Source organism: Garra rufa, chromosome 6 (genome assembly GCF_049309525.1).
Source record: "Garra rufa chromosome 6, GarRuf1.0, whole genome shotgun sequence".
NCBI classification, from domain to species: Eukaryota; Metazoa; Chordata; class Actinopteri; order Cypriniformes; family Cyprinidae; genus Garra; species Garra rufa.
The window spans coordinates 30,717,171-30,789,259 of NC_133366.1; the positions used below are offsets into that span (position 1 = coordinate 30,717,171).

At 40.9% G+C, this 72,089-nt stretch overlaps 1 long non-coding RNA gene across 3 annotated transcripts; it reads left to right on the forward strand.

Moving 5' to 3' along the window:
* The first annotated feature begins 32,258 nt into the window (after window positions 1-32,258).
* On the forward strand, window positions 32,259-50,643 carry LOC141336034 (uncharacterized). Of its 3 annotated transcripts, none has more exons than XR_012355675.1 (3): window positions 32,259-32,547; window positions 39,780-39,873; window positions 50,516-50,643. It is a non-coding gene; the product is annotated as an uncharacterized lncRNA (long non-coding RNA). The 3 variants fall into 3 exon arrangements; XR_012355674.1 differs by having other exon boundaries at window positions 32,259-32,441; XR_012355676.1 differs by having other exon boundaries at window positions 32,259-32,433.
* Window positions 50,644-72,089: the final 21,446 nt, after the last annotated feature.

Genomic DNA, 72,089 nt, shown 5'->3' on the forward strand with positions numbered 1-72,089 from the left:
TCCCAGGACTGCTCTTCAGACAAAATATCCTGACGATGCACCTGTGGCTCATCTATTTATAGCCTCGTGCGCGTGCGCTCCGGTGACGTCACCAACCGAGGCTATACTGCCGTCTAGTCAATTGTATTGACGTTTTACACACAATATTCACAGCTGGTCACTTCTAAAGACGTTCCCAAAGCGCTTAGCAGCGCAGCATCTCGTTCCGCTTTCTCAGGGAACAAGGTTACATTCAAGTAACCCGAGATTTGTTTTCTGACATTTCAGGGTCTAACTTCAAAAATCATGCAAAACACTTCTAACACCTTCAGATATGTTTCTCTGTGTTGCAAAATAGGTTTTATTCATGCACAGACTGCAAAGTTAAAGTGGGACCAAGATTCAGCTTGCACTGCGTGAACCACTGCGGTAAAGCCAGCCGCGGTTCAGAAAAACACGGTCAAGCCAGCCGCGATTGATTTTAAACGTGCGCGCATATTACAGTCATTACGGTAGTTTCAGAAACAGCCCAGAGAGAACGCGCTTGCAGAGCGCTTTCATTTAGACGCCCAGGACTGAGAGATAATACTACAAAATGCTCGTGAATTTTTACTTACTTATTTATTTGCATTTCTGCTTTAATATTCGTGTTATTTATTGGTGTCTTTGATGGTTCTTTTTTTGAGATATGGGTCATTATTACACACTTTAGAGGGGTATATTGACTCCATTTCTAATAAGTAGAAAAAAACAATGATCAGTTCTTATTCAGGACGTCCCATACTATTTACACACCTCATATGAAACCATTTTACTGTAGCATTTTTGAGATATAAGACATTAATACACTTTAGAGGGGTATATTGACCCCATTTCTAATAAGTAGAAAAAAACAATGATCAGTTCTTATTCAGGACGTCCCATATTAAATGCACACCTCATATGAAACCATTTTACTGTACCATTTTTGAGATATGGGTCATTATTACACTTTAGAGGGGTATATTGACCCCATTTCTAATAAGTAGAAAAAAACAATGATCAGTTCTCTTATTCAGGACGTCCCATACTATATACACACCTCATATGAAACCATTTTACTGTAGCATTTTTGAGATATAAGACATTAATACACTTTAGAGGGGTATATTGACTCCATTTCTAATAAGTAGAAAAAAACAATGATCATCTCTTATTCAGGACGTCCCATATTAAATGCACACCTCATATGAAACCATTTTACTGTACCATTTTTGAGATATGGGTCATTATTACACTTTAGAGGGGTATATTGACCCCATTTCTAATAAGTAGAAAAAAACAATGATCAGTTCTCTTATTCAGGACGTCCCATACTATATACACACCTCATATGAAACCATTTTACTGTAGCATTTTTAAGATATGGGTCATTATTACACTTTAGAGGGGTATATTGACCCCATTTCTAATAAGTAGAAAAAAACAATGATCAGTTCTTATTCAGGACGTCCCATATTATATGCACACCTCATATGAAACCATTTTACTGTACCGTTTTTGAGATATGGGTCATTATTACACTTTAGAGGGGTATATTGACCCCATTTCTAATAAGTAGAAAAAAACAATGATCATCTCTTATTCAGGACGTCCCATATTATATGCACACCTCATATGAAACCATTTTACTGTACCATTTTTGAGATATGGGTCATTATTACACTTTAGAGGGGTAAATTGACTCCATTTCTAATAAGTACAAAAAAACAATGATCAGTTCTTATTCAGGACGTCCCATACTATATACACACCTCATATGAAACCATTTTACTGTAGCATTTTTGAGATATAAGACATTATTACACTTTAGAGGAGTATATTGACCCCATTTCAAATAAGTAGAAAAAAACAATGATCATCTCTTATTCAGGACCTCCCATATTATATGCACACCTCATATGAAACCATTTTACTGTAGCATTTTTGAGATATGGGTCATTCTTACATTTTAGAGGGGTATATTGACCCCATTTCTAATAAGTAGAAAAAAACAATGATCATCTCTTATTCAGGACGTCCCATATTATATACACACCTCATATGAAACCATTTTACTGTACCATTTTTGAGATAAGGGTCATTATTACACTTTAGAGGGGTATATTGACTCCATTTCTAATAAGTACAAAAAAACAATGATCAGTTCTTCTTCAGGACGTCCCATACTATATACACACCTCATATGAAACCATTTTACTGTAGCATTTTTGAGATATAAGACATTATTACACTTTAGAGGGGTATATTGACCCCATTTCAAATAAGTAGAAAAAAACAATGATCAGTTCTTATTCAGGACGTCCCATATTATATGCACACCTCATATGAAACCATTTTACTGTACCATTTTTGAGATAAAGGACATTATTACACTTTACAGGGGTATACTGACCCCATTTCAAATAAGTAGAAAAAAACAATGATCATCTCTTATTCAGGACGTCCCATATTATATGCACACCTCATATGAAACCATTTTACTGTAGCATTTTTGAGATATGGGTCATTATTACACTTTACAGGGGTATACTGACCCCATTTCAAATAAGTAGAAAAAAACAATGATCATCTCTTATTCAGGACTTCCCATACTATATGCACACCTCATATGAAATCATTTTACTGTACCATTTTTGAGATATGGGACATTAATACATTTTAACGAGGTATGTAGACTCTATTTGTAATAAGTAGAAAAAAACGTCTCAGGTTACGTATGTAACCCTAGTTCCCTGAAGGGAACGAGACGCTGCGTCGAAACGCTTTGGGAACGCCTCCAGCGTGACCACGCTCTGAATCATGTGTGCAATCAGTCCAATGGAATCGTGGAACGTCACCAGCGTGATGACGTCACCGACCAGGAAAAGCATGTGCGGATAGAACAGCGTCAGCTTCTGGAAGTAGCAAGTGCTGCAGGGAATGCCAGAAGTATGGCCTCGAGACGCAGCATCTCGTTCCCTTCAGGGAACTAGGCATACATACATAACCTGAGACGTTCCCTTCCAGGTAACTTCGAGCTGCATCGAAACGCTTTGGGAACGAGAATGCCCACGCCGCCATACTGGAGAAGTGTCCCTGCCAATTAGGGCGAGAGAACGTAGGAGCCAGGAGAGGCTCGGAGATCTAGGCCATAGAACCTAGCGAAGGTTAGGGGTGTGGACCAACCCACAGCGATACAGATCTCCTCCAGGGAAAGTCCCGAGAAGAAAGCTTTCGAGGCAGATACTGAACGGGTAGAGTGAGCCTTGACTCCCAAGGGTGAGGGGAGATCAGAGGACTCATAGGCCACCGAGATGGCATCCACAATCCAACGGCTTATGGAAGGCTTAGCAGCAGGGCGGCCTCTCCTCGGAGGGCCATAACAGACCAGAAGTTGGTCAGCCTCCCTCCACAGGGCAGATCTGTGGACGTATGTGCACTGGACACATACAATTAAGCTTCTGCTGGTCAGGCTCCCGAAAGGGAGGAGGATGAAAAGCCTGCAGTACGATAGGCAGAGGTGCAACCTTGGGGACCTTAGGAAGGTATCCCGCCTTGGGATACAGAAACGCTTTGGCCAATCCAGGCGCAAAGTCAATAAAAGAAGGAGCCACTGAGAGGGCCTGAAGGTCCCCAACCCTCTTAAGAGACGTGATGGCCAAGAAAAAGGCAGTCTTGATAGTGAGAAGGCGATCAGAGATCTCTTCCAAGGGTTCAAAGGGAGCCTTACACAAAGCCTCTAGCACCACAGCCAAATCCCACGTGGGGACGCGAGAGCGTACTGGAGGCCTCAACCTCAGCGCACCGCGAAGGAAATGTGTAACCAGGGGGTTTCTGCCCACTGAGGAGCCACCAAGAGGGGCGTGGTAAGCAGAAATGGCCGCCACATAGACCTTCAAGGTGGAGTGGGTCAACCCGGCGGAGAGACGGGCCTGTAAGAACTCCAGTACTGTACCAACTGGGCAGTTAACTGGGTCAAACTGGCGGTCTCCGCACCATGAAGTGAAGTGTCTCCACTTCAGGGCATACTGTTTCCTCGTGGAGGGAGCTCTGGACTGGAGGATGGTCTCAACAACCTCAGTTGGGAGACCGGAAGCTACGAGTTGTGCCCCCTCAGGGTCTACACCCATAGTTTCCATAGCTCCGGGCGGGGGTGAACGATGTCGCCTCCCGCCTGTGAGAGGAGATCCATCCTGACAGTAATCTCCCAGAGGGAGCCATCTAGGAGGGAAATCAGGTCTGAGAACCAAACTCGACCTGGCCAGTACGGGGCAACTAAACGAAGTCAAACCCCATCCCGGCGCACTCTCGCCAGAACTCCCGGGAGCAGAGCGATCAGGGAAAAAAGCTTACAGACGTAGCCTCGGCCATGTCTGTACCATGGCATCCAGCCTCAAGGGACCAGAGGGGACATTGCGCATTCTTGTGAGTTGCAAGAGGTCCACCTAAGCCTGGCCAAAGATTCTCCAGATGTGCATCACCATCCATTCCCCGGGCCTCGGTCCCTGCCTCGAAAGGACTTCTGCTCCCACATTGAGATGCTCAGGGATGTAAACTGCTCTCAGCGAGAGGAGTTTCCCCGGGGACCACACAAGTATCTGGTGCGCCAGCTTGTACAAGAGGCGCGAACTCGCTGTGTTGTCGGTGCGCACCAACACATGGTGATCTCTTAGGTCTGGGAGAAAGTGTCTCAGAGTCTGAAACACGGCCAACATCTCCAGGCAATTGATGTGCCAAGTGAGATGATGGCCCCTCCACAGACCACGGGCCGAGCGGCCACTCATGACCGTTCCCCAGCCAGTGAGGGATGCATCCATCGCAAGCGTGACACGGCGACAAGGAGCTCCCAACACCGGGCCCTGATTCAGAAACCAAGGTTTCCTCCACATGTCTAAGGCACGAAAGCATCGTTGCGTGACCTTGATCATGCAAAGCCGGTTTCCCCTCGGGAAGAATCCCTTGGTTTTGAGCCACCACTGAAGGGGTCTCATGTACAGCAGGCCAAAAGGAATTATGTTGGACGCAGCTGCCATCAGACCCAGCAGTTTCTGGAACTGCTTTACAGTGAGTGACCAGCCTTCTGTTACTCTCGCGACTTCTGTGAGGATTGACTCGACACAAGCAGGAGACAAACGTGCCTGCATCGTGGAGGAATCCCACACCACGCCTAGATAAGTGGTTCTCTGTAATGGAGAAATCACACTCTTCTTGGCGTTTAGTCTTAACCCCAGCACTTTCATGTGTGACAGAACAACATCTCGATGTTAAACCGCCATCTGATCGGACTGGGCCAAAATCAGCCAGTCGTCGATGTAGTTGAGTATGCGGATGCCCTGGAGTCTCCGAAGAGCCAGAGCTGCATCCACACACTTCGTGAAAGTGCAGGGTGAGAGTGCAAGGCCGAAAGGAAGAACCCGATATTGGTATGCTTCGCCCCTGAAAGCAAACCTCAGGAACTTCCTGTGTTCGGGAAGGATGGAGTCGTGAAATGTCGGTACCGCTACAATGTCGGGCGGTGACTGAGAGGTATGCTCACTGAGGACTGCTGTGCCCTGAAGCACCAGAGGTGGCAGGGTTGGCAAAGCGATCCCCTGGGGACACTGAGGAGAGACGGGCACCGTATGATGAGGTGTTAACCACTCTTCCCCAGAGGGGACTGTCCCCATCGGCCTTCCATAATGGTCAGGGCTTTTTGGCCGAACTCTTCTTAGCCTGCAAGACCACCCTCAGATCAGTCTTGAGCTTAGAAGAGCCCGGCCTAGAGCGTCGCTACCACTGGGGGGAGCACGCGAGGTGACGCTCTGCTTTTGGGCCTCCCTGTATGAGGAACTAGTATGCCCTGAGCTGGAGCACGGCGAGGAAGGAACCGCTGAAACGCCGCGGCTTGTCGTCGCGCCTCCTGGTGTCTGTCAATGACTGTATCGACAGCACCGCCGAACAGACCCGAAGGCACGAGCGGGGTGTCCATGAGGAAGACCCTGTCCTTTTCTTTGATGCTGGACAGGGTCAGCCACAGGTGCCTCTCCGCAGCCACTACAGCTGCCATAGACCTGCCGATGGCACGGGCCGTCTCCTTGGTGGCGCGGAGAGACAAATCAGCGGTTCTGCGGAGCTGGGCGATGTCATCAGGCCGAGCCCCCTCGCCTTCATCCAGCTCCTTGAGCAGGTCGGCCTGGTAAGCTTGCAACACACCCATAGTGTGGAGGCATGCACCAGCCTGACCTGCTGCTGCATACCCCTTGCCCAACAGAGCCAACGTGGTCTTAAGCAGTCTGCAGGGCAAGGTCGGAGTCTTCAAAGACGATGCCGCATCGGGGGACAGATAGCTCGCAAGCGTCGTGTTCCACCCGGGACATTGCTTTCTACGCGTGCTCTGACAGCCCCGCCACGTTGGTGTAATGAGCGGCAGACGGGCTGTAGAGACGCGCAGAGAAAGGTTTTCCCCATGACCTCGACACCTCGGTGTGGAGGTCAGGGAAAAACGGAAGACTTGGGCGTGGAGGTGGTGGCCGAGACCGCAGAAAGCGCTCATCCAATTTGCTTCTCTGCGGTTCCAGATTTAGAGTAGCCATGACGCGAGTGACCACCTCCAGCAGCTCCTCATACTGGGGAGAATGAGGGGTTGAATCCTCATCGACGCTCTCCACATCCACCTCTTCGGAGGAGGATAGAAGGAGAGCCGCGCCCTCTCCCCTGGGGGAAGAAACCGCAGAGCGGGCTTCCGATCCCAGAGTGCGGGCAGCGGCTCCAATTGCGATCCCCACGAGTGCAATCGCCGCTCCGCCTCAATGGAAGCGGGACCAGACCCGCGAGGAATGCTGGTGAAGGCTCCCTTCTCAAAGAACGCCTTCCGGGAGCGGAGCAAACGCAAAGACATGCGCTCACAATGCGGGCAACCAGCCTCCTCGAGGGCTGATGCCGCATACTCTGCTCCCATGCAGACAACACACAAGCTGTGTGTATCCTCACTCGTGATGAAACGAGAGCAAGGAGGGACACACCGCTTGTAATGTTGCTGCTTATTTTCACCCTTCTTAGACATTTTGACAGACAGACAAACAATCACCCTCAAAAAGAACGCTGTGCAAACTGGCACGAAAAACGGAGAGTGACATGCACACAGAGCACTTGCTGAAGAGAGAAAGCTGACGCTGTTCTATCCGGACGTGCTTTTAAGCTTCCTGGTTGGTGACGTCATCACGCCGGTGACGTCCCTCGATTCCATTGGACTGATTGCACACATGATTCAGAGCGTGGTCACGCTGGAGCAGTTCCCAAAGCGTTTCGACGCAGCGTCTGGTTCCCTTCAGGGAACTAGGGTTACATACGTAACCTGAGACGTTTTTTTTCTACTTATTAGAAATGGAGTCTACATACCCCGTTAAAATGTATTAATGTCCCATATCTCAAAAATGGTACAGTAAAATGGTTTCATTTGAGGTGTGCATATAGTATGGGACATCCTGAATAAGAACTGATCATTGTTTTTTTCTACTTATTAGAAATGGAGTCTTTATACCCCTCTAAAGTGTAATAATGTCCTATATCTCAAAAATGCTACAGTAAAATGGTTTCATATGAGGTGTGTATATAGTATGGGACGTCCTGAATAAGAACTGATCATTGTTCCCTTCCGGGAACTCGAGCCGCGTCAGGAACGCTATGGGGAACGCCATTGGCGGGCCGCACTCTGAATCATGTCTACAACTAATGAACGACGGGGGTGACGTCACAGGCGCGGTGATGTCACTGACCAGGAAGTATAAAGCACGTGTGTTTGAAGCCGGCGGCAGCTTTTGTCATTCAGCGAGAGCGCTCTGTGTCTGTCTGTTTATGCCATTTGCTGTTTTTCGTACCCAGTTTGGTACTCTTTCTTTTGAGTAAATGGCATCCAAGCAACCATTTAGAAAAGAGAGTTTGGTGGTGAAGCGCCCACATAAGCAGTGTGTCCCTCCTTGCACATTTACATTACATTTACATTTATTCATTTAGCCGACGCTTTTATCCAAAGCGACTTACAATTGGGAATACAACAAGTGATTCATCCTAAGGAGGCAGATCAACATAGGAAGGGTTCAAAAATACCATATATCAGGCGTTGTTAGAAGAGTGCAGGCTAGAAGGAGAAGATCAAGAAAGAGAGGAAAAACAGGCTAGAAGGGAGGATTTTTTTTTTTTTTTTAATTGAGTCAGATAGTGTCGAAAAAGATGGGTTTTCAGCAGTCGTTTGAAAGCTGTTAAGGAGTCTGCATTCCGGATAGGGGTGGGAAGATCATTCCACCAGGCAGGGACATTGAACGAGAATGTTCTGGACAGTGATTTAATACCTCTCTGTGGTGGTACAATGAGGCGTCTTTCACTAGAGGATCTCAGTCTTCTGGAAGGAGTGTAGATGTGTAGTAGTGAATGGAGGTAGGCAGGTGATGATCCGGTGGCTATATGCCAGCATCAGTGTCTTGAATTTGATGCGTGCTGTAACCGGTAGCCAGTGCAGGGATATGAAGAGAGGTGTAACATGGGCCTTTTTGGGCTCGTTGAAGACCTGTCGTGCTGCTGCATTCTGAATCATTTGTAGAGGCTTGATTGTACATGCTGGAAGACCAGCTAAAAGAGCATTGCAGTAGTCCAGCCTGGAAATGACCAGGGCCTGGACGAGGAGTTGTGTAGCATGCTCTGTTAGGAAGGGCCTGATCTTTCTGATGTTGTACAATGCAAACCTGCAAGATCGAGCGGTCTTAGCTATGTGGTCTTTAAAAGTCAGTTGGTTGTCAAAGATAACACCCAGATTTCTGGCTGAAGTTGATGGGGTAATTGTTGATGAACCTAACTGGATGGAGAAGTCATGCTGTAGAGATGGAGTGGCAGGAAAGATAAGGAGTTCCGTCTTTGCTAGATTGAGCTGTAGATGGTGTTCCTTCATCCATGCAGAGATATCCGCCAGGCAACCTGAGATCCGTGCAGCTACCGATGGATCGTCTGGTTTGAAAGAAAGATAGAGCTGTGTGTCATCAGCATAGCAATGGTAGGAGAAGCCATGTGCCTGTATGATGGGGCCCAGAGATGTAGTGTATATGGAGAAGAGGAGAGGTCCAAGAACTGAACCCTGAGGAACCCCAGTGACCAGTTGATGAGTTTTGGATACCTCGCCTCCCCAGGCCACTCTGAAAGACCTACCAGAGAGGTAGGATTTGAACCAGCGAAGTGAAGTCCCTGTAATACCCAGCATTGAGAGGGTGGACAGGAGGATCTGGTGATTCACAGTGTCAAAAGCTGCAGATAGGTCCAGCAAGATGAGTACCGATGATTTGGACTCAGCTTTTGCCGTCCGCAAGGCTTCAGTGACAGACAGTAGCGCAGTCTCAGTTGAATGGCCGCTTCTGAACCCTGATTGGTTAGAGTCCAGTAGATTGTTCTGTGAGAGGAATAAGGATAGCTGGTTGAAAACAGCCCGTTCCAGTGTTTTTGCTATGAATGGAAGGAGGGAGACAGGTCTGTAGTTGTCTATGAGTGAGGAGTTAAGTGTAGGTTTTTTGAGCAGTGGGGTTACCCGGGCCTGCTTAAATGTAGTGGGAAAAGTGCCTGTGAGAAGAGATGTGTTGATGATGTGTGTGAGCGCTGGTAGGATTGTAGGGGAGATTGCTTGGAGAAGGTGTGAGGGGATAGGATCTAAAGGACATGTCGTCGGATGGCTGGAGAGGAAAAGTTTGGTTACTTCTGTCTCCGAGCAAGGACAGAAGGAGAAGTGGGGGGTTCCAGCCGTGATTGTGGTCAATTTTAGTTCCTGTATGTGTGGAGCTGAGAACTTATTATTGATCGATGTAGTTTTGTCTGTAAAAAATGTGGCGAAATCATCAGCTGTTATAGAAGTTGTGGGAGGTGGTGGAGGGGGACAAAGCAGTGTATTAAATGTTTTGAAAAGGTTGCGTGCGTCCGGGGAATTGTTGATCCTGTTGTGGAAGTATGAAGATTTGGCTGTATGTACTTGGGTAGCGAAAGATGAGAGCATAGACCGATACATACTGAGGTCGGATGGATCCTTAGATTTGTGCCATTTTCTCTCAGCTGCCCTAAGTTTGGAACGATGCTCACGAAGAACATCGGATAACCAAGGGGTTGTCGGAGCAGATCGTGCTGGCCTGGAGGAGAGAGGGCATATAGCATCTAGACAGGAGGTAAGAGTGGAGCATAAGGTGTCAGTTGCTGCATTAGTGTCCAGGGATGAGAAGTGAGTAGGAGAGGGAAGGGAGGAGGATACTAAAGAAGAAAGATGGGAGTGTGAGAGAGAGCGTAGGTTTCTTCTAAAAGTAACAGGTAGAGGGGTTGGGAGTGCACAAGTAGCAAGATGTAGGTCAAATGTAATGAAGAAGTGGTCAGAGATGTGTAGGGGTTTGACCACAATATTGTCTGAAATGCAATTTCGCATGTAAATGAGATCAAGTTGGTTGCCAGATTTATGAGTGCATGTAGTGATAACACGTTGTAGATCAAATGAAGCTAGAAGTGAATTGAAGTCAGCAGCATAGGGTTTGTCAAGGTGAATGTTGAGGTCCCCAAAGACTAGAAGTGGGCTGCCATCCTCTGGAAACGAGGACAGTAGCCCATCCAGCTCTTCTAAGAAGATGCCAAGTTGAGTAGGAGGGCGGTAGATTACCACAATGTGGAGTTCGATAGGAGATGTTACAGTGATTGTATGAGATTCAAATGAACTATAATTGCATAGAGGAGAATGGGTTGAGTATTTCCAGTTGTTAGAAATAAGAAGTCCCGTCCCCCCGCCCCTTCCAGTGTGACGAGGGGTGTGAGAGAAGGAAAAGTTATTAGAAAGAGCAGCTGGGGTTGCAGAGTCTTCTGGACGAATCCAGGTCTCAGTCAAACCTAGAATGCTCAAACCAGATTGCACAGAAAATGCTGAAATGAAGTCAGTTTTGTTGACAGCTGATTGACAGTTCCAGAGTCCAACCGTGAAAGAGAAAGGTTCAGTGGAAGAAGTGTCAATAGGACGCAGGTTAGAAATATTGCGTCGACGTGTGCGTGTGATATTAGTGCGGTGTGAAGAGACCACCGGAATGAGTTGGAAACACATGATAGAGGAGGACAGAAAGAAGAGTGAAATAAAGGAGAGGAGTACTTAAGTGCGTTGTCGGTGTCGTTGCTCGGTTAAAGTCGCGCAGGAAAAGTCGCAAGTCTTTACTCTCGTCGGTCTTCACGCGAGGAGGCTGAACGCTTCCGCTGACGCTTCAGCGTCAGCTGTTCTGACGCAGTTAAATAGACAACCAAACAGTGCTTCAATGATAAAAGCTAGGGACGCCTCCTAGGCTCAGTGAGCCGCAAATGTCTCGCCCGCACGCAAAATGGCTCAATCGAAACTCAAAAAGCAACAGCTTCGCACTTGTAATAGCTCCAGAAGGGAACGATATGACAAAAACAAAAGCTTCCCTTGGCCGTACGCTCAGTTATCAATTTTAATGATTGCAATAAAAACTAGAATTTAAAGCAAAAACAATCGCAGGACAAATAACAGAAGAACACTCCTTTTCTAACAGTGAATAGATGTAAATAAAACAAACGAATAATTAAATAGAACAACAGAGTACTTTAAGAAGCAGCTCAAAATTAATATTAACGAATAAGTGAATAGAAACTACAGAGTGCGTTTTAGAAGCAGCTCAAATTTAATATTAACCAATAAGTGAATAGAAACTACAGAGTGCGTTTTAGAAGCAGCTCAAATTTAATATTAACCAATAAGTAAATAGAAACTACAGAGTGCGTTTTAGAAGCAGCTCAAATTTAATATTAACAAATAAGTGAATAGAAACTACAGAGTGCGTTTTAGAAGCAGCTCAAATTTAATATTAACCAATAAGTAAATAGAAACTACAGAGTGCGTTTTAGAAGCAGCTCAAATTTAATATTAACAAATAAGTGAATAGAAACTACAGAGTGCGTTTTAGAAGCAGCTCAAATTTAATATTAACCAATAAGTAAATAGAAACTACAGAGTGCGTTTTAGAAGCAGCTCAAATTTAATATTAACCAATAAGTGAATAGAAACTACAGAGTGCTTAAGAGAACAGCGGCTTAAAATTAATACTTAGGAATAAGTAATTAAACAGAAACGACAAAGTGCTTTTAGCAGCAACTCTAAGTAACGACCGCCTAGCGAAATAGTATTAAAGTAGACACTTACGCGCCGTCGTTCTTTCTCGTCTGAGGAGAAAACGCTTCATTGTTGGCGGGGACACACACAGCTTATGTGTGGTCTGCTTGGGAGTGGAGCACGCTCAGTCAGCCCTCGAAAAGGCTGGCTGTGAGCACTGTGACCGTCTGCCGGTGCGCGTACTTCGCTCCCGGAAAGCCCTCTTCGAGGAGGGGGCTTTCACCAGCGTGCCCCGTGGGTCTGGCCCTGCTTCCGTCGAGGCGGAGCGGCGGCTGCACTCGTGGGGCTCGCAGCTCGATCTGCTGGAGGGTATGGAGACGGGTGACCCCCTATCTCCGCCCTCACTCAGCGGATCGAGCGACCTCCTCCTGGATGCGGAAGCCCGCGCTGCGGTTTCTTCCCCCCGGGAGGAGGTCCCTGAGTTCCTCTTGTCTTCCTCTGAGGAGGTTGACATCGAAAGTGTTCATGAGGGATCTCAACCACCAACACGCTCGCCTCACTACGAGGAGCTCGTAGAGGTGCTGACGAATGCGGTTGCCAAGCTGAACATCTCTTGGCCCGCAGAACAGAGTAAAACCTATGAGCCGCAGCGAAGTCGATTAGATGATCGCTTCCTGCGGACAAAGTCAGCACCTCCAAAACGGAGCCTTCCCTTCTTCCCCGATCTCCACCAAGAACTCTGGAGATCGTGGGAGAAGCCATACTCCTCCCGTCTTTTCTCCCCCGCTGAAAATTATGGAAACGTGAGGGGGGGGGGGGGGGGCGGAGGAGAGTGGCTATATGGCGATGCCACGGGTCGAACAGACGCTTGCGGGCTATCTGTCCCCCGGTTCGGCATCGTCCTTGAAGGCTCCGTCCTTGCCCACCAGGCCCCTTAAAGTTACATCTGGCTTGATGGGCAAGGCATACACGGCAGCAGGTCTAGCAGGGGCGTGCCTTCACACCATGGGCATCCTGCAAGCCTACCAGGCTGACCTGCTGAAGGAGTTCAGCAGCGGCGAGGAAGTTAGCGTCACAGAGATGCAAAAGACTGCAGATCTCGCTCTCCGCGCCACCAAGGAGGCCGCCCGTGCTGTGGGGTGGTCTATGGCAGCCCTGGTGGCCGCGGAGAGGCATCTCTGGCTGACCCTGTCCGACGTTAAAGAGAAGGACAGGGTCACGCTTCTGGACGCCCCCCTGCAACCCTCTGTCCTCTTTGGTGCCTCGGTTGATACCGTGGTAGCCAGGCACCAGGAGGCCCGTAAGCAGGCGGCGGCGTTCAGAACTTTTCTTCCTCGCCGCGTGTTCTCCTCTGAGGCTGCTGCACCATCCAAGAAGCAGCCTCAGCCGTGTACGAGCTCCTACCGTGAGGCACAAAAGCAGAGCGTTGCCGCCCGTGCTCCCCCGGCCCAGCCTAGGGGACCCGGAAAGCAACGCTCTAAGTCGGGGGCCTCTAAGAAGAAGAGGCCCGACCTGAGGGTCGTTCTCCAATCGAAGAGGTCCTCGGCTAAACGGCCCTGACGGTTGTGGCTCAGGGCCGTTGAGGGCAGCCCCTCTCGAGGGGGTTTGCACCGTACCTTCAGGTGCGGGTTTCAAACCCCCTCGGGGCCCTCAGGAGATTTGTCAGCTAACCCTGCCAGTGTTACAGGGCATGGCGGTCTCCCGCGAACATCCTCTAGCTGTTCCGCCCGGAAACGTAGCGGCCCTGGAGAGTTCGCAGCCCCCACGGGGGTCTTTCGAGGAGCTAGTTCAGGAACTTCCTGCCAGTTCGCTGTTACAGGTCTCCGAATTAGTTCCTCGAATAAATCCAGACACCAGTCTCGAGAGGCTGGTACCCTTAGTAAACTTTCTGGCAGCGTGGAAACTACTGCCAAAAGTTTCAGATTGGGTCCTGCGTACTGTAGAGAAAGGTTATGCTATTCAGTTCGGCGCCACTCCGCCACCTTTCAGCGGGGTATTTCCAACTCTAGTAAGCCCCGAGCAGGGTCTGGTAATGGAACAGGAAGTAGAAACTCTTCTGAGGAAGGAGGCCATCGAGGTGGTCCCTCCTCAAGACAGGGAATCCGGGTTCTACAGCCGGTACTTCATTGTTCCGAAGAAGGATGGGGGGCTTCGGCCCATTTTAGATCTCAGGCTTCTAAATCGCTCTGTCAAGAAACTGAAATTCAAAATGCTTACAGTCAGACAGGTCGTGTCACAAATCAGGTCCGAGGACTGGTTTGTCACGATAGATCTAAAAGACGCTTACTTTCACGTCTCCATCCTTCTTCAGCACAGGAAGTATCTCAGGTTCGCTTTCAGGGGCAAAGCTTACCAATACAGAGTGCTTCCTTTCGGCCTAGCTCTCTCACCCCGAACTTTCACGAAGTGTGTGGATGCTGCGCTGGCTCCACTGCGACTCCAGGGCATCCGCATACTCAACTACATAGACGACTGGCTCATCCTAGCCAGTTCGGAGCAGTTAGCGGTTCAGCATCGAGGTGCTGTTCTCGCTCACATGAAAGAGTTGGGGTTGAGACTCAATGCCAAGAAAAGTGTGCTTTCTCCACTACAGAGGACCACTTACTTAGGCGTAGTGTGGGATTCGATCTCCATGCAGGCACGTATGTCTCCTGCCCGGATCGATTCCATACTGACTGCGGTAAACGCAGTAAAGCTAGGCCAGTCACTCACTGTCAAACAGTTCCAAGTACTGTTAGGTCTTATGGCGGCCGCTTCCAACGTGATACCTTTTGGACTGCTGCACATGAGACCACTTCAGTGGTGGCTCAGAACCAGGGGGTTCTCCCCGAGGGGAAACCCGCTCCACAAGATCAAGGTCACGCGGCGCTGCCTACGTGCCTTGGCCATGTGGAGGAAACCCTGGTTCCTCTCTCAGGGACCGGTTCTGGGAGCTCCTGGTTGCCGCATCACGCTAGCGACAGATGCTTCCCTTACCGGTTGGGGGGTGGTCATGAGTGGCCGCTCAGCCCAAGGCCTATGGAGCATTCACCATCTCTCGTGGCACATAAACCGCTTAGAGATGCTGGCTGTATTCCTGGCTCTAAAGAGATTTCTCCCAGACCTAAGAAACCGTCATGTGCTGGTCCGCACAGACAGCACTGCGGTGGTTTACTATATAAACCACCAGGGAGGACTCCGCTCACGCCCCTTATACAAGCTGGCGTACCGGATACTCCTTTGGTCGCAAGAGAAATTTCTCTCCCTGAGAGCAGTCCATATTCCTGGACATCTGAATGTGGGGGCAGACGTCCTGTCGAGGCAGGGGCCGAGGCCCGGGGAATGGATGCTTCACCCAGAGGTCGTGAAGCAGATCTGGAGAGTGTTTGGCCAGGCACAGGTGGACCTTTTCGCGACTCGAGAGACATCGCAATGTCCCCTCTGGTACTCTCTAGTTCCTCCAGCTCCATTGGGGCTGGATGCCATGGCACAGACGTGGCCGAGGCTGCGTCTGTACGCCTTTCCCCCGATCGTTCTGCTCCCGGGAGTTCTGGAACGGGTCCGTCAGTTTCAAGTACGGCTGCTACTCGTAGCCCCGTACTGGCCGTCCCGAGTGTGGTTCTCGGACCTGGTATCTCTCCTAGACGGGTCTCCGTGGGAGATTCCCGTCAGGAGGGACCTTCTGTCTCAGGCTGGGGGCGCGATATGCCACCCCCACCCAGAGAGTTGGAAGTTATGGGTGTGGCCCCTGAGGGTCCCCACGTGGGACCTGGCTGTGGTACTAGAAGCTCTATGTAAGCCTCCATTCGAGCCCATAGAGGAGTCTACGGACCGCGTTCTAACAATTAAGACAGCGCTCCTACTAGCACTCACCTCTCTCAAGAGAGTTGGGGACCTGCAGGCCCTTTCAGTGGCCCAGTCTCATTTAGAGTTCGCCCCTGGGATGGCCAAGGCCTTCCTTTATCCCAGGGTTGGGTACGTCCCGAAGGTCCCCTCTCTAGCACCGCAGCCCATAACGCTTCAGGCGTTCTATCCTCCTCCGTTCGCGGAGCCGGATCACAGGAAGCTAAATTGCATGTGCCCTGTCAGAGCCCTAGACACATACGTCCACAGAGCTGCCACGTGGCGTAGAACAGAGCAACTGTTTGTCTGTTACGGCCCCCCAAAGAGAGGGGGCCCGGCCTCAAAGCCTACTATTAGTAGATGGATCATTGATGCCATAGCTACTGCTTACGAGTCCTCTGGTCTCCCGTCTCCACTGGGACTTAAGGCTCACTCTACTGTCTGTCGGCCTCGAGGGCTCTGACAGCAGGTGTCCCAATACAGGACATCTGCAATGCTGCGGGTTGGTCCTCGCCCCTAACATTCGTTAGGTACTACGAACTTGACCTCAGAGCCGCTCCAGGCTCAGCTGTACTCTCGGCCTAGTGCGCTAGGCCTAGAGGGTCAGCCACCTCCCTAGCCAGGAGGAGACTTCTCAAGGCGCATTCTTTCTGCGGAAAGAAGAGAAGTCACTTTTCGCCACTAAAGAGATCTGCACCCTTAACCTTTTGTCCGTGGAAGACTAGACAAAAGCTCTTTCAGTCCCTCTTGTCCTGGCAGAACCCCCAGACAAAGGACTAAGACTCCTCGTGAGCCCGAGGGCCGAGGAGTGCCTCTCGCACTGGCTGGCGAACCAGGCAGAGGTCACGGTTCTCGTGTGCCTGAGGGCCGAGAACTGCACAGCCCTCTTGTCCGCGTAATGCTAGACAATGGCTTAATTCTCCTCGTGTTCTGACGCAGGATGCTATCAGACCGAGTGTATTTCGGTCCCTCTGGTTTCTGGCCTTTCCCAGACCAAGGACTAAGACTCCTCGTCTGCCTTCAAATAAGGCCGAGGAGTGCCTCATGCACTGGCTGGCTACCAGGCAGAGGCCCCTACTGTCTTCCCCGTGAGCCCGAGGGCCGGGGATTGCAGTGCCCTCTTGTCCGCGTAATGCTAGACAATGGCTTATTCCCTCACGTCCTGGCAGAGCTCCAGGCCGAGCCTTGGATCCCTCTTGTTCTGGCTGAACCCCCAGACAAAGGATCACCCTCTCCTCGTGTGCCCGAGGGCCGAGGAGCCTCCTGAGGTCGAGTTCACATTCCTCGTGGGTCTACGGACCGAGGACTTCCCACACCATCTGTCCGCCGAGTGCTAGACAGTGGTCATTCGGTCCCTCTTGTTCTGGCTAACTCCCAGACAAAGGACTAAGACTCTGCGTGTGCCTGAGGGCTGCGGAGTACCTCTCGTTCTGGCTGGCGACCAGACAGAGGAAGACTACCATTCCTCGTGTGCCCGAGGGCCGAGGACTCGGGGCCTTCTTGTCCGCGTAATGCTAGACAAGGGCTCTCTCTTTTTCCACCCTGGTTGAGCAGACACTCGCAGGGCTCGGAAATTATGGGGGCGTTGGTAGTCTCGTTCCCCATAGCGTTCCTGACGCGGCTCGAGTTCCCGGAAGGGAACGTCTCGGGTTACGTATGTAACCTTAGTTCCCTGAGGGAACGAGACGCCGCGTCTCGGACCATAATTCCCGCCCCTGCGGCGCTCGCTTCATTCCTAAGAGCTGCCGCCGGCTTCAAACGCACGTGCTTTATACTTCCTGGTCAGTGACGTCACCGCGCCTGTGACGTCACCCCTGTCGTTCATTGGTTGTAGACATGATTCAGAGTGCGGCCCGCCAATGGCGTTCCCCATAGCGTTCCTGACGCGGCGTCTCGTTCCCTCAGGGAACTAAGGTTACATACGTAACCCGAGACGTTTTTTTCTACTTATTAGAAATGGGGTCAGTATACCCCTCTAAAGTGTAATAATGACACATATCTCAAAAATGGTACAGTAAAATGGTTTCATTTGAGGTGTGTATATAATATGGGACGTCCTGAATAAGAACTGATCATTGTTTTTTTCTACTTATTAGAAATGGGGTCAATATACCCCTCTAAAGTGTAATAATGTCCTATATCTCAAAAATGGTACAGTAAAATGGTTGTATTTGAGGTGTGTATATTGAATGGGACATCTTGAATAAGAACTGATCATTGTTTTTTTCTACTTATTAGAAATGGAGTCTTTATACCCCTCTAAAGTGTAATAATGTCCTATATCTCAACAATGCTACAGTAAAATGGTTTCATTTGAGGTGTGTATATAGTATGGGACGTCCTGAATAAGAATTGATCATTGTTTTTTTCTACTTATTAGAAATGGAGTCTACATACCCCGTTAAAATGTATTAATGTCCCATATCTCAAAAATGGTACAGTAAAATGGTTTCATTTGAGGTGTGTATATAGTATGGGACGTCCTGAATAAGAATGATCATTGTTTTTTTCTACTTATTAGAAATGGAGTCAATATACCCCTCTAAAGTGTAATAATGACCCATATCTCAAAAATGGTACAGTAAAATGGTTTCATATGAGGTGTGCATATAGTATGGGACGTCCTGAATAAGAACTGATCATTGTTTTTTTCTACTTATTAAAAATGGGGTCAATAAACCCCTCTAAAGTGTAATAATGACCCATATCTCAAAAATGCTACAGTAAAATGGTTTCATATGAGGTGTGCATATAGTATTGGACGTCCTGAATGAGAACTGATCATTGTTTTTTTTCTACTTATTAGAAATGGGTTTTTTATACCCCTCTAAAGTGTAATAATGACCCATATCTCAAAAATGGTACAGTAAAATGGTTTCATATGAGGTATGCATATAGTATGGGACGTCCTGAATGAGAACTGATCATTGTTTTTTTCTACTTATTAGAAATGGGTTTTTTATACCCCTCTAAAGTGTAATAATGACCCATATCTCAAAAATGGTACAGTAAAATGGTTTCATATGAGGTGTGCATATAATATGGGACGTCCTGAATAAGAACTGATCATTGTTTTTTTCTACTTATTAGAAATGGGGTCAATATACCCCTCTAAAATGTAATAATGACCCATATCTCAAAAATGCTACAGTAAAATGGTTTCATATGAGGTGTGTATATAATATGGGACGTCCTGAATAAGAGATGATCATTGTTTTCTTCTACTTATTAGAAATGGAGTCAATATACCCATCTAAAGTGTAATAATGACCCATATCTCAAAAATGCTACAGTAAAATGGTTTCATATGAGGTGTGCATATAGTATGGGACGTCCTGAATGAGAAATGATCATTGTTTTTTTCTACTTATTAGAAATGGGGTCAATAAACCCCGTTAAAATGTAATAATGTCCCATATCTCAAAAATGCTACAGTAAAATGGTTTCATATGAGGTGTGCATATAATATGGGATGTCCTGAATAAGAGATGATTATTGTTTTTTTCTACTTATTTGAAATGGGGTCAGTATACCCCTGTAAAGTGTAATAATGTCCTTTATCTCAAAAATGGTACAGTAAAGTGGTTTCATATGAGGTGTGCATATAGTATGGGACGTCCTGAATGAGAACTGATCATTGTTTTTTTCTACTTATTAGAAATGGGTTTTTTATACCCCTCTAAAGTGTAATAATGACCCATATCTCAAAAATGGTACAGTAAAATGGTTTCATATGAGGTGTGCATATAGTATGGGACGTCCTGAATGAGAACTGATCATTGTTTTTTTCTACTTATTAGAAATGGGGTCAATATACCCCTCTAAAGTGTAATAGTGACCCATATCTCAAAAATGCTACAGTAAAATGGTTTCATATGAGGTGTGCATATAATATGGGATGTCCTGAATAAGAGATGATCATTGTTTTTTTCTACTTATTAGAAATGGGGTCAATATACCCCTCTAAAGTGTAATAGTGACCCATATCTCAAAAATGGTACAGTAAAATGGTTTCATATGAGGTGTGCATATAATATGGGACGTCCTGAATAAGAGGTGATCATTGTTTTTCTCTACTTATTAGAAATGGGGTCAATATACCCCTCTAAAGTGTAATAATGACCCATATCTCAAAAATGCTACAGTAAAATGGTTTCATATGAGGTGTGCATATAATATGGGACGTCTTGAATAAGAGGTGATCATTGTTTTTTTCTACTTATTAGAAATGGGGTCAATATACCCCTCTAAAGTGTAATAATGACCCATATCTCAAAAATGGTACAGTAAAATGGTTTCATATGAGGTCTGCATATAATATGGGACGTCCTGAATAAGAGATGATCATTGTTTTTTTCTACTTATTAGAAATGGAGTCAATATACCCCTCTAAAGTGTAATAATGACCCATATCTCAAAAATGGTACAGTAAAATGGTTTCATATGAGGTGTGCATATAATATGGGACGTCCTGAATAAGAGATGATCATTGTTTTTTTCTACTTATTAGAAATGGAGTCAATATACCCCTCTAAAGTGTAATAATGACCCATATCTCAAAAATGGTACAGTAAAATGGTTTCATATGAGGTGTGCATATAATATGGGACGTCCTGAATAAGAGATTATCATTGTTTTTTTCTACTTATTAGAAATGGGGTCAATATACCCCTCTAAAGTGTAATAATGTCCTTTATCTCAAAAATGGTAGAGTAAAATGGTTTCATATGAGGTGTGCATATAATATGGGACCTCCTGAATAAGAACTGATCATTGTTTTTTTCTACTTATTAGAAATGGGGTCAATATACCCCTCTAAAATGTAATAATAACCCATATCTCAAAAATGGTACAGTAAAATGATTTCATATGAGGTGTGCATATAATATGGGACCTCCTGAATAAGAACTGATCATTGTTTTTTTCTACTTATTAGAAATGGGTTTTTTATACCCCTCTAAAGTGTAATAATGACCCATATCTCAAAAATGCTACAGTAAAATGGTTTCATATGAGGTGTGCATATAGTATGGGACGTCCTGAATGAGAATTGATCATTGTTTTTTTCTACTTATTAGAAATGGAGTCAATATACCCCTCTAAAGTGTAATAATGTCCTTTATCTCAAAAATGCTACAGTAAAATGGTTTCATATGAGGTGTGCATATAATATGGGACGTCCTGAATAAGAGATGATCATTGTTTTTTTCTACTTATTAGAAATGGGGTCAATATACCCCTCTAAAGTGTAATAATGTCCTTTATCTCAAAAATGGTACAGTAAAATGGTTTCATATGAGGTGTGCATATAATATGGGACCTCCTGAATAAGAACTGATCATTGTTTTTTTCTACTTATTAGAAATGGGGTCAATATACCCCTCTAAAATGTAATAATAACCCATATCTCAAAAATGGTACAGTAAAATGGTTTCATATGAGGTGTGCATATAATATGGGACGTCCTGAATAAGAACTGATCATTGTTTTTTTTCTACTTATTTGAAATGGGGTCAGTATACCCCTGTAAAGTGTAATAATGTCCTTTATCTCAAAAATGCTACAGTAAAATGGTTTCATATGAGGTGTGCATATAGTATGGGACGTCCTGAATAAGAGATGATCATTGTTTTTTTCTACTTATTTGAAATGGGGTCAGTATACCCCTGTAAAGTGTAATAATGTCCTTTATCTCAAAAATGGTACAGTAAAATGGTTTCATATGAGGTGTGCATATAATATGGGACGTCCTGAATAAGAACTGATCATTGTTTTTTTCTACTTATTAGAAATGGGGTCAATAAACCCCTCTAAAGTGTAATAATGACCCATATCTCAAAAATGCTACAGTAAAATGGTTTCATATGAGGTGTGCATATAGTATGGGACGTCCTGAATGAGAACTGATCATTGTTTTTTTCTACTTATTAGAAATGGGTTTTTTATACCCCTCTAAAGTGTAATAATGACCCATATCTCAAAAATGGTACAGTAAAATGGTTTCATATGAGGTGTGCATATAATATGGGACGTCCTGAATAAGAGATGATCATTGTTTTTTTCTACTTATTAGAAATGGGGTCAATATACCCCTCTAAAATGTAAGAATGACCCATATCTCAAAAATGCTACAGTAAAATGGTTTCATATGAGGTGTGTATATAATATGGGACGTCCTGAATAAGAGATGATCATTGTTTTCTTCTACTTATTAGAAATGGAGTCAATATACCCATCTAAAGTGTAATAATGACCCATATCTAAAAAATGCTACAGTAAAATGGTTTCATATGAGGTGTGCATATAGTATGGGACATCCTGAATGAGAACTGATCATTGTTTTTTTCTACTTATTAGAAATGGGTTTTTCATACCCCTCTAAAGTGTAATAATGACCCATATCTCAAAAATGCTACAGTAAAATGGTTTCATATGAGGTGTGCATATAATATGGGACGTCCTGAATAAGAACTGATCATTGTTTTTTTCTACTTATTAGAAATGGGTTTTTTATACCCCTCTAAAGTGTAATAATGACCCATATCTCAAAAATGCTACAGTAAAATGGTTTCATATGAGGTGTGCATATAATATGGGACCTCCTGAATAAGAACTGATCATTGTTTTTTTCTACTTATTAGAAATGGGGTCAATATACCCCTCTAAAATGTAATAATAACCCATATCTCAAAAATGGTACAGTAAAATGGTTTCATATGAGGTATGCATATAGTATGGGACGTCCTGAATGAGAACTGATCATTGTTTTTTTCTACTTATTAGAAATGGGTTTTTTATACCCCTCTAAAGTGTAATAATGACCCATATCTCAAGAATGCTACAGTAAAATGGTTTCATATGAGGTATGCATATAGTATGGGACGTCCTGAATGAGAACTGATCATTGTTTTTTTCTACTTATTAGAAATGGGTTTTTTATACCCCTCTAAAGTGTAATAATGACCCATATCTCAAAAATGCTACAGTAAAATGGTTTCATATGAGGTGTGCATATAATATGGGACGTCCTGAATAAGAACTGATCATTGTTTTTTTCTACTTATTAGAAATGGGGTCAATATACCCCTCTAAAATGTAATAATGACCCATATCTCAAAAATGCTACAGTAAAATGGTTTCATATGAGGTGTGTATATAATATGGGACGTCCTGAATAAGAGATGATCATTGTTTTCTTCTACTTATTAGAAATGGAGTCAATATACCCATCTAAAGTGTAATAATGACCCATATCTAAAAAATGCTACAGTAAAATGGTTTCATATGAGGTGTGCATATAGTATGGGACATCCTGAATGAGAACTGATCATTGTTTTTTTCTACTTATTAGAAATGGGTTTTTCATACCCCTCTAAAGTGTATTAATGTCTTATATCTCAAAAATGCTACAGTAAAATGGTTTCATATGAGGTGTGCATATAGTATGGGACGTCCTGAATGAGAAATGATCATTGTTTTTTTCTACTTATTAGAAATGGGGTCAATAAACCCCGTTAAAATGTAATAATGTCCCATATCTCAAAAATGCTACAGTAAAATGGTTTCATATGAGGTGTGCATATAATATGGGACGTCCTGAATAAGAGATGATTATTGTTTTTTTCTACTTATTTGAAATGGGGTCAGTATACCCCTGTAAAGTGTAATAATGTCCTTTATCTCAAAAATGGTACAGTAAAATGGTTTCATATGAGGTGTGCATATAATATGGGACGTCCTGAATAAGAACTGATCATTGTTTTTTTCTACTTATTAGAAATGGGGTCAATATACCCCTCTAAAGTGTAATAGTGACCCATATCTAAAAAATGCTACAGTAAAATGGTTTCATATGAGGTGTGCATATAATATGGGACGTCCTGAATAAGAACTGATCATTGTTTTTTTCTACTTATTAGAAATGGGGTCAATATACCCCTCTAAAGTGTAATAGTGACCCATATCTCAAAAATGCTACAGTAAAATGGTTTCATATGAGGTGTGCATATAGTATGGGACGTCCTGAATAAGAGATGATCATTGTTTTTTTCTACTTATTTGAAATGGGGTCAGTATACCCCTGTAAAGTGTAATAATGTGCTTTATCTCAAAAATGGTACAGTAAAATGGTTTCATATGAGGTGTGCATATAATATGGGACGTCCTGAATAAGAACTGATCATTGTTTTTTTCTACTTGTTAGAAATGGGGTCAATAAACCCCGTTAAAATGTAATAATGTCCCATATCTCAAAAATGCTACAGTAAAATGGTTTCATATGAGGTGTGCATATAATATGGGATGTCCTGAATAAGAGATGATCATTGTTTTTTTCTACTTATTTGAAATGGGGTCAGTATACCCCTGTAAAGTGTAATAATATCCTTTATCTCAAAAATGGTACAGTAAAATGGTTTCATATGAGGTGTGCATATAATATGGGACGTCCTGAATAAGAACTGATCATTGTTTTTTTTCTACTTATTAGAAATGGGGTCAATATACCCCTCTAAAATGTAAGAATGACCCATATCTCAAAAATGGTACAGTAAAATGGTTTCATATGAGGTGTGCATATAATATGGGACGTCCTGAATAAGAACTGATCATTGTTTTTTTTCTACTTATTAGAAATGGGGTCAATATACCCCTCTAAAATGTAATAATGACCCATATCTCAAAAATGCTACAGTAAAATGGTTTCATATGAGGTGTGTATATAATATGGGACGTCCTGAATAAGAGATGATCATTGTTTTTTTCTACTTATTAGAAATGGGGTCAATATACCCCTCTAAAGTGTAATAATGACCCATATCTCAAAAATGCTACAGTAAAATGGTTTCATATGAGGTGTGCATATAATATGGGACGTCCTGAATAAGAACTGATCATTGTTTTTTTCTACTTATTAGAAATGGAGTCAATATACCCCTCTAAAGTGTAATAATGACCCATATCTCAAAAAAGAACCATCAAAGACACCAATAAATAACACAAATATTAAAGCAGAAATGCAAATAAATAAGTAAGTAAAAATTCACGAGCATTTTGTAGTATTATCTCTCAGTCCTGGGCGTCTAAATGAAAGCGGTCTGCAAGCGCGTTCTCTCTGGGCTGTTTCTGAAACTACCGTAATGACTGTAATATGCGCGCACGTTTAAAATCAATCGCGGCTGGCTTGACCGTGTTTTTCTGAACCGCGGCTGGCTTTACCGCAGTACATTAGGCGCTATTTTAAATTATAGCGCATTCAAAACCGCAAATAGCCGAAAAGTGTGAAGCGGTGGGATCAATCACCCGCACAGTGCTGACGAACGCGCGCTGCGCTTCTGCCACGATGTACAGTGATAAACAGTGTAAGTTGCTTGATCCATTCAGATAACACACAGAATTGTGTTATACAGTCATGTGAAATGAGAACATTAAAGGTTCTGTAAGTTCTGCTGGGCTGGCTGAAAACATACTGTCACTGCATGATGAAGTAAAGTGGAAAACGCCAATAAATAATTACTGTCAAAACAAAATTATTACAAATTTCATAGTTTATTATTACTATTTATTTTAAAAACCATATAACTAATGTTTTCTTGTGACCACCGTCTTACTAATACTAATATTCTAAGCAATAGAAAAAAAATCTTTCTTTTAAATGTTTAGTTGTAATTCGTTTTAATTGGAGTAAAATGTTAATTCAATAAGAGCCTGATTAAAGAATTAAATATGGGTCTTATACAAATTAGGTGTTTACTATACATAATAAAGTTCTTAAAGGGACAGTTCACCCAAAAATAAAAATTGTCATCATTTACTCAACATCATGTAATTTCAATCCTGTATGAACTTTTTTCTTCTGTGTAACATAAAGGAAGATACTTTGAGAAATTCAAAACTTTTTTGTCTATAGAAATCAAGGGTAACCAAATATGTTTGATTACATTCTACAAAATATCTTTTGTGTTCCACAGAAGAAAGTAAGCCATACAGTTTTGGAACGACATGAGGGTGATGATTATTGTTACTGAATGTTTTTTTTATTACATAATTTATTAGCAACAAATTTCCTGCATTCTAGCTCAAAATCAATGCTTTACTGCATGCATTTCTCTGTGACAAAAATGCAATTAAGTTTGTTGCATTTGAATTCAGCAGTATTTATCATTATTTGTTTATGTCCTGTTTTATTCATTCATGTACTCCAATTAAAGACCCTATAACCCTGCTGAAATAAACAGCTAAAACCAGCCTAAGTTGGTTGGCCAGTTTAGGCTGGAAGTAGCTGGTTTTAGCTGGTCTTTTAGTTGGTGGTTTCCCAGCCTGACCAGCTAAGACCAGCCTGGCCAAGCTGGAAAAGTGGTCAAAAACCCTTCTAAAACTAGCCTGCTGACCAGCTGAAACCAGCCAATCAGCACAGGCTGGTTTTAGCTGTTTTTTTTTTTTTCACCATGGAACCCAAGAAAACTTTCATGTGGAACTTGTGGGCCGGACGGGCTGAATTTGTCCAGGGCTGAATTTTAACCCCAGTCCAGCCCTGGGTACCTGTCTGATGACGTGAAAGACCCAATTGTCAAAACAAAACAAACGAGGATCTGCGCTGCAAGAGCTGTGTGTCACTAACATGCTGAAACGCAAATGTATACATTTACTACACTATAGTTTCAAAGACAAATTGCCAAAAAAAAAAAAAAAAAAAAAAAGAAATTTAACAATGCAATTCTTATTTAAGCATTTTATCTATTATTTATTTATGTTTGCTTTAGACCTGTATAGAGAAAAAGAGATTATATTTTTTACAGGGCAATAAGGTTTTCATATAAGATTCAGTTCAAACAGAAAGAAAATTTAAATAAATGTGTGATTTCTAAAAGCGCTTTGTCATTATTGAGCACTTGGGTACTTTTGCTGAATCATGATGGGGGGGGGGGGGGGGGGGGTCCTCTTTTTGGATTCTCAGAATATGGTCACCCTATAAGCTATAATACAGTGTATATAACCATTAACTCCTCCATGAAAAACAAATCCCCATGGATTTAACTTGTGGTTTATGTCAATATGCCTGGAATAAGAATTATTATTATCATTATTATAAACCACATTGGATGTACACCAAATTTTTTTGGCTTTATTGTCTTTTTCTTATTGCATTATCTCACATTTTCATGACGATTTTGCAATAATAATGATGATAATACTATTATTATTATTATTATTATTATTATTAATATTATTATTATACATCCCTCTTGCTGCTTCGACCAGCTTGACCATCACCGAACTCTGATCCCTCTTTCTCTCAAACTACCATTGATAAGGTTTTCCCAATGCTGGGGTTTGTTGAAGAACCTCAGTAATAAGACATTCAACTTTGTACAGTGTTTGAATGTTTACAGACTACATTCGCAAAATGGCCATCCAGCTAAATCCTAAGTCCAGCTGTGAATCACCAGAGAAGCTGGTATTTTATGCATCAAATGAGAAAAAATAAATAAAAATGTGCTAACTCACAAGGTGTTCATATATAACTTGTATTAAATTATTTAGTTTGCAACTTGTGAAGAGGTTATACAGTACAATTCATTACCATCACTTACCTCAGCCTTCCTCTCTGTGATGCAGAATGTGCACCTATACCATGCACTTGTATATCAGCTTCCAACTGGAACACTATTTCAGCCAACATTTCCCTAAGAGATTTGTAAATTCCTTGAAAATTTCATTCTATATATTCAGACTTTCATTCCATACATTCAGAGTTTCATTCGATATACACTATATTGCCAAAAGTATTGGGACACCCCGTTCTAATGAACAGGTTTGACTACTGTAGTAATTTCCATGGGTACAAATCCTAATGTTTAAATGCATATTATGATATTCTAGGGCAGTGTTTCTAAACCCTGGTCCTGGGCGCCCCCCAACACTGCACATTTTGTATGTCTTCCTTACCTGACACACCCATTTCAGGTAAAATGGGCATTTCTGGGGGCGTTAGGAAAACGCCCCTTTCTAAAAAAAAATATTAAGAGAGGTCACCGATCATGTGCAGTAAGTCAGTTTTTTTGCGCGGGCATACCGAGTGCTGAGGGGGCATTTCATTTTTCTAATGAAAAATCAATAATTATATTTTAATTATTATATTAAATATATAGCTCACTGAATCTGATGGCCGCAAATAGTTTCTCCCGGAATCTAGAGCGAGGGAGTGAGTGCGAGACCGCGTAGCACGTGCATGACAGAGGGAGAGAGAGCAAGAGACCGCGCGTGTGTGCCTCATGAAGCACATGTAAGACAAACTCTACATTATCCCGCTTATTACATGGCTACCTACAAAATAAATCAATAATTTGACACAAAATATTGATTCTAAAAGGAGTTTATTGATTTAAAAACGATTTGATCAGCGTGGGGGGGGGGGGGGTGGTCTTAGTATATTTTCCTGCTTTTTTGTCCTTAGCCAATCACATGCCTGGGTATTTCATGATACTGTATATGAATATGAAGTGCACGAAACCCCTGCGATCGTGGACAGGTATTTCATGACGCTGTATATGAATATAATTATGAAGTGCACGAAACCCCTGCGACCGTGGAAAGGTACAGGTATTTCAAGACACATATATGAATATAAATATTAAGTGTATCTGGCACGAAACCCCTGCGATCGTGGCCAGGTATTTCATGATACTGTATATGAATATAAATATAAAGGGCACGAAACCCCTGCGATCGTGGCCAGGTATTTCAAGACACGTATATGAATATAAATATTAAGTGTATCTGGCACTGTATACCTCTGGACAGGTATTTCAAGACACTGTATATAAATATGAAGTGCACGAAACCCCTGCGACCGTGGATAGGTATTTCAAGACACTGTATATAAATATGAAGTGCACGAAACCCCTGCGATCGTGGACAGGTAGGCCTATTTCAAGACACTGTATATGAATTTGAAGTGCACGAAACCCCTGCGAACGTGGACAGGTATTTCATGACACTGTATATGAATATAAATATGAAGAGCACTAAACCCCTGCGATCGTGGACAGGTATTTCATGATACTGTATATGAATATGAAGTGCACAAAACCCCTGCAATAGTGGAGGTATCTGAAGCAAATGGCTTTTCCCTAACTGCGCATGATCGGCGACCTATGCAAATTCTCAAATAGGCCACGCCTGCCTGGTGACGCAGTATCGATTACGCTGTACTGAAACCCCTGGAAAAAAGTGCATCCCCTCTCTGGATACCGTAATAGAATATCAGAAAAAAAGGGCTATTGCAAGGAAGGTAATTAAAAATGCAAAGAGAAAGGCTTGGCAGGAATTCTGTAATACAATTGGCAGAGAAACTGGAATCAATGTGGTTTGGAGAATGATTAGGAAAATGAATGGTGTTAACGGTTGTAAGCAGATTCCTGTAATTGAAGAAGAAAGGAAAGTGGTCATAACAAATAAAGAAAAGATCGAAATCTTAGCTAAAACTTTTGCTAAAGTCCATAGTATTGAAAATTTAAGTGAAATTTTTTAAAATAGAAGACAGGAATTAAGCAGAATATATGAGAATGTTTGTGTGAAAAAACAAGGAGTTGATAACAGTATGGATGAGGATTTTAATATTTTTGAGTTAAAAATAGCTATTAACAACTCAAAGAATACAACACCAGGGAAAGACATGTTTACTTATAGCATGTTAAAAAACTTGCCAGAGGTAGCAATTAATATATTGCTAGATTTATATAATCATATATGGAATGAAGGCTGTTTACCCAAAGATTGGAAAAGGGCAATAGTAATACCAGTAGTGAAACCAGGTAAGGATGCAACAAAATCTAATAGCTATAGGCCAATTGCTCTTACATCTACATTATGCAAAGTAATGGAGAAAATGTTAGTAAGAAGGTTAAATTATTTTCTGGAGAATAAAGAAATATTAACACCAGTTCAGTGTGGTTTTAGGAAAAAGAGATCAACAATGGATGCTCTTTTACTGTTTGAAAATGAGGTTAGGAAAGCACTAATAATGAAAGAGTTTCTTGTTGCAGTTTTCTTTGATATTGAAAAGCGTATGACACTCTATGGAGGGAAGGACTGTTAATTAAGTTAAATATAATTGGTGTAGGGGGGAGAATGTATAACTGGATATTAGATTTTCTGTTTGACACATCAGCATCATATGGTATCCTGAATGGGACCCCACAAGGAAGCGTGATTAGTCCAATTTTATTTAATATTATGATTAATGGAATATTTGAAAGAGTTAGACCCAGCATTGGGAAAGCGCTGTATGCGGATGATGGTGCTATATGGAAAAGAGGTAGAAATTTAGGAAATGTAGCTAAAGGAGTACAAGAAACTATAAATGAAGTTGAAAGATGGTCAGTAGACTGGGAATGAAGTTTTCAGTATCAAAAACTCAATATATGGTTTTTTCAAGGAAAAAGAAAATTGAACAGATCACATTGAAATTATATGATCAACTGTTAGAAAGAGTGACAGAGTTTAAATATCTTGGTCTAATATTTGATGAGAAGATGAATTGGAAACAACATATTAAGAAAATTGAAAATAAATGCAAAAGCGTAATAAATTGTATGATCTCAATAACTAAATATGAATGGGGAGCAAGAAAAAGTGCAATGTTATGCATATATCAAGCCCTGATACGTTCTAGTATAGATTACGGATGTGCAGTATATGGTGATGCAGCTAAATCTCAGTTAAAGAAACTGGAGAACATTCAATCTAGAGCACTTAGTATCTGCTGAATAAGGGATGAAATGGGGGAGATGCCTTTAGATCTGAGAAGAGAAAAGCTTGCAATGATGTATTGGGCAAACTTAAAAGGTAGTAATAAGACTCATTGTACAAGCATAATACTAAATGACTGTTGTGAATACAGAAAGAATGGATGAAATAGCTTTGGGTGGAAATATGAACAGTGGGTTAAGGAATATGGTCTAGAGGATGAAGCAATCTGTCCTAACATACCATTAAGTGGCAGTGTGGAATATTCCTGAACCTATTGTTGAAATGAGATTATTGTAAGCTAGGGAAAAAGCAGAAGAAATATACAGTAATAGTTATGGAATTAATGTTTTTATGAGAGAAAATTTTTATTCTTTTGTGCAGATTTACACAGACGGATCCAAGGATCCAATTGAGCAAAAAGTGGGCGTAGGGGTGTACATTCCAAGTTTTAAGACAGAAATAAGCTTAAGGCTAAGTAACAAACTATCTGTGTACTCGACTGAGCTAACTGCAATCATAGTAGGACTGCAATGGGTAGAACAGGTTAGGCCAAACAGGATTTTAATTTGCTCAGACTCTTCATCAGCTCTTAAAAGTATAATGTCTACAAAAAGTGAGCAGATTTGTTCATGGAAATTTATACTTTACTGCACAGATTGAAAGTGGAAGGTATAACTGTATATTTTTGTTGGGTGCCAGCACATTATCGGGATAATAGGGAATGAAACAGCTGATAAATTGGCAGAAGAGGCATTAAAGAAAAACGTGGTGGAAGTTAATGTACCTTTGGGTAGAAGTGAAATAAAATCAGTGATTAATAGGAAATTAACACAAAAATGGCAACAAAGATGGGAAAAATAGAAAAAATAGCAGAACAGGTAGGTGGTTTTATAACATTGAGAAATCAGTAGGGGAAAAAAGTACAGTTTTTTGGAAGACATAGGAAAGAAGAAGTAATGATATCTAGATTAAGAATGGGACATACAGGATTAAATTCAACTTTAGCATTAATGGGGAAGCATGAAAGTGGGATGTGTAACGAATGTGGTACTTTGGAAACAGTTGAGCATGTGCTTTTTAACTGTGGTAAGTAGTATGTTGGTCAGCGTGACAGTCTTTTTAATAGTTTTAAAAATAGGCCAGTAAGTGTTGTGGACCTTTTGGGGAAGGGTTTAAGTGACAACCAGATATATAGGGCTGTTTTAACCTTTTTGGAGGTTACAGGTCTATGTTACAGGCTATAGGAATATAGGGCCTGAGGGGGAGATGTATGATGCCTCCGTCTACCTAGAAGGCTGAGGAGCCGAGAGTGGAAGTTGAAGGAGCTGAACACGCAGCGTCAGCTGAAGCCTGTGATCTGATCCTTCGGTTATGTTTTTTTATTTTTTTTGGGGGGGGGGGGGGGGTTTAATTAAAATTAAAAGAATCAAATAATACAGATTCATCACCCAGGTGCATAAATATCCAATAGGTGGCGGTAATGCTCCTACGAAGTGAACGGCCAGACAACTAAAAGAAGAAGAAGAAGAAGAAGAAGAAGAAGGAAAAGCTCTCCGGCGCACTGTAATGACGTCAACGTCCAAATTTGCTCGTCTGTTTTCTTTTCCTCCTTCTCTGTTTAGGCCATTGACTGTACAGAACAGAGTCAGTGTTAAATAGTGACTGATTACGGATGCAGCTAATGTTCAGCGGAATACAGCGCCCCAGTTTTTGTGAAAACCCCGACAAGAAGAGATGACAGAAGACGCAGACGATTTACAGTAAGAAGGTTTGGACTGGGCTTTTTTGAATGTGTAGATACACAGGCATTCAACGGCTGCTTCCGAACGCTAAAAAAAATGCTGCCTCTACTGTCAACATACAGATATAGGAAGGTAATAAGGCACGCCTAATTCCAATGATCGCTTCACATCCTGTCTACAGTTATAAATGGGTTTTAAAGGCAGCCTAGATGTATGTTTCACTGATTATAATACTCACTATCTAGTGCGTTCAAAGTTAAAAGAGCTAAAAAAAGAAGATGAGTCTGAAAGACTTTTAATACTATGGACTTTTAATTTCTAGCAAGAAATCGGTATTGTACTAAGTATATTAATTTAGTTTTCTCCGAAGCTCTCGCTATTTATAAGACTAACAATTATGTTTAAATATGTCTGTTTGCAAAGTCAAACTTTCCCCGACTGCGCTTGTGGAGCTTAATGCGCGTCGTTTTAAATAATTGTGATGTTGTGTTCTCTTCTAAAATGTTTTATATCTGTTACACTGGTGATGTAACGTTACCGGAGAGAAAACGGATTTCACGGTAAATTATCTAATTTTCAGCAGTAAGAAAATAAAATAAAAAGTGTTTTAAAGCTTATTTTTTAGAACATCACAGTTATGATGAGGAGTATGTGTTGTTCAATAAAAATATAATTATATTTTCCAGAATGACTTTTGAATTTTTTCTCAAACATAGTCAGTGAGGTAAAACGCCTCCCAGCCAGGTGGAGTAAATCGCCCTGTGGCCAATTACTGTAGTTATTCTGTTCTGAACATCAAATCCTTTGTTTTTCCATCAAATGTAATCTAACTAGTTGGTTGAATAAAAGTATTTTGTGTTTATATTTAAAAATGACCTCAAATTAGCATCAGGTAGCTATTTATCTAGCCAGTTAGCATAAGCTAACAATTTTTCAAACAGGCTATTATAATTTTGTAATGGAGGGTTTTCACGTCATCAATCTGCAAGTCGGCCTTTGCGGCGGCATTGAATGTAAACAATGCCATTAAACCGAATGAAACTTGTACGTGGGCTTGGCGAAAAAACAAAGAAACCAAAGTAATTCACTATATTAGGATAAAGAAAAAGAGGGAAGAATTGTTGGGTCATCAGTCCTTGACAAAGTAGGCAGATCATACAAACATTTACCACCTTTTACAAGGCTTGATTTATGATGGACTATGCATTCATGTTCCAAAATGTCATTTATGTGGAAAAATATCATTATCATTGTATTTATTCTTGTAAAAGGCAGTTCACAGAGGCCATAAACGCAGATATAAAGAGGAGAAAATACTGTAGCAGGCAGATCATTCTCACTGTTCAAGATGCACAAAATATTGAAAGAAACTCCTAAATAATGAATGTGGGGTAGGAGTTTATTTCAATGGTTTTCAAATCTCTCCTGGGGCCCATTTCAGTAAGGGAGTTCAACCAACTCTGAGTATGCAGCTCTTTTTCCATTGAGACAGATGGGAATCTGCATTCTAAATTACCTTGATGACTGGCTCATCTCAGCCCAGTCGAATGATGAGCTTCTATCTCACAGATCCTTCCTCAGCCACTTAGAATGTCTGGGACTCAGGATCAATTTGGCCAAGAGTGCACTGTTAACCAGCCAACAGATATCATTCCTGGGAGCAGTTTTCGACTCAGTCCACATGAGGGCAATAGTCGTGCCAGAATGTGCACTGGTCAAAAAACAGCTTGTGGCTCCTTTTACAAATCGGAGCCTCCGGCCCTCTCAAAATGTTTTAAAATATGCTGGGCGTCATGGTCTTTGCATCACCGGTATCACAGCCGGGCCTGCTCTGAATGAGATCCCTTCAGTACTGGCTGAAACTACAAATTGAACCCATGTATGGCGTCACGGATGACTTCATGTCAGGGTGAGCCAGGCCTGTGTGACGGTTCTGGCCCCCTGGAAAGACCCACAGTGGTTCAAGCAGGGTGTGACTATGGGTATGATTCACAGAAGGAAGGTTGTCTTGACAGATGCATCCAACATGGAGCAACGTCCCCTCAGGGGAGTGGATGCTCCACCCGCAAGTGGTTTACAGAATCTGGAAGGTCTTTGGCGGGGTGACATCTTTACCTCAAAAGACAACTCTTGGCCGCGATTGGCCCAACCCTTTTCTGAGGGGTTCCAGGAGGCTCAATCCGCCCAGTCTGCAGACCTTAAAGCCCTGTCATTGAAAACCGCCCTGCTCCTGGCATTAGCATCGATAAAACAAGTAGGCAAATTGCAGGCCCCCTCAGTAAACTAGAGGCCCAGTCTGAGCAACTCCTGTATGCTTTGGTGGCCAGCCCAAAGGGTCCCCGGTGACAAAGCTGAGACTTTCTCTATGGTTAGTTTATGCCATTTCGCTAGCATAATCCTCCCTGGGTTTACAGAGTCGCATAGGAGTTAGATATAATTCTATTCTATTCTAATGTCATCTAGTGTTGCTCTCGTTAGATGTACTAAAAGTTAAACCAAAAATGTGACCCTGGACCACAAAACCAGTCTTAAGTCGCTGGGGTATATTTGTAGCAATAGCCAAAAATACATTGTATGGGTCAAAATTATTGATTTTTCTTTTATGCCAAAAATCATTTGGAAATTATGTAAAAATCATGTTCCATGAAGATATTTTGTAAAATACCTACTGTAAATATATCAAAATGTAATTTTTGATTAGTAATATGCATTGTTAAGAACTTAAATTGGACAACTTTAAATGTGTTTTTCTCAGTATTTTGATTTTTTTGCACCCTCAGATTCCAGATTTTCAAATAGATGTATCTCGGCCAAATATTGTCCTATCCTAACAAACTATACATCAATAGAAAGCTTATTTATTGAGCTTTCATATGATGTATACATCTCAGTTTTGTAAAATTTAACCTTATGACTGGTTTTGTGGTCCAGGGTCACAAATGATTTTGTCCACACTTGAGAAATTGTTTGGCATTTTTAAGACCCTTTTTTTTTTTTTTTCAAAAACAAACAAAAAACAAACTGAGATCCGATCACAATTCATCCTCGACTGCCTATGGACCAGGTGAACGTGATTTCACCAAGTACAACATGTTCCTGGATCAACACCCTTGTTGATCCTGGAACAACATTTCAATCAACCAATCAGAATTCTGGGATAGCTTTTCAGGAAATATCAGTTTTAGGCTTACAATCAGAGTTAGATGCTTCTACACCCTTGTTAATCAGCTATCATTTCCCTCTTACTTTAAGAAATAAATTATGGTTACGGTTAGGATTAGGGGTAGGGATTGGGTTAAGTCTATATTTTTGGACACTAATTTGATCCAGGATCAACAAAAGATGTTGATCCAGGAACATCTCTTCAAAATCAAGGCGAACGGACTGGATAACATTCAGATCAAAAGCACATTTACCCTTGTATTTTCAAAGTGTATGTGGACAACATCCGGAAATAGGTTGCATGTTAATGTTAAGTGTAAATGCAGCGCTGGCCAGAGGTAGTAGAGGACACATTTTGATCAGATCTCAGTGTAATTTAAACAGAATCCAGCCATCGTGTCTGCATTTGCAGGGTGATGTTACGCAAAACCCTGCCCCCTTCTCTCGCAAACTGTCAGAAGAGAGAGGCCATGGAGTGCTAGTGAGACTCGTACAGCTATTTTCATTTGTTAAATATACCACAATTGGAAATGGTTTTCAAAAAAAGAAAAAGAAAACATAAGTGTGTTTACACTTGTCTTTTCAATGTGTATGTGGACAACACCTGTGGCCTGTAGCACAATACCAGTTTCAAGTTTGTGTTTAGTTTGAGCAGACTCTGAGTTTTCAGGCTCAAGAAGATGGGTTCATTTTGAGCGGGTTTGTCACTATGGTAACTTGCGCTACACAGTTACCCTGCAACATAGCAGGTTTTATTCTGGGTTAGAGATTGCAAACCCAAACTGGACCAATCAGCTGTGAGCAAAGTGATATATATCTGATGCAATAAAAGCCACTCCCCCGTATCTCTCACTCCAAATTTAAAGCAGTTAGAATTTTAGTGACAAAATTGCCAGACTTTCGTGGTTACTTTTTATGTTATATTAAAAAAAAAAAAAAAAAAAAAAAAAATCATATAACATATTCATATAATTATAATATGAAGTGGCAATTAATTTTAACCTTTGCATTTAAATTAAATTGTACATAGATGCATATATAGAAGCTTTAATATATCCAACTTTCTTACCAAACTTATGTTTTCCTTTTGAGCTGAATGAAACTATATAAATAATGAAATTCAATTGATTCCTTTGCATAGTCATATTTTCTTCCTGCTGTCTTCTCAAACTTTTACTGCAGCAGAAGTGTTCTTTTCTGCCTTGTAAATGCATTTAAATTTATTTTTAATAACATTTCTTAATCTTCAGCAGAAAAGTGAATCCAACTGAGTCTACCCATGTTCTGTGTGATTGGCTATTTGCTGCACACGTCACAGTTTCAGGTAATGTGAGTTAATCAAACTCTGGTTCAAAGTTTGAGTTGACAGAACATTTATATCAAGCTTTGTGAGCCAGCTGATCCTGGGGATATTCCAGAATGCAAGATTAATTTACCGTCACATATACCCTGAACCTGATTTACCCAAACCTTGCTTACTCGAGGTATGCTAGATTAAAAAAACGCATCCGGCATTAAGTTTATTCAGCACAGTGTATGTATTTTTCTTTTTCGTTTAATCTTTAATCCTTGCGAATAAGAATTATGTTTGTTTGATGCTAATTGTATAATAGGTCACATCAGATATGTATTTTTATTATAAAAAAAAAAAAATAGAAAATGCAGATCCATGATGTGTGAGATGATAATAAAATGTAATGAACATATACAATAAAGTAAACATTACTTTGTCATAATAGTTTTTTATAATTTATACTGATAACTATTATATGCCAATACAATACATATAATAACCATATTAGAGTAATATAATATTATCTTATATTTTATCACACATGCGCTGATAGCTCTGAAGTAAGCTAACCCTGAAACATATTTTCAGAGAGTAAGTTGCTATAGCATACCCTGGTTCTGTTTTTGGAACCGAAAGTTGAGGTTATCCACATACTTATCCTTAAATGTACCCGGGTATGTCACATAACATACTTTCTACCTTTTTTTTTTTGTTTGGTTTTTTCCAACTTTAAACCTAACCAGAAAATCTTGAGTTTGTTCATCTTGCTACAGGTCACTGGGTACAGGTCACATGTAAATGGCAAGTGTAAACACAGCAAAATGTGCAGAGCACGGAGGAATGACTGGAATTGAAAACCGCTAGCTTATTGTATTATGTAAAATATTATGTATACATTTATATTATGAGAGAGATCAACTAAGCAAGTGTGATTATCTGTAAACTAAAAAGGAAATAAGGTTAGAAAAAAAATGTATGGTCAATGTATGTTATATTGCTTTCTAAAGATACAGACCTGAAAGTGTGACATGTACAGCAAACAGCCAATCACACAGAATGTGAAGAGCATCAGCAAAGCGTCAGTAGAGGGTATGCACTGACATGAGCGCATTTTGCAAATACAAAATAGGTTGGTCTAAATCCAGGTGGTCACTTATATCAATTTATGCAGAATTTAAGACTGTAAATATTTAACTGATGAGTTGTCGATACGATATATTATTATGGATCATTATCGGGCGATAATCACATTTTATCACTTGATCGGTACTCACTAAACTTGGCCGATCGAAATTACCTATCTGAGTCTGTGCAGCTTTCAAAACTGATCAGCAACACCGTCTCTACTAAAAATTAAACTTTAAGTTTATTTTCTTCAGGAACAGGAACAGGAACAGTTGTTACCTCACTTGTGAGTAATGTCACGTAGGTTTTAACTAGAGATGCACCGATTGCAATTTTCTTGGCCGATACCGATTCCGATTTTTCAGTAAGTGTGACCTGCTGATTCTGATTTTTGCAGATTCCGATTTTATTTTTAACTGTAATGAAAGCATAGGCCTATACAGAAATATTTTCTTTAATTAAATTTATTTTATAATAAAATACATTTTTAAACATTATAGGATCTTCTTACAACAAAATAACTTTAACAACAAAATAAAGTGCTTTCGAAAAAAGTATCAAATTAGTTCCTGTAACTAACATAGTATAGTTACACTAACTACATTTTGTGGCTAAAACATGGAAATAATCAGTTGTTTTTATCCTGTTGTTCACCATATTTAATTTGGCCTGTGTCGTTGTGGGTGCTGTCTTGTCTGTCAACATGTTGTCAGTTTCCTCTTTGTTCCGCGATATATTTTTTTACTGCATGAGAACATGTGCAGTGTGAGAGCATAGCAACAGTAACTAAGGAGGTTTTTTTTTTTTTTTTGAAGGGTCAGTTGAATGTGACTTAAATTCTGTTGCTTTTATTTCAGGGGTGTTAAACTCAGTTTTTAGATGAGTTTTTAGCTCTAACCCTGCTCCAACACTGGCTATCTAGTTTTCAAATAAGCCTGAAGGAAATAATTAGCTGGATCAGGTGTGTTTAATTAGGGTTGGAGCAAATAGGACATAATTTTAGGAAAGTTGTAATTAAGAACACACTACCATATTAGCCAAAAAAAACACACACAAAAAAAAAAACAGACAGTGGGATCTGCATTTGCAGCACCACCGGCTCAAATAGGACAAATATCGAAACTCATTGGTCATTTTTGAATGCGATGCTATTGGTCTAATAGGATTCAATGATTTATGCTAAGCTATGCTAAAAGTGATATCGCCAGAACAGGAGAATGGCTGAATGGATTTCAAAACGGTAAAACTCAACTTATTAACTCGGGGGGGAGTTGGAGAATGAGCTTTTCCCACAAAAAGTGGAGTGTAACTGCAATGTTATTTCCTAAAAGCATCGTTGACTGTTGAGACCATTGTTTGGCAAATGTTTCTAAGATAGGCTTAGACATAGGATCACTGATCTATAATAGAGAACATTATATATATCATTATATCTAGATCGGTGCATACAATGCCAGGGCAATGCACCCCTGGTAAATGTGATTTTATTTGGTCTTATTTTTAAAACAACTACCTGCTAACTGTGTTAATCCAAAAGTAGTAAAAAAGTAAATCTCATACACAGAATTTCTCAATCTATTTGGATATTAAATTTACAAAAGTAATCTACAAATTTGTAGTAAACCTTTACAAACTTTTACAAACCAGGCTATGCTGGATGCTAAAAAGTAAAGAGTGAGCCTCAACACTTAAGGTAACTTCTATTGAGTTGAAAAGCAAATTGTGTGAAAGTTTTGGACTTTGTGCAATGACCTTTACTTGTGTATGTTTTTTTTTTTTTTAGGTTTGTGCTGAGTTTCCCCATATTGAGGAAAACAGCACACAGCGGCAAGGTATTACAGATGCTGCATGACATTCTAAAAGTTTTTGATCTTTAGGTAAGTGCACATTCATCAACACTAACTATCTCCATCGCTGTCTTAAGCACTGTCCATCAGTGCTTCAAACATAATATTACAAAGCTACAAAGAAAACTAAATGCGCAAACAAAACAAAAATTTATTTAAAGTCGGCATGAAATGGAAGCTGCGATAATCTTGTCTTCTCTACTGTGCCATATATCCTAATAAAATGGCATCTGAAATGAGAGGGCAGGACTTGATTTTGTCCTTCGGGAATTGATTGGATCGTTGGAAGTTGGGCATTGCTTACAAAATGGAGGCACATTTGAATAACAGTTTGCACAGTCAGTTGTGGGGGATTTCTCATTACCAGACTACCGACACCCTAGCATTAAGAAGCTGATCATCGGCACAAAACATGCCTTAACAGAACACGCATGAGAGAGAGAGAAAGAGAGACTGCCTGAATGACTGAGTGCATCCTCCGTCAGATTAAGTCATGAAAAAAAAAAAAAACTTGCAATGTCCTAAGAGTAATGTTGTCGTAATATGCTAATATTCTTTGAAAGTTTAAGGGTAATGTAATCCCCCATGACTGGTGTAGTGCTGGTCAATGAATTGATCTCTATAAAGTGAAGCATCGGCTTCAGCTCTCCCCCTGTCGTTTACCGTCACTGGCAGTTTATAAGGACATATGAATAATAATAAAAAAATAATAATAATGAATGAACACTACAGTATTCCATTCAAAAACAAAAAAAATGTCCATTTTGATTTCATGCCGACTTTAACAATTCTTCTTCTCCGCGTCACCCAAGCGCCATTTTGGAGAGTTTCACAATGCATGTGTGTGCTGCTTGTAAGTAAACAATGCACAGCGTATGCGTGTTCTACATCAGCAGCACCACATGCATGCGTCGTGGTACTCTCCATAATGGTGGAGAACTGTTGAATAAAGTCGTATTCTCATAGCTTCGTAAAATTACGGTTGAACCACTGGTCACATGGACCATTTTAATTATGTTCTTACTGCATTTCTGTGCCTTGACCGTGGTAGGACCCTTGCAGTCTATGGAAGTTCAGATAGGCCTCGGATTTCATCAAAAACATCTTAAAGTGCATATTGCAGGTTAAAAAAAATTCCAGATAAATATATATACGTGCATGAAAATACTATATGAACCGTTAATGCAGGATTTGAAAATGTTCTACAAGACGCAGGGGCACAAATTTAGAAGACAAAGTGACGGTTTCCTTGACAGCTTTCAAAAACAACTTTTTTTTTTTTTTCACACTGCGTCATATGACGTCACAAGAGGGAGTCGTTTGCCATTCAGTAGGAGCAGTCATGAGTCAGTGTGTTTTTGCTAGTTATTTTTATTTCAATTGATCATCGTCATGGTAAATAATTGTGTTTGTGGAGGCTGCACAAACTCCAACCTGTCAGGACTTCGTACCCACAGGTTTACCTACAATAAAAAGAACGGTACTATCTTCCGTATCTGAGTGCTTTTGTGCGGGTGAAGAGACGGGCCTACACTAATGCATCTGCTTTGAAAAACGCATTCACTTTACACCAGAGGATTACCATCCCGGCGCTATGATGCAGTTCAATATGGGATGCCGAAGCAAGAACCAAGTGAGGCTCAGAGCTGTGCGAGATGTGAACTTAAATTGTAACTAGATAAAAAGTTTGTTAGCAAACTTTAAGTTGGCTTGAGAAAGCCTAGCCAGTAAGTTTTAAGTAGTTTTAAAAGCTTTTAGTTTAAAGAAAGTTTAAAGGTTTTCAGTTTGAAATAGTTTTAGTTTGATTAATAAAGTTTGAAGATAGATAGGCTAGATAGATATAAATAGTTTGAAAATAGATAGATTTATAGATATAAATAGTTAGAAGATATAAATAGTTTGAATGTGAATAGATGCTAAGGTGTTGCTATGCGGTTGCTAAGGTACCCAGGGTGGTTGCTAAGGTGTTGCTATGCGGTTGCTAGCATTATTTAAGCAAGACTAGCAAGTTGTTAACATGATTTTTAGCATGACTAGCAAGTCGCTAGCATGATTTTAGCATGACTAGCAAGTCGCTAGCATGATTTTAGCACCACTAGCAAGTCGCTAGCATGATTTTAACACGACTAGCAAGTCGCTAGCATGATTTTAGCACGACTAGCAAGTCGCTAGCATGATTTTAGCATAATTTTAGCATGACTACCAAGTCGCTAGCATGATTTTACCATGATTAACAAGTCGCTAGCATGATTTTAGCATGACTAGCAAGTCGCTAGCATGCATTTTAGCATGACTACCAATTCGCTAGCATGATTTTAACATGACTAGCAAGTCGCTAGCATGATTCTAGCATGACTAGCAAGTCGTTAGCATGACTAGCAAGTCGCTAGCATGATTTTAGCAAGACTAGCAAGTCGCTAGCATTATTTAAGCAAGACTAGCAAGTCGCTAACATGATTTTTAGCATGACTAGCAAGTCGCTAGCATGATTTTACCATGACTAACAAGTCGCTAGCATGATTTTAGCACGACTAGCAAGTCGCTAGCATGATTTTAGCACAACTAGCAAGTCGCTAGCATGATTTTAGCATGACTAGCAAGTCGCTAGCATGATTTTAGCATTATTTTTGCACGACTAGCAAGTCGCTAGCATTATTCTAGCATGACTAGCAAGTCGCTAGCATGATTTTAGCATGACTAGCAAAGTCGCTAGCATGATTCTAGCATGACTAGCAAGTTGTTAGCATGATATTAGCATGACTACCAAGTCACTAGCATGATTTTAGCAAGACTAGCAAGTCGCTAGCATTATTTAAGCAAGACTAGCAAGTCGCTAACATGATTTTTACCATGACTAACAAGTCGCTAGCATGATTTTAGCACGACTAGCAAGTCGCTAGCATGATTTTAACACGACTAGCAAGTCGCTAGCATGATTTTAGCACAACTACCAAGTCGCTAGCATGATTTTAGCATTATTTTAGCATGACTAGCAAAGTCACTAGCATGATTCTAGCATGACTAGCAAGTCGCTAGCATGATTTTAGCATGACTAGCAAGTCGCTAGCATGATTTTAGCAAGACTAGCAAGTCACTAGCATGATTTTAAACATGACTAGCAAGTCGCTAACATGATTTTTAGCATGACTAGCAAGTCGCTAGCATGATTTTACCATGACTAACAAGTCGCTAGCATGATTTTAGCATGACTAGCAAGTCGCTAGCATGATTTTAGCATGACTAGCAAGTCGCTAGCATGATTTTAGCACGACTAGCAAGTCGCTAGCATGATTTTAACATTATTTTAGCATGACTAGCAAAGTCACTAGCATGATTCTAGCATGACTAGCAAGTCGCTAGCATGATTTTAGCATGACTAGCAAGTCGCTAGCATGATTTTAGCAAGACTAGCAAGTCGCTAGCATGATTTTAAACATGACTAGCAAGTCGCTAGCCTGATTTTAGCATGACTAGCAAGTCGCTAGCATGATTTTAGCATTACTAGCAAGTCGCTAGCATGATTTTATCATTATTTTAGCTTGACTAGCAAGTCGCTAGCATGATTTTAGCATTATTTTAGCATGACTAGCAAGTCGCTAGCATGATTTTAGCTTGACTAGCAAGTCGCTAGCATGATTTTAGCAAGACTAGCAAGTCGCTAGCATGATTTTAGCATGACTAGCAAGTCGCTAGCATGATTTTAACATTATTTTAGCACGACTAGCAAGTCGCTAGCATGATTCTAGCATGACTAGCAAGTCGCTAGCATGATTCTAGCATGACTAGCAAGTCGCTAGCATGATTTTAGCATGACTAGCAAGTCGCTAGCATGATTTTAGCAAGACTAGCAAGTCGCTAGCATGATTTTAAACAGATAGATAGATAGATAGATAGATAGATAGATAAGGTTTGAAGATAGATAGATAGATAAGGTTTGAAGAGATAGATAGATAGATAGATAGATAGATAGATAGATAGATAGATAGATAGATAAGGTTTGAAGATAGATAGATAGATAGATAGATAGATAGATAGATAGATAGGGTTTGAATATAGATAGATAGATAGATATATAAGGTTTGAAGATAGATAGATAGATAGATAGATAGATAGATAGATAGATAGATAGGGTTTGAATATAGATAGATAGATAGATATATAAGGTTTGAAGATAGATAGATAGATAGATAGATAGATAGATTAGTTATTAATTAGAAAGAACATAGATAGCTTAAAGCTTAATTGAGTATCAATGGCTTCTAGCAGTTTACATTAAACACAGTTCAAACAGACATGGACTTTTGGTCAATGAAAGTCTATGGGACCTTTTTATGATTTTTAATATTAATTTTTAAGAAAACCATAACTCAAAACAGTCTGAAAAGATATAGCACACTAAGTCTGAACAGTATGAAGATCTGACCCGAGTTTGGAGTATGTAGCTTGAACGGTCTAGGAGGAGATAGTGTCTAAAAAATTTTCGGTAAAAAAAAGAAGAATAATAATAAGTTTAAATAGGATTTCAGTAAGTTGGCTTTCCCAAGCCAACTTAATTATTTACAGAGCTTTATTATGACACACTTCTCAAGTTCTTTTTCTCTTTTAAGTGGGAGATGTTGCCATGGTGAATCATAATTTTGGAGCTCCACTGATCATGTCTTTTTATAGTCATAGTGAAAGTGCTAAACTCAGAGTGGATTTAACTAACTCAGTTCAGCTGTTCTGAAACCAAAAACTCAGCGTTTCCTATCGCACGGTAAGACACTAGTGTTGGGCAATATGCAAAATTTTCATATCGTCCTATCGTCAGCCTGTGAGATCGCCGATACACAATACTATCGTGCTAATTTATTTAATGATATGTAAATATGTAATAAATTCCTTATTCGTTTTGTAAGGGTAGTGCATGTGAATAAGTTATGCGTGTACAGAGCGCTGACGGTAGTTCTGTTGGATAGGTTTAAGTTTACTTTCGGTAATCTGTAAATCTGTAAATTAGTATCTGTAAATTAGTCTTTCCCTATGTTTCGGACACGGATTAATGTGAACCTGTCAGAGCAGGTCAGGAGCTGGTGGGAATTACTGGCGTCATGTGGGTGTTCGATCGGTTTTACGATCGACAACTGATTGGGAGAATCTTTTTGATTCTTCTGGAATGTGGTGACTGCTGCAGTTTGTTTGCTAATCTGATTAGGCTATTCTGGCATTAGGCCAATACATACCTAAAGTATTAGTCTAATCCTCTTCTTAGTTTAAATGTTTCTTTGTTTTAAGGGATCAATTTAACTATTTCCAATAGAGTTTATTAGGGGTGGGCGGTACACCGGTGTCATAGTCATCAGCGGTGTGACATTGCGCAACGACATGGATATTCTAATACCATCAATACCGTAATAAATCAATTATGTGCCTCGAACGGCTGCATTTACATCAATAATAGCTCATTCTAAATAATAAGGCATTAAATTTTCTTCAAACGTTCAGTTGTGGTCTGAATACCTGTCCTTATACTATATATCTTGTTGTAAATAAAAAAGTAAAACATATTCGTATCAGCTTTGCAGGTGGTAGGCAAAAGGGGAGTTTCCATTAAACGACTGGTGAAACAGTGTGAAGAAAGGTCGGGCCTGTAGCCTATACCAGGGGCGGAGTGGCAATCGGGACGACCGGGACTTTTCCCGGCGGCCGGCCGAAGGATTTACACAGCGGATCACAAATTGAGCGGGTGCGAGGCGAACGCTACCGGCCTGTTTACTTTTACTTTCAATTTTACGATAACGCACACTCTGTGTAAAGGGAGCAGCACATCTTATAACGTTAATAGATATTTGTCAGTGAGTACAAGATTGCAGCATATCCTCCAGTCTATGTTTGTAATCTCTCTTTACTTTCGACCCGTGATCATTCAAATCTAAAGGTCATTGTACACCGATTTTCGTATGCTTTTTTTTTTTTTTCTCATATTCGCCATCCTTATCAAAATGCTTATTATGGATACGAAAATGCAGAAAATCAAACACGATCCGATTTTTAAAAAAAAAATTTATGACGGACGAAAGTTTCAGAGGCAGTGTGTAAACTCGATTAACATAACCTGTATTTTTTTTTTTTTACGTGCAAAAATCTCAGACGAAAATGTCGTACTCGTGTGTGCAATGACATTAACTCCAGCAGCAGCTCGTGTTGGATGCAGGGTTGCCAAGTCTGCGTTTTTCCCCACAGGATTGGTCTACTTTTAAACTGTTGCCATGGGTTGATTTCCCCCAGTTATTTAAAGGTTTTAAATATTGCAGAAATTAAATTTCAATAAAAAAATATTTTGTTTTGTTGTACACTGTTAAGTAAGATCTTTAGGTTTTTTGCTAAATAAATATGTTAAGAATGCATACTCTCCCATGTCTCTTTTTGATAAGGATACCTACCATTTACTTATTATATTATAAAAATATTAACTTTATTCACATACTAAAGGGACAGGACAGGCTACTCCTCCCCAAATATACCAAAAAAAGTAATACCGTGATATTATACCGTCACCATTCAAAAGATGAAAAATACCGTGATATTAATTTTAGGTCATATCGCCCACCCCTACAGTTTATATCATTAATCTATATAAGGAATATGATTTTCTCTAGCCCCAAATGCTTCTTTACGTCCCTAATTAGATTTACATATGTAGAGGCAGCATTCTGTTTCCAGGTAATTATATTAACCTTTGTGCTAGTAGACTGGTAAATGAAAATGTTTCAGTACTGTTTTTAGCTATTTCAGATTCGGCAATACCCAAAACTGCCATCAGATTTTTATCAATAGGCCTTTGCAATATTCTTGAAAATGTCAGGAAAACACTTTGGTTGTTCCAGTTGGTTGATAATTTTGGGCAGTTCCAAAACATATGAGCCAATGTGCATGCCCACAATGATCACATCTGGAAATATTTTGAGTTTTTGCTTAGACCAGTGTAAACAATGTATTACTTTATATTGTATGCGGGTGTGCCTATGATCTATGAATCTGTTTAAGGACTTTCTCTCATTGCTCCTCTGTAGTTTCAACACCCAAATCATCCTCCCAGCAAGATTTTAAGTGTTCTAGAGTTGATGTGTTTGTCAACTGAAAAAGTGTTTCATATTTATTTATTCATTTATTAAATACATCCTTTCTTATGGGGATCAGGCAAAATTATCATTTCCATTACTGATTGATTTGGAGAATTGGGGTGAAATGGATTATTTTGTTTAACAAAGTTTATTTATTATTATTATTTTTTTTATTATTTTGCAGCTGCTCAAATGATGGAAATATTTAATCAATAAATATGTCTTTAAAACGTACTTGGTTACTAACGTAACCTTGGTTTCTTGAAATATGAGAATGAGTGCTGCGTCTGTGTAAATGCACAGCCATTGGTTTGTGCAGTAAATAAAAAAAAAAGAACCAATGGCTCAGCAGTGGAGCTGCACAAGCCTATGGCGATGAAGCCTGCTAGAAGGGATGGGGCTATCTGGCTATAAAAGCTGGAATTTGGCCTTGGGATCTCTGGTTACTTCGACTGAAGCGCCAATCGATATTTCACTTGTACTGCGTCTGCTTAAGATGCTTTGGGGAAACAGTACAATCCCGCAGTGCTGTGCTAGAGGGATGACTAATACTAGACTTAGCACCGGGGGGTGGGGGGGCTAATGGGGCTGTCTTTGGGCAGAACCCTGTGGAATAATAGGGCCAAAAGTGGCCCAACCTAATGGACAATGGACACACCGCTGGACCACTCCCAGGACGAGAAGACGCCTCTAGTCGACTGGACTCTTACTCCCATGGGCCATTGTAGGCCCAAGGATGAGTATGCAAGCATAATAGCCTCAACTATCCATTTGGATAGCCTCTGCTTCATGACCGGAAGCCTTTTGGTATGGCCACCAAAGCATACAAACAGTTGTCCGACTGTCTGGATAAAGCGGAACGTTCAATATAACTCCTCCTTGAGAAGGTTAGATTCTTGGTCTTGCTCTGAAGGAGGAAGCACCAAGAGAGTAATAATCTTGGCTCTGAATGGGGTCGAGAGCACTTCAGGCACATACCCCTGCCATGGCTTCAGGACTACCTTAGAGTTGTTAGGCCCGAACTCAAGGCAGGCGGGGTTCACAGTGAGTGCCTGTAAGTCACCCATACTTTTTACTGAAGATAATACCACTAGCAGAGAAGTCTTTAACGTTGGTTCAGCCTGCCCGGCACATGCGTTGCTCTCAGAGAACGCAAATTGAGCTGAGCCCATTCCACGGAACTCTTGGCTTCAGCCAATACTGAAGGGGCCACATGCAAAGCAGGCCTAACTGAAGTACTGGCGACGGAGAGGCCATGAGGCCCATCATTTGTAAGGCCTTGAGAGGCTCCGATTTTGAATGAGGCCGCAAGCTGCTGATTGGCCAGTGCTCGTTCTGGCACGACTACCACTCTCATTTGGGTGAAGACAAGAACTGTTCCCAGAAATGATATCCGCTGACTGGGAGACTCTTAGCAGAATTGACCCCGAGTCCCATGCAATCCAGGTGGCTGAGGTGGAAGGATCTGTGAGATAGAAGCTTGTCCTCCGACTGGGCCAGGATAAGCCAGTCGTTAAGATAATTCAGAAGGCGGTAATTACGACATGGCGTGAATGCAGCATATGTAATCTTGTGGCATCTGCTTGTGGTCCTGTTTGGTTTTGCACCTTGACTTGTAGTTATTTGCATACTCACTGTCCTTGCTGTACTGACTTTTTTTTTGTTTGGCTGTTGCACTTTATGAGGGTGCGAAATACACAGTGAACCTTTGGGGAGGGGTCAGAGCTAGGGGGTGGTTGTGTATTGTGTATTTTTGATGTTTTAAATAGGGCTATCAAGTGAATAATTAATTAAAATTAATCTCAAATTACACATCACATCATACATACACATCAACACATCATATGCCAATTAATTAAAGATAAAGTTATTATTAAATATAAAGTAAGCATTGTGTAAAATTAGAAAAGCACATACATTACAAAAAATTGCTTTATAAAGAAATATTTTAATTCAACACACAATACAAATAAAAACTGAAATATTAAATTATTTAAAGGGATTGTTCACCCAAAAATGAAAATTTGATGTTTATCTGCTTACCCCCAGGGCATCCAAGATGTAGGTTTCTTCACTTTATTTCTTCAGTAGAACACAAACAAAGATTTTTAACTACAATAGTTGCAGTCTGTTAGTCATATAATGGCAGTCAATGGTTACCAAATCTTTAAGAGTAAAAAAATCATACACAGACAAAACCAAATTAAACCCTGCAGCTTGTGACGATACATTGAGGTCTTAAGGCACATAATGATTGGTCTGTGCAAGAAACTGAACAGTATTTATGTCATTATTTACCTCTGATCCACGTTCATCAGTATGGAGCGCGTTTACGTGACGCGTCAACGTGCTCTGGCAATGTAGTCGGTGAAAAGTCAACACTCCCAAATTAGTTCGCACAAGGAAACGTAATCTTTTTGTTTTTAATCTGTTGCTAGAATCAGGATAGGCACAAGTAAGTACTATTTTGAGAGGCCAGTATGCACTATGTAAACAATGAGTGATGTATACGCATGACAGATCGCTTCCGCCCGCGGGCTGTTGTGAACTCACTCAGGACAGTAGAACATTGCGATGGATCAGAGGTAAATAATGTTCCGGTAATTGCACAGACCGATCGTTTTGTGTCTTAAGACCTCAATATATCGTCACGAGCCACAGGGTTTAATTTGGTTTTGTCTTTGTACGTTTTTTTTTTTGGTAACCATTATATGACTGACAGACTGCAATGGTTAAAAATCTTTGTTTGTGTTCTAGTGAAGAAACAAAGTCACCTACATCTTGGATGCCCTGGGGGTAAGCAGATGAACATAACATTTTCATTTCTAGGTGAACTATCACTTAAAAAAAAACAAACAAAAAAAACTATTCTCTAAATATAAAACTAAAAGCGCCAGTAGGTGGTGGCAAATCATTGTCTGAATTAATAACTGAATGACTTACTAAATCAATTCACTGAAATGGCTGGCTGATTCATTCAGAAAGAAAGCAAATGACTGCTTCTATGAATGGCTCATTGAATCACTGACTCACTCGATTAGAGTAAAAACATGGACTTGATTATTTCAGTAAAGAAACACCACTGTTTGTTGATCAGAGATGCAGAACACTTCTCCTAGGGCATTCTTTTCATTGGCGAAATTATGGACAATCTGAAATGTAATTATTTGCATCTTTACCTTATCTTAATTAAGTAAAAAATTTTATGTTATCTATTTTATTCTACCAGTCAATTACGTATTTGAAAGAAAACACGCAGTGTTTGTTGTAGTTACACATTCAACTTTAACAGCTTTCATCTGACTGACAGAACCGTGGTACATACTGTTGATACTTCATTAATGCATTAACATGCATTATTGTAATGATCAGTTTTATCATATGTCCACTTTCCATTAAGAGTATCACAATCAAAAATCTAAATCAAATCAAATCTGCCTTTTCCTATTTTTATCCCCAAAATACTTCATATGATCAAGTGGGTCATTTTTGGTTTTGGTTAAGGGGGTTTTGGTCATTTTTGACGAACTAAACTGTTTCTATGGTTTTTGTTTGTTTGTTTTTTGTAGGATTTGACAGCCTGTTCGTGTGCCAATGATGCGCCGTCATTGGTTGCTGGTTGGTGCTTGTGGCTGGGTGCTGCTTATCCTTGTGTTCATCAGCAAGTTCATCAACTTCAGCTTCAGAATACCCGGTGGTATGTGTTTATCAAATTAGGTCAGCGTTTCTATGCCAAGATAGGTAACACTTTATTTTAAGGGTCCAGAACAATGCATTAGTTAAGCATTAATTAACTGTTAATTTGTTCTCAGTTAAGCATTAGTTAAGCACAAACACACTAGTAATTAATGACTAATTTAACATTTTAAGGTTCCAAATGATGTATTAGTTAATTATTAATAAACTAGTAATTCACGATTAACTTGTTCACAATTATGCATCAGATAAGCATGAACACATACATAAATAATGATTAACTGAACATATAGTAAGGGCTTATTAGCCAATATTTACGAATTATTAAACATTTAAAAACATAAATAAGCAAAAATAAATAACAAAAATAAGCTAGTAATTAATAAATAACTGAATGTACAGTAAATACATGTTAGCCATTATTTACAAATTAATAAGCCATTATTATTTTAATATTTTTTGTAGTGATGTAAATATATTTCTGTGATTTGCCATCTATTAAGTTAACCAAATAATAAACTAGTAATTATGTTTAATTACTGCTGGTTTGCAATTATTTATGGCTAAAATAGTGTAATAAGGACTTTTGATCAGGTTCTACAGTTCTAATGTTAAAGTTATATATATATATATATATATAATTTTTTTTTTTTTTTTTTTTTTTTTATACAGCGCTTTTTACAATACAAGTTGTGTCAAAGCAACCTTACAGTATTAAAATAATAAGATAAAATGTCAATAAAAGTGCAAAAGTTCCATATTGCAGCAAAGTCAAATTGGAGAGGACTCATCTGGTTCCCATGGCCTTGTGCCAGTGGCTGTTTAGGGTAGGAGTTCTTTCTGATGATCTGTCCCTGGGGCTCATCTAGTTGACACGGTATCCGCTGACATTCGGCTGTAGGTGTTTATCCACCTCTTGGTACGGACTGGATCCGGGGGATTGCAGTGACCATCTGATCTGGATACGGACTGGATCTGGTGGCTATGGTGACCTGGGAATAAGAAACAAACAGACTAATATTAATGTAGATGCAAGAGTTCCAAGTTGCCACAAAATCAGATTGGAGAGGACTCATCTGGTTTTCGCAGTCTTGCGTCGGTGGCCGTCTAGGTGATGGGGTCTTCACTGATGATCTGTCTCTGGGGCTCATCTAGTTGATGTGGTCTCTGCTGACATTCAGGGCTGTAAAGGATATCTCTGGGTGCTGATGGGTACAGACTGGATCCGGGGGACTGCAGTGAACGTCTGATCTGGATACATGATCGGTGGCTACGGTGACCTCGGAATAAGAAGGAAAGATACTAGTATTAGCGTAGATGGCATTCTTCTTCTGATGCAACGAGTACATCAGGTGTTTTGGGAAGTGTCCCTGGTTCCGGTTGACCTAAATAATGCAGCCTAACAATCCTTTAACGGATTTGGATTGAAAAATGTATTAAGTGTAGGCCAGGTTAAAGAGATGGGTCTTTAATCTAGATTTAAACTGACAGATTGTGTCTGCCTCCCGAACAGTGTTAGGTAAATTGTTCCAGAGTTTGGGCGCTAAATGTGAAAAGGACCTGCCGCCCGCAGTTGATTTTGATATTCTAGGTACTATCAAATTGCCGGAGTTTTGAGAACGCAGCGGACGTGAAGGACTATAATATGATAAGAGCTCGCTCAAGTACTTAGGAGCTAAACCATTCAGGGCTTTATAAGTAATTAGCAAGATTTTAAAGTCTATACGATGTTTAATAGGGAGCCAGTGCAGTGTTGACAGAACCGGGCTAATATGGTCATACTTTCTGGTTCTAGTAAGAACTCTAGCTGCTGCATTTTGGACCAGCTGGAGTTTGTTTATTAAGCGTGCAGAACAACCACCCAATAAAGCATTACAATAATCTAATCTTGAGGTCATTGTAGCGTCTGCCTATTTTCAATGATAATAGTTAGGCCGTTGGCCTTAAAGACCCTTTTAGCCTTTTGACATTTGCATATAAATTAAAGAGATAGCTTGTCCCTCTACATTTATATGGGTGTTAAATGGCCCATGGTTCCCTATTCACTGCCACGTAGTTGCTAAACAGACTAACTCTTGTCTCCCAATGGGACTTCAAAGGGATACCAACGAGGAGACAACAGGCAACTCGGTGCCAGGCAGGAGATGCCTGGCCACAGACAACCATTACAATACACAAACACACATACACAAAGACTTTTTCCTTATTTAGCCTATAATTAATCGATCACAAATGTATCTGGTATATGCATGTGTTGTTTGTATGTTTCTCTATCATATTTGCCTAGTTACCTAATTATCTGTATCAGTTAACCCTGCGAATACTTTTATTCCTGTGTATTAATGTATCTTTGGTTTAATATCTTCTAGACTGTTCGTTCTTGGTACCAAAATGATCTGCTCTTCATTTTGTAAACAATTTTGTACGCTATGTGATTAGAAGATGCATCATATTGTTTACACTGTATTTTGGGTAAAACTGAAACAATTTCACAGACCAGCCATAGACATGCAAATGGACCATAAAGTGAAGACAAAGAAAGTTGTCCCGCTCAAAAAATCCAAGCTTTGGATTGGCCGGTCCTCCCAAACGTGGGTGTGACAGAGAACATTTGAAAAGTTCTGGGCTCAAGCAGATCTTGGCTTTTTTTCTTTTTTTTCTTCAGCAGTCTCTTCAGCTTTTCTTCAACCTTCTGGATCTTCTCCAAGACTCATCACTGAGTCTAACTTTCGGTAGTTTTATCTTCAAATAACTTTGTAGACTCGTTGTGGATTTCCCTATCTTCAGAAGAACTACAGAAACTTCCAGCTCACTCTCTTAACGGAATCCATCAAGAATCTCCATTGTTTACCGCATCAAGACTCTTGTTCAGCAAACAAAGCCAATGCAAGTATCTATTTACCGCTATTTTAGATGCGTTTAAGTTGAGCCCCTTTTTAAGGTGAATTGATTCTTTGATGATTCTCATTAGGTTGTGGTTATTTGATACTAAATACTACCATTCTTCTTCTTCTTCTTCTCTCTCTCTCTCTCTCTTTCCTCATTTAATTCCTTTCTTTGTATATATATGTGTTTTATCAGTAGTTGTACGTTCACCGTAGATTCATTTATTAAATACCCTACATTTCACAATTTATTGTCCCTGAGTGCTGCTCATAATCCGAGGTCCCTGAATGTCTGATTTTGCTACATGCTATATGTGGATCTCACTGAATTATTGCTAGTACTGACTAAAGTAGGAAAGTTACTCTTTCTTGGCCAGAAACGTAATTCTTCCTAGAATTGATAAATGATTATACTATCTATTCGGCGGACGAACAGATCAAATAATTGTAATATTAATTCTGCTACGGTTAATTCTGAGATCTGATCTAAATATTTGTAATTAATTATAACCAGTTATAATTAATCATAAATATTTTCCCTTTTGAGCTATAAAACGCTACATATTATTTGGTGGAGAACGCGACGCATTCAAACATTGTTTTGTGAGCAAACTCTGGGTCAATCTAATTGTGTGTTTGTTTGTTTTTTGTTTTTTTTTTTGTTTTTTTTGCGCGCTTAGAGTGAGACAAGTCGCAAAGCGAACTCACTCTTCTGATTGGATGGCTTAAAGCCACCTCCAGAACTGAAAGTCAACAGCCTCTATTTGCCCAGCATTTAGTCACTGTTAACTCTGTAAGTAAACTGCAGTTTCATAATATTAAAACAGTTCTGTAAAGACGAAGAAATCTCTTTCCTGGACATTTTAATATTATCAAAATCGCCTGTTGGAACGAAGCAATCTTCCCTCAGTGCGATAAAGATTGATTTGAGCGATGTTCCTCTCTTCATCTTTGCCTTATTTGATTGTATCGCTAGATTGAAGTCTCTACATGTGAGTTTATTCAACTAGACGATCTCACTCCCTTTAGGTTCAATAATTAGAGTAGCTTACTAATTTTGGCCTAATGTACATATCTGATCACAAGAACACTGCGGGTCGGTAACTGATTGGAATGTAAATGGGAGATTTGAAACCTTGATCAAGTGATAAATTTGTAACAGCGAAGGAAACCTGTTATGTTTTGTGTACTGGCAGCGAAGGAATCCTGCTAGACAACTGTGCAGTTAAGTTGCACAAATTGAATCAAGTGATAAATTTGTAACAGTGAAGGAAAACTGTTATTTTTGTGTACTGGCAGCGAAGGAATCCTGCTAGTCGATTGTGCAGTTAAGTTGCACAAACTCTAAGAATCCACTGGGTTCTAAATCACATTGTTCTTGTGATGGTTGCAATAAATCGGCCGTTAGATCTTAACGTTTTCAGATTTAAGCACAACCGAAGTTAGGGCACAGTACTTGTGACTAACACTAGAGGGCAGGCTGTTTAAGTTTCTTACTAACACTTCTTAAACTCCACCCCTACCCTTTTGATTTCACCTTGTTTACATTCTCAGCTAAGGCGACTTCTCTCTCCTTAAGTATTTGTATTTAATTTTGTTTTATGTTTTAATTTTCCTTCTATTTATTTTTAATTTTTTATCATTCTCACCATTCTGGTTACCTCTCGTTTTATTTAGTTGTTTTATTACCTTTTTTTTCTTCTTAATTTTCTGTTATTACATTTATTTTATTTGCATTTTTTTTTTTTTCCTATTTTAGTTTATTACGTCTTTCTCTTTTGTCTCACTTAACCGCTCACCTATTTAAATTTAATTTAAACAGAGTTTAAATCTAAATTTAAAAGCTGATTTCTGTATCTAGCCATTTGTGTATATCTATAGGTATCACTCCCCCTAGAGCTTAGTTGGTGAAGTGAGTGGACCACTCAATTCGTAACTAAGCCTAGCCAATAGAATACAGATCCACCCAGCTGGTGAAACCCCACTTAGGTTTTCTTCTCAGTCCTTCAGGAATTTAGTCTGCTCCTGCTACAAGGCCAAAAGCCTAGATGTTATGATCCAGCAGCGCCCCCTACTTTGTAGTCCCTATCATAACCCTTAACAGCAGCGAAAGGCTTAAACCTGCTCTCTTCTCTACCTTTCTCTGTGTTCTGATTTATTGGTTTGTTTTATTTCTAATTTTGTTCTGTTTTGTTTGTCTTGAGAAAGAACCTTTGAGAATCATCAAGGAAGGCTGAGTAATAGATTGGCGACCCAAGCTACCAAAATCGCTGTCAACAATCTTTAGTTAGAACCTTCCAGGTACTCCCCACAACAATTAGACACACCTGGCCATTCACGGCATAGATAACAGGTGCCCGGTCTACACTCCGCTAATTGTTTGTACTCAAACCGTACAAAGAAAATATAGTTAATATAGTTAAAATATAGAAATTATAGTTAATTATTGCAGCCCGTTCAAACTGTAAGGACTTGCATTGGCCCTTTGTGCTGTCTTTCTCTCTTCTCCAGTGAGCCACCATGTCTCGGTCGTCCAGTCCTAATGCCCACTGGGATCGCCTAGAGGCCTGGCTGAGTGTCATGACGGGTACCCTCCTGCCTGGAGCCACCAGGGGCCTGCAGCACCTGAGCCGGGAACAGCTGGACGACAACCTGAATGGCCTCATGTCGCATGATCCTATGCAGGACTACAGCCACAAAGAGCTCGCCAAGATCGTCGGATCGCTAGCCCACAACCTCCTCGCTCAGGCAAAGTTGAGTGAAGCAAGCATCTCCCGACTGGAACGGGAAGCAGCAGCGCTAAAGCTCCAGGCTGAAGTGGCTCAGGAGGACCTGACACTTGCTCAAAGTCAAATGGACCAGCTAAAGACTCGCGGGATGGCGGACGAGAAGAACTCAGAGCTACAAGAGGAAGTAGAAAGACTCCAAAATGCCTTGACTGATCTCCGTGTAGACACCGTACGCCGAGAGCAGCAGGAAAAGGACGCCAGAGAGGAGCTAAGTGAACGACTCCAGCAAGCTGAGTCTCTCTTAACGAGAGCAGAGACTGAACTCAAAGAACGAGAAGCCAAGGCCAAGGCCTGTGAAGGCCATCTGCAAAGTGCCCGGGCTGGAATCACGGCTCTGTCCCAGCAAAGAGACTTTTTGAAAGAAGAACTTGACATAGTTCAAAGAGAACTGAAACACGCCTATAGACTGCAAAGTGACTCTGAAAGGGAAATGTACAGCACCGAATTTCCCCTAATCAGGAGACCAATGCCTCCTAGTCAAGAATTCTCAGCCCCGAAGGGGGGTGAAAGCCCTCTTCTCAAGACATCACCTGCCAGCATCCTAGAACCCGCAACAGCAGAAAGGGGGTGGGGGCCTTTCCAAAGAACATTGTCTTCCAGTCACGGTGTGGCCCCCAAAGAACTGGATAAGCTGGCCAGAAATATTCCCATGTTCACACCAAACCCTGCCGGAGGCCATGATGTGCATGCGTTTCTGAAAGACATAGATTTCCACTTGCAAGCTGTGGCCAATGTGACCACACGAGACAGACTGTATCTGCTCAGAATCACTTCCAGCCGTGAGGTGCGGAGCTTCCTTGACCGGCAGCCAGAAGCTGTCAAAGAAGATTACCAGCAGCTACAACAGGCTTTGATCAAAGAGTTTTCTGACCCCGAGTCAGAACAAGGACTGATTATTGCCATGGACCTTAAACAGGCCCGACTAGAAACCACGCAGGCATACTACAATAGACTGCGGCAAGCCTACTTCGGAGCACGGAACGAGCCCGGGATGGAGAATGACTTCAATTTTAAATCATTGTTCCTTCGGAACCTGCACCCCACTGTGAGCCACCACTTGGGGGTCCTCGCCTGTCCACGAAGCATGTCCATTCAACAGCTGCGAGACTTAGCCCACAAAGCCTATGTCAAACAAAGGGCTGTTTCTGAAAAGACTGTGAAAAACCCCACGATCTACTCGGTCACTGACCAAAGATCAGAACTAGCCCTAGAGGGCACCCAACAACACTACAGTGACAGCTTTTCCTACGACATGACAAGGCCATTCCCCACCAGCAGAGAGCAGCATGGCCACGGTGGTGCCCGTCCTAAGCACTGGACAGGGCGCCCTGAGACAGCCTGGGACAAGCAACAGCAATTGTCAAACACAAAGGGTGGAGCCACTTGGGAAGGCAAGAGACGGTACAAGGGGAGCCGAACTTCATCGACTCGAGCAGCCAGCTCGAACCGCCAGCAGCAGAGCCCCTCTCAACGTACACTAGACAAGCCCAAATCTGTACAATCACCCGCGCCGGACAGAGCTGATGTGTCTGAATCAGCAGAGATCATGAGACTTTTAAGGGAGCTCATCCATAACAAGCCCCACAAGGAAGATAAAAAGGACAAGTCAGATCAATTATGACTAGGCATAGAATCCGACCTCACCTCTCACACAGAAAACTCACAAACTGAACCTCACAACCAGATCAGTGCCAACCCACTGTCAACCACAAAACAAGACATCCCCTCACCAAGTGATGACATCATTCAACCATCTCAGCTGACTGCTAAACCACCAGAGCCAGCTGATATCCAGAACCACGCCTCCAGCCAGGACCACAAAGTTCCAGAGAGCGCAGTTTTGGTGGTCTGCCTCCCTGACGAGCCACATGAGACTGGCCCCGACTGCCTGCCCGTCACCACACAAGCCCCAGTGCCAAGACTCCTGGGAAACCTAATCGAACGGGGGGTGGCCAAGAAACTATACCTGGCCATCACATTAGAAAAGGAGGTGAGACTGGAAGCTCTTGTTGACACTGGAGCTGATCTGACTTTAATGTCAATCCAACTTTTTGACAGGCTACAGACCGAAGCCAAGAGACAGAATCGAACACTTAAATATCAGAGGTGCGTTCTAAATGTACAGTCGTACAGCCAAAATGAGGTCCAACTTGAGCAGGTAGCTCCAATTCACCTGACCATCGGCCCTATGAGTGTAGTGCACCCCGTGTACATATCTCCAATGGACTCATATCCTCTCCTCATTGGCAAAGATCTGCTAGACCGCTTCGAACCCTTGTTAGATTTCAAACAGCTGAAAATCTGGGCTCAAGTACGAGAACCTCTGCCTCCCCAGTCACCAAAGTCACCCCAGACAGACTGCCAGGTCACAAAGGTCACGGGAAGTCCCGCCACCAGCCGCGGGAACGTCTCAAGCCAAGACCCAGGCTCAAGGTCACTGCTCTGTGCTCTCCAGTTAGCCAAAGACTCTGACTCAGGCAACACCCAAGTTATGGCACACCTACAGCTAAATGATGTCACAACAACAAACCTCATTCTAGCACTGTGGGCAGACAACTCTGCTATCAGCCTCACAATGTTTGACACTCTTAAGAGACACACAACAGACATTCCCTTTGCTAACAAGCGTACGCGATTCGCTTTGAACCCCGGCCTGTCCACCCTGGTGACCGCCAAGAGCATCTGCGCCTTGAACTTGAAGTGGAATGACAGGTGCCTAACCCATAACATCAGAGACCTGCTCATTTGCACAGACTCTAACTATGCCAGACTTAGTTTCACATGCCACCTTCCGAACTGGAAACAGAATGGTTTCAAGACGGCAAACAACAAACCAGTGAAACACCAATTCCTGTTCCAGACATGTGACAACATCACAAGTAAACATGAAATGACCATCTACTGGAAGAAGGTGAAGGGACACTCAAAGCAACCTGGCACTGACAAGGACCTCAATGACCAAGCAGATGCCCTTGCCAAAACAGGTGCGCTACACGGCGAGCTATGGTCTCCACCACCCCACCCACCCACCCTTAACGTGGCAGCCATAACTCGCAGCAAACGGACTCAACCCAACACCATTCCTGACCCACAGCCACTTACACTGGCTCCCCAAATCTCCACTAATGACATAGCTGACATGCAAGCTTCTGACCTCACAATACAAACTATTCTTGACCACCTCTCTGACCCCTCCAACCACCCTATCACACCTGCTCAAATTGCTAACGATCCAACCCTCAAACGACTACATGCCCTGAAACCCATGCTGTGTGTACTGGACAACATTCTGTTGTTTGTCCCTGATGACCTCACTGCGCCTAGGCTTGAGTTGCCACAGGGCCAAAGGGGGGTTTGGTTAATGAATGCCCACGACACAGCCTGGGCGGGACACCATGGCACAAAAGCCACTTATGAGACACTTAAACAAGTGGCATACTGGCCTGGCATGCAGCAAGATGTAGCAGAGTATGTGAAAGGAAGCCTCATTTGTTGTCAATTCCAACCGACAAACCCAAACCACAGAGCCCCACTGCAGCGCAGAGGAGTCACATTTCCTTGGTCAAACCTGCAAATAGACTGTGTCGGACCCATACCCAGGTCAACAAGAGGACAGCCACAACCTGACATCACCTCACCGGGTCCAGCATCAGGCATTGTTCTGAGGGATCAGCCCGGACTTTTCATCACCAACTGCAGGACTCACACCCAGAAAGTGTTCATCAGACTTGACCCGCGAAATGTCTACAAAACACACTATCCCCAGGCACCTGCACACTACAGTAGGAGAGGTGCCAGATGGACTGAGGATGCCCTCGTTCACGCTGAGGCTGACACCAAACACATGCTCACTCGGCTGCAGAAAATGACTGTTGCCCAGGCAGATTTAAGTGGACACAACAGGCAAAACAAACGGTTCCTCGGAGCGTTACTCGGGGCCGCTATTGCTGTTGGGACCCTATTCAACCTGGGGGTCACCAGCATTAATTCTGTGAGTCTGTCTACCCTGAGGCAACACATGAAGGAGATCCAGACTGAGATTCCCCAGCTGAGAGAACAACTCACACTACAGGGCAAAACCCTACAGACTATAGGCAAATCATTAAAAGGCACCCTGGTGGTTCTCAACACCCACGGTGTCCTGTTGAACCAAACTGTGAACTCCATGAAGCAGTTATTCTCAGGTATTCCAGGTAATCAGTGGTTTGTCAACACGCTCATCCATACTGCCACTCTGACTTATGACCAGCACGACCCTGCAACCCGTGTCAGCCGGTCCAACCAGACTATGTGGATTCAAGTACCCAAGGGTGCCATCCTCCACCTCGGGGACCTGGCACTGGATCATCTCCCAAGTGAAGAGTACCAGTCTGAGGTGGAAATCCCAGCCTTCTTCATGAACTACAATCTCACCCTGGAACCTGAACTGGAGCTGAGCATTAAGGAAGGGGGGTCCCAGGTGATCGACATCACCCCAAACGACATGGCTCTCCAAGCACTGTCTCGGCTGCCGGTCCAGACCAACTTTCCCGTTGCCCGAGCCTGGACTGCCGCAGACACGGCTCTGTGCATCGCCACAGCAATCGGGTACACCCTAACCATCGGCCTTGCCTTTGTCCTGCTCAACAGAGTCAACGGGGTGCAAAGGTCCATGAACAGGTGCATGGCTGCCCTTCCTCGGACCTTCAAGTGGAACCTTCAGAAAAGAGGGACCCAGACCAGAGACAATGCTGAACCTGACCAAGAGTAACACCCAGGCTGAGGATCCACCTGCTATCTGACTGCCTGATCCACCTGCCATCTGACCATTATGATCCACCTGTCATTTGATCATCGTAATCCACCTGCTACCCGACCATCACGGCAACTGTTGTCTGACGATGTTTTCCTACAAACTTCGTCAGCCAAAAGGGGGGAATTCTGTAGCGTCTGCCTATTTTCAATGATAATAGTTAGGCCGTTGGCCTTAAAGACCCTTTTAGCCTTTTGACATTTGCATATAAATTAAAGAGATAGCTTGTCCCTTTACATTTATATGGGTGTTAAATGGCCCATGGTTCCCTATTCACTGCCACGTAGTTGCTAAACAGACTAACTCTTGTCTCCCAATGGGACTTCAAAGGGATACCAACGAGGAGACAACAGGCAACTCGGTGCCAGGCAGGAGATGCCTGGCCACAGACAACCATTACAATACACAAACACACATACACAAAGACTTTTTCCTTATTTAGCCTATAATTAATCGATCACAAATGTATCTGGTATATGCATGTGTTGTTTGTATGTTTCTCTATCATATTTGCCTAGTTACCTAATTATCTGTATCAGTTAACCCTGCGAATACTTTTATTCCTGTGTATTAATGTATCTTTGGTTTAATATCTTCTAGACTGTTCGTTCTTGGTACCAAAATGATCTGCTCTTCATTTTGTAAACAATTTTGTACGCTATGTGATTAGAAGATGCATCATATTGTTTACACTGTATTTTGGGTAAAACTGAAACAATTTCACAGACCAGCCATAGACATGCAAATGGACCATAAAGTGAAGACAAAGAAAGTTGTCCCGCTCAAAAAATCCAAGCTTTGGATTGGCCGGTCCTCCCAAACGTGGGTGTGACAGAGAACATTTGAAAAGTTCTGGGCTCAAGCAGATCTTGGCTTTTTTTCTTTTTTTTCTTCAGCAGTCTCTTCAGCTTTTCTTCAACCTTCTGGATCTTCTCCAAGACTCATCACTGAGTCTAACTTTCGGTAGTTTTATCTTCAAATAACTTTGTAGACTCGTTGTGGATTTCCCTATCTTCAGAAGAACTACAGAAACTTCCAGCTCACTCTCTTAACGGAATCCATCAAGAATCTCCATTGTTTACCGCATCAAGACTCTTGTTCAGCAAACAAAGCCAATGCAAGTATCTATTTACCGCTATTTTAGATGCGTTTAAGTTGAGCCCCTTTTTAAGGTGAATTGATTCTTTGATGATTCTCATTAGGTTGTGGTTATTTGATACTAAATACTACCATTCTTCTTCTTCTTCTTCTTCTCTCTCTCTCTCTCTCTTTCCTCATTTAATTCCTTTCTTTGTATATATATGTGTTTTATCAGTAGTTGTACGTTCACCGTAGATTCATTTATTAAATACCCTACATTTCACAATTTATTGTCCCTGAGTGCTGCTCATAATCCGAGGTCCCTGAATGTCTGATTTTGCTACATGCTATATGTGGATCTCACTGAATTATTGCTAGTACTGACTAAAGTAGGAAAGTTACTCTTTCTTGGCCAGAAACGTAATTCTTCCTAGAATTGATAAATGATTATACTATCTATTCGGCGGACGAACAGATCAAATAATTGTAATATTAATTCTGCTACGGTTAATTCTGAGATCTGATCTAAATATTTGTAATTAATTATAACCAGTTATAATTAATCATAAATATTTTCCCTTTTGAGCTATAAAACGCTACATAATGAACGCATGGATTAACATTTCTGCATTTGACATCGAGAGCATGGGTCGTAATTTAGATATATTTTTTAGATGAAAAAATGCGGTTTTGCAAATGCTAGAAATGTGGCTTTCGAAGGAGAGATTGCTATCGAATAGGACACCTAAGTTCCTGACTGATGATGAAGAATTTACAGAGCAGCCATCTAGTATTAGACTGTGTTTTAGGTTATTACTTGTAGAGGTTTTAGGTCCAATAATTAACACCTCTGTTTTTTCAGAATTTAGCAGTAAGAAATTTCTCGCCATCCAGTTTTTAATATCAGCTATGCATTCTGTTAGTTTTCCAAATTGGTATGTTTCACCGGGCCGCGAAGAAATATAGAGCTGCGTATCATCAGCGTAACAATGAAAGCTAACACCATGTTTCCTGATGATATCTCCCAAGGGTAACATATAAAGTGTAAAAAGTAATGGCCCTAATAAATATAATATATCCACATTATCCACATATCCACATTAATTATGGCAATTATTGAGTGATATTCAAGTTTATTCACCAGAATGAATGAGCCAATAATTAAGCCTAACCTGCCATTAATACAGTACTAATAAAGCCGATTTGACCCCCTATTCTGAAGTGAAAGTTATATCAACATTAATTATGCCACTTATTGAGTGATATCCAAGTTTATTTACCAGAATGAGCCAATAATTAAGGCTAACCTGCCATTAATACAGTACTAATAAAGCCAATTTGACCCCCTATTCTGAAGTGAAAGTTATATCCACATTAATTATGGCACTTATTGAGTGATATTCAAGTTTATTTACCAGAATAAGCCAATAATTCAATCTGATCTCATTGTTTATACATGGGTATTTATACGTAACGTTTAGATTTAGATTTTTTCTAGCACCCTTAACCTACCACCAAAACGAAACCGATTTTATAGCAATTGCAATTTTATAATTTTATTAATAAGCGATTTTGATTTTTAGCCCTCTTAACCTACCCCCAAACCTAAACCTACCCATTTTATAACGAATATAAAAGCATATAAAACGTAACTGACCAAAATATGCAGGGAAATTGCCATTTCAGTAAGAATTTGGAATAAAAATATTTTTTATAATCCCACTCCTACCTCTAAACCTAACGTTAACCATAACTCTCTCTGTACAGTAATAAAAAAACAAAACATGACAGACTTAAAAGTGCAATCACAATCGTCGATGTATTGCAAAAATATCAACAGCCGTACCAAAAAGTAATCCAAATGACGATGCATTTGCAGCCGCAGTCCTCTCTGGCAGAATGCAGTAGGTTTGTTTGAGGTGCTGGGCATATTTTAAATTGATAATCGCTGAAAATAATATCCATATTATTGTCTTGATCCACTCCGTGATTGCGCCCGTGCATCATTCAAACACATCTCACCAGAAACACGTCATGTCGTAATCTGTGACGAAGGCAGGCGAGAACCAATGAGCGTTCGATTTTCCTGCCGTAAAACTTGTCGTTTCTAAATGCGGCAAAATTTGAATTTGAAACAAGGGCTGTATCCGAAATCGCCCCCTATACCCTCAAATAGTGCACTACTTGAAGGGACAGCCATTTTAAGTGGTGTTTGAAACCATAGTGGACATTCCCGAGTGCACTCATTCAATCCCACAATGCACCGCAAAAACGAGTGTACAACCGATGTACGCTCAACAGCTAGAGATAACCCATAATGCACTGAGAGAGTTGCGCGCCGACTGAATTCCCGTGTATCACCAGACGATGGCGCCCGCAGCTGAATCATCCATCCGGTCATTTTACAATGCGCTGGTTCATGGCGTAATACAGCGTACAACACAGGTACCAATTCGTTGTAAATAGATTATTATTTTTTTTTAACCAGGGTTTATACGTAAATTCCTTGACATAGTTCAAGATAAATCCTTTAATCTTACTACTCGAACTGTCTGTTTTAAATGATTGTTAAACAGTAATAGTATGCAAAAGCGACAGTCCTTACGGTGCACTTAGTGTCCGAATTCACTCACTCGTTTTCATTCACTTCTTCAAGTGAACTGTACGAGTGGACTAATGTAGGGAATAGTGAATAAGGGTATAGGGGGCGATTTCGGATACAGCCAAGCACTTCAGCGCGGGGTAAATGCTGTTGCTGCTGGACTCGCTGCTCGGGATGGAGGTGAAGATCGCCGGATAAAGGTTTTAATTTGGGTCTGTTCCTCGCAGTTGTATGGATTCTGAAGATTAGCGCACAAATAAAATCTTTTCATTTTGTAATTATGATGCGTGTTCAGTGTATTTTATGGTTCTGTTGTTAGTCACCGCATGTCAGAGAAAACGCCCTTTGTGTCCCACTAGGCAAACAAAGTTAATATTACATGAATGCTTAAACAATTGCAGAAATGTATTTGAGTTTAAAGTGTAGGCTTGCTTAACATTATGTAGACCTATTCTTGGAAACGAGCTGGCAGCAGAAATCACACAGAACAGTATGAAATGTTATAATTTTATATAAAGTAAACGATTCAACTATTTAATAATGCAAATTAAAACACAAGGCAATTGGTATGACAATTAAAAACAACAATAATAATGAAATCAATGCTGCGATTTCAGTATTCAAAAGGATTTGTTTTTAGGTGTTGTCAAAACGTATGTATTGTACGTTAAAATGCTAAAAATACGTATGTATTTGTAAGGCCCAATCCCAATTCTATTTTCTACCCCTTCGCCTACCCCTCGCCCCTTCCCCTTGTCCCTTGAAACAAAGTGTAAAGGGGAAGGGCTAAAATATTTCCCCTAAGAAATGGGACACCACTACAACACTGTGATACGTCATCATAGGTTGTCGCTAGTTCCTAATGTTACGTCAGAGGACATGCGCAGATGTTTATCACTCATTCCAAGATGTCAAAATTTTGTCATGTTGCAAAAAGTACAAATGTACGGTGCACGCACCGTTCATTCACATGTGGCCGTAAGCAAAACAAACAACGCATTATCACATGCGCGGCAAATTGCTAATCAGTGTAGTGGTGCCTGGAGAAGTATATATGCTTCATTTGTGAATTTCGTTTTGAACTTTCTATTTGAACGCATTCGTTTTCTGGATCCTTGGACTAAAATGTTTACAGGGGTTCACTGGTTTAAGAAATTTCTGATCGTAAAAATCAGCTTCTTTTTATTAGTAAGGTATCGTTTTTATTATTATGTACTGATTTAAATTACTGGTGCGGTGAGCGGGCGCAGGTGCATTAGGCGCAATCATCAAATACATTTCAAAGCAAGCCGGCTCCACGGTCCTGACTGCATCATCACTGCCTTTATTGGGTGTTTTGAGTGAATATTTACATTTATTCACATGACTGGATGTGGTGGACTGCCATGATTTTGGCGAATGCAGGACACTACTGAATAATGTGCATCAGAGGGGATTTAAAAAGTGGTAGTGTGTATACACCGTATACCTGCATACACCCTCCACTACACCACCGTTGCAAATTGCCGTGCCACTGGTCTTTCATGTTTCTAACATGCAGTCAAGTGTATATGACATAGCACTGATATTACAAAATATATTTTTATCTGCTAGCAAACTTTAGCGATTTTTTTGCAAACGTTTATTTACAAAACAACACCATAAACACAAACACAAGATTGAAGGTAATATACATATAATGAAACATTGTCATCAAAATCCTTATTAAAGGCAAAAATTACTTATATTTACGAGTCTGCTTGCTCGAGTGAGCAGCCATGTTGGAAATTTCTCTTAGCCCTTCGTTTGAAGTGAGGTCCTGAAAAATCTTCGTTTGGAGGGCTATCTGGCCCTTCCCCTTACCCCTACCCCTCCAACCAAAAGAGAAATGAGACACCCCTACCCCTTCACGTGAACGCGCCAAACGGAGGGGTAGGGCTAAGTGTAGGGGTAAGGGGTAGAATTGGGATTGAGCCTAAGTGTAGATGCTGTAAATACGTCAGTATTATTATTATTATTGGCTTATTCTGGTAAATAAACTGGAATATCACTCAATAAGTGCCATAATTAATGTGGATATAACTTTCACTTCAGAATAGGGGGTCAAATTGGCTTTATTAGTACTAAATTAATGGCAGTTTAGCCATAATTATTGGCTTATTCTGGTAAATAAACTTGGATATCACTCAATAAGTGCCATAATTAATGTGGATATAACTTTCACTTCAGAATAGGGGGTCAAATTGGCTTTATTAGTACTATATTAATGGCAGTTTAGCCATAATTATTGGCTTATTCTGGTAAATAAACTTGAATATCACTCAATAAGTGCCATAATTAATGTGGATATAACTTTCACTTCAGAATAGGGGGTCAAATTGGCTTTATTAGTACTATATTAATGTCAGTTTAGCCATAATTATTGGCTTATTCTGGTAAATAAACTTGAATATCACTCAATAAGTGCCATAATTAATGTGGATATAACTTTCACTTCAGAATAGGGGGTCAAATCGGCTTTATTAGTACTGTATTAATGGAAGGTTAGCCTTAATTATTGGCTTATTCTGATAAATAAACTTGAATGTCACTTGCCTATAATTAATGCCTATAATATAATTGCCATAATTAATGTGGATATAACTTTAACATTAGAACTGTAGAACCTGATGCATCAAATAGTCCTTATTACACTATTTTAGCCATATATAATTGCAAACCAGCAGTAATTAAACATAATTACTAGTTTATTATTTGGTCAACTTAATAGATGGTAAATCACAGAAATGTATTTACATCACTCCAAAAAATATTAAAATAATAATGGCTTATTAATTTGTAAATAATGGCTAACATGTATTTACTGTACATTCAGTTATTTATTAATTACTAGCTTATTTTTGTTATCTATTTTTGCTTATTTATGTGTTTTTAAAAATTTAATAATTCGCAAATAATGGCTAATAAGCCCTTACTATATGTTCAGTTAATCATTATTTATGTATGTGTTCATGCTTATCTGATGCATAATTGTGAACAAGTTAATCTTGAATTACTAGTTTATTAATAATTAACTAATACATCATTTGGGAACCTTAAAATGTTAAATTAGTCATTAATTACTAGTGTGTTTGTGCTTAACTAATGCTTAACTGTGAACAAATTAAGAGTTAATTAATGCTTAACTAATGCATTATTCTGGACCCTTAAAATAAAATGTTACCCAAAGGGATTGGTGTTTACCTATGTTGCTGTGGAGTGAAATTGGGAAACCCTACTTTTTGAAAATTTCCCCTTCAAACATAATGCTTAATTTTTGATTGGTCACAAAAGTTTGTCATATGCATGTTTTTTAGTTTTGCTGAGGTGAAAAGCATAGGCACCTAGCACCAATGTATATATATACACACACACACACACACACACACACACACACACACACACACACACACACACACACACACACACACACACACACACACAGGTACTGGTCATATAATTATATGTATAAATTATATCATAAATCTTCAAAAAGTTGATTTATTATTATAAGAAGTGAAACTTGTATAATGTATACATTCATTCCACACAGACTGATATATTTTATGTGGTTATTTCTTTTAATTTTGATGATTATAAATGACAACTAATGAAAACCCCAAATTCAGTATCTCAGAAAATTAGAATATTACTTAAGATCAATACAAAGAAAGGATTTTTAGAAATCTTGGCTAACTGAAAAGTATGAACATGAAAAGTATGAGCACTCAATACTTAGTTAGGGCTGCTTTTGCCTGAATTACTGCAGCAATGCGGCGTGGCATGGAGTCGATCAGTCTGTGGCACTGCTCAGGTGTTATGAGAGCCCAGGTTGCTCTGATAGTGGCCTTCAGCTCTTCTGCATTGTTGGGTCTGGCATATCGCATCTTCCTCTTCACAATACCCCATAGATTTTCTATGGGGTTAAGGTCAGGTGAGTTTGCTGGCCAATTGAGAACAAGTCAAGTCAAGATTATTTATACAGCGCTTTTTACAATGCAGGTTGTGTCAAAGCAACCTTACAGTATTAAAATAAGACAATAAATTGTCAATAATAATGCAAAAGTTCCATATTGCATCAAAGTCAAATTGGAGAGGACTCATCTGGTTCCCATGGCCTTGTGCCAGTGGCCATTTAGGTTAGGAGTTCTTTGGGGCTCATCTAGTTGAAACAGTATCTGCTGACATTCGGATGTAGGTGTTGATCCACCATCTGCACTTGGTACGGACTGGATCCGGGGGACTGCAGGTGACCATCTGATCTGGATACAGACTGGATCTGGTGGCTATGGTGACCTCGGAATAAGAAACAAACAGACTAATATTAATGTAGATGCATAAGTTCCATGTTGCCACAAAGTCAGATTGGAGAGGACTTTTCGCGTTTTCGCGATCTTGCGTCGATGGCCGTCTTCCCATCCGGTTGACCTAATTAATGCAGCCTAACAATCCTTTAACGGATTTGGATTATAGAAATGTATTAAGTGTAGGCTAGATTAAAGAGATGGGTTTTAATCTAGATTTAAATTGACAGAGTGTGTCTGCCTCCCGAACAGTGTTAGGTAGACTGTTCCAGAGTTTGGCCGCTAAATATGAAAATGATCTGCCGCCCGCAGTTGATTTTGATATTCTAGGTATTATCAAATTGCCGGAGTTTTGAGAACGCAGCGGACGTGAGGGACTATAATATGATAAGAGCTCGCTCAAGTACTGAGGAGCTAAACCGTTCAGGGCTTTATAAGTAATTAGCAAGATTTTAAAATCTATACAGTGTTTAATAGGGAGCCAATGCAGTGTTGACAAAACCGGGCTAATATGGTCAGGGCCGTGCACAGACCTTTTGAGGGGCATGTGCTGAAACTGAAAAAAGGGCACCCCTCCATGAACCCCTCCACCATCAAATAAATACCACACAATAACATTCTTATATTATATTTAATTAGTACTAATAACTTTGACATGAATAATATAATAGCATCGTAAACTTTAACCTACCATGCTGTGTGACCATAGGCTATATAATATGATGAAATGTTAATAAATTACATCATGTAACTTACATGCATCAGCACATTCAGCAGATAGCCATAAAATCAAAATAGACATTTCTTATAATATATTTCATCTAGCTGACAAGGATCACTCAGTTGCTTTGTGTCAAACTCAAATGCAGTTACACCGCGGGTTTTTGACTGTGGGTTTGTGCAATTTGTCCATCATTAAAATGACGACATCACATTACGTCAACATCACACCGGTGTGGTGATGCATTATATGAACCTTTATAGACATACTAGTGTTTATTTCATAAAGACAATGTTGCACTTATTCAAACAACAAGATATTTTACCGTTACAAGACGAAGACGTTCATCTGCTTCTGCTCTGACTGATGTGCTTAAACGTAAGTTTGCGGCGCTGAGGGGGCGGAGTTGTGAAGTTTGACTGACAGTTTGAGCAGTTCTAAGAGATGCGCTTTTTAATGCCTTTAATTGGTTAAATATTTGTTAAAAAGACAAACAGACGTAAAGGGTTACCAATAGCATTGATTTATTAAAAAAAAGGGCACTTCCGAGTGTAATTACAAAAAGGGCATGTGCTCAGCACAGGTTGAGCCCTACCTGTGCACGTGCCTGAATATGGCCATACTTTCTGCTTCTAGTAAGAACTCTAGCTGCTGCATTTTGGACCAGCTGGAGTTTGTTTACTAAGTGTGCAGAACAACTGCCCAATAAAGCATTACAATAATCTATCCTTGAGGTCATGAACGCATGGATTAACTTTTCTGCATTTGACAGTAAGAGCATAGGTCGTAATTTTGATATATTTTTTATCATAAATACTTTATTCTTATGATAATGTTATATAGAGCACCATTACTTCAAACGAGTTATACTTAAAGCCCAATCTCTAAAAAACACTGAGAATATTGCTATAAATTGTAGAAACACCTCCCACCTTACCTTTTAAACACGGCTCATGTTTGTAACAGTAATTTTGGGGGGTAGCCTCATTTAAAATAATGTAATCATCTGGTTTCAGCCAGGTTTCTGTCAAACAGAGCTCATCTAGGTTATGATAAGGGATCATATCATTTACAAAAAGTGCTTTCATAGAAATTGTTTCTCTATATTACATATTTTTTTTATTTGTTGAACATCAATTAAATTGTTACTCTTAAATTGCTTTGGACGTTTATTGTATTTTCTAGCTCGGGGAACAGACACAGTCTCTATGGTGTGATATCTAGGTGAAATAGTCTCTATGTGCTGAGGCGGCTAGCAGACGGTCAGTTTAGCCAGTCTGTCTGCTTCCTGACCTGGGCCCCAGTTATTCAAGTGCAAATTCTAAGACTATGTATGTGCCATATTTCTAGAAAGGAGAGAAGCTCCACATCCGGAGGGATGAAGACCATCTCTTTTCAACAAGTCGGGTCTGCCCCAGAAACTCGTCCTATTGTCTATGAAACCTATGTTATTCTTCGGGTACCACTTTGACATCCAGCCATTTAGTGATGACAATTTACTATGCATCTCGTCACCACGGTAAGCAGGTAGAGGACCAGAGCATACACCTCACACACCTCTTTAACATTATTTTTAGTGATCTCTGACTGGTGAAGTCGAACATCATTAGTGCCGACGTGAATAACCATCTTTCTGAGTTTATGTTTAGCATTAGTCAGCACTTTTAAATTTGCCAAGATGTCAGGCGCTCTGGCTCCCAGTAAACATTGGACTATGGTGGCTGGTGTCTCTATTTTCACATTCCGTACAATAGAATTGCCAATTACTAGAGCACTTTCATCAGGTTTCTCAGTGGGTGCTTCACTGAGTGGGGATAACCTGTTTGATGTTCTGATCTGATGTTCTGCATGGGCGCTGTAACTACCGGAACTGAACAATTTGCATGGCTCCCTGGGCTAGTCACATCCAAAGCTGTATCTAAGTCCCTCACATTCTTACTATCCTCCATTAAAGTTTGGATGCGTGTCTCTAGTTCTGAAATCTTCTCTGTCAGCCTAGCTATTTCCTTGCATTTATCACATGTATAACGCTCACTGCCGACAGAGATAGATAAGCTATACATGTGGCAAGTGGTGCAAACAACAATAGCAAGAGAAGAAGCCATTACTCACCGTTATTGGAGAATGGTTCCAACTTACCACTGTTGTTTTGATGAGCTCTTGAAGGGAGGAGGAACAACGGAGTGAATGGGACGTAAAAGGAATCGCGATTCGCAAGCTTGAACGGTCAGCGAGAGAAAAAGGAAAACGGTAGTA